The following is a 72,089-nucleotide window of genomic DNA, read 5'->3' as shown; positions in this document are numbered from 1 at the left end:
GAGGAACTTCTTAAAAGTCTGAGGAAGATTAATTTTCAATTTGGAATTCCTAATAACTGAAACATGATCAGGGTTTTACAACTTCCTGAGGTAAATTTTTCTGGATGACCAAGCTATCTTCATGGAAACAAATGGAACAATTTAATAGAAGTCTCAGAATGATAGAATACTGACAAATGTTTGGTGAGAGGAAGTCAACACATGCAAAGACTGCAACTCATTTGAAAAGCCTTAACCAGAGGATTTATAACACTGGAAAGCAGAAAAATAAATGATGGACTTTAAAAATGATCCAAATAAAATCGAGCTTAGTTTCAAAAATCAGTATTTATTTGAAAAGGCCAATTTATTATGTATCTCATTTATTTTTAATGCTGTTCAGCACATGAGTACCCTAAAATACTGAAGTTTCTTTAATGATGGTAGCAACTAGGCCTTCCAAAAAGTATTTTTTTTCTTCCCTTCTGTGGCAGTGATGCCTCTGTTCCAAGAATGAGGTGAAGATTTGATGAACATAAGTGAGAATTCGTCAGATGTCAGCAATTATCTTACAGACATTTGTAAATACAGTATTTGAACATTCTTCACCGATATCTGTAACAGTAAACATTCAAGAAATCACCTAAATGTCTCCTTTTAGGGGATGGATTAAATGGACCCTGTTACAAACATATGATTAAATGCTGCATGCTGTTCCACACCAAAAAAAATCAATCTATATAAAATTTCATGAAACAACTTCCAAGATATAGTAATAAAATGAAGAGCGAAGTTCAGAAAAGTGTGGAGAATATACCAACATTGATGTGAAAAAGATATATAATGTTAACATCCTTTATACATATGATTTTAGAAATAAGACCACTGACTAAAAATTTAAAAATAAGATGTTACATTTACACTTTAATATTATGCAAAAGAAAAGACAAAGGAGATTTTGTTGTCTCTAGGGTAACTGACTGGTATACTCCACTATACTTTAAGTGTCTTGAAGTTACAAAGGTCTGTTTTACACCCTTGTATAGAAGTAATTTAGTAACTTGTATAAACAATCAGGGGTGTTTTGGCCAGAAGTTCTTTATTTGGGGGTAAAGATTTCCCTGAGGTCTGCTTTTTTGTTGTTGGTTTGTTGTTTTTTTGGTAGCTAGGGTTTAGTCAGACAGGGTACCTCTTCACACAAAGAGGCTTGGAGGCTTAGATGGAGGAAAATTGTAACAGTGCAGACTTGTGGGCAGGGAAGGAGAAACTGGGCCTCTTATTACTTCAATCTTCGTGACAGGTAGGTCATAGACCTTTTGTGTGATTTTTGTGTGATTCTCTAGTGTAGGTTATTTTTTACAATAGTGATTTTAGGAAAATGTTGTTCAGACAACTTTAGAATGTCAATTGAAGGTTACTGCTGGGAGTCACAGGATGATAGGCATCTCTAAGACAGAAGAGAGGTCACTTTTAAGGGGAGTATGAAAAATGGGGAGGAAATATTTCCCAGAAGGCATTATCAGTATAGGAAAGAGTCCCAGACACCCTACTTCCTGTTATTGTACCTTGGACCCAGACCTACCCAACAACAGAAAGTGATTCAGGTAGAACTTTTAGCATCAGGTAGACTTGATGAGTAAGAATTCTCCAGGGAAAATTGGATAATTCCCAACTGTACTGGGGAAGGCAATCTACATTATTGAGTCAATTGATTCAAATGTTAATGTCTACCATTATCCTCCACCTAGAGATACTCAGAAAAAAAATGTTTAATCTAGGTATCCTATAGCCCACTCAAATTGACACATAAAATCAACCATAATGTAGATAAAGCAGAATAGCCCTAAAATTGAAATTAAAGTCTACAAAAGTAGGCCAGGACCAACACAATAAAACTAACAAGTAATTGCTTGCTAAAATAGGGGATTTAAATAAGATCAGAATCTTCCAACATAATCTGAAAATGTCAGAATACAATTGAAATCACTCAAAATACCAAGAACCAGTAAAATCATAGCTTGAATTAAAAAAAGGCAATATATCAGCAATAACTGTGAGATGAATCAGATATGAAAATTATCTGAGAGGAATGTTAGAGGGGTCATAAAATGCTTCAATAAGCATTTTAAAAACAATGGAAAATTATACTATATTACCAATGTCATAGAAATTATATATATTAAAATCTTTGGAAAAGTTAAATATTTGGATTCCTCTAAATATTTAAGGAGAAAATAATCAATCTGTACAAATTCTTCTGGAAAGTGTTTTTTTTTTTTTTTTTTTTTTTTTTTTTTTTTTTAAAGAAAACATATCCCAGATCTTTTTCAAAGGCCAAGACAATTTTGATATTGAACACTGGCAAGTTCATTATAAAAAGGGAAAATTACAGACCAAATTTTCTTTTGAACATAGATGTGTCATTTCTAAAGTGTATTAGGGCAACTTCCAGTTTCAGTCCTGACACACAATGAACTCAGACATCATCACTCACATCCTTAGAGCATGAAAAATTGAAGAAACTAAAAAAAAAAAAAAAAAAAATCCATGATATTTCTTGTGCCCGACACTAAAAACTGAGGTTGGATGGCAAAGCACCACCCCAAATCTTGTGAGATAGGCACACTGGAGAGGTAGGGTAACTAAGATGTGCTTATCTGGAATAGAAGCTGTTCTAGCCAAATGGACATGAACACTTAAATAATAATTTTGAGGAACTGCTGGAGACTGAATATGGACCTGCACAGGATCAATAAACTGCATGGGGCTACTCTTTTAGGGGTGACAAGACCCGAATGCCTAGTTCCCATCACCCTACACAGTATATCTAACTGTCTCAAACATACAGGCTACTAGATATGCCCAAAACATGAGAAAACTGTCTGAAGAGACAAAGTGAACATCAGAATCCAGTCTCAGAAGTAATACAGATGTTAATATTCTATGTAAGGGATTTAAAATAACTATAGTTAACATGTTAAGGATTTTCACTAAAAAGTAGACAGCATGCAAGAACAGATTAGTAATGTAAGTAGAACATGAAAACTAGAAAGAAAACATCAAAAGGAAACTAGACATCATAGCACTAAACAGAAAGAAAAAATGTCTTTGATGGGCACATCAGTCTTCAGCTAAGGAAAGAATCAGTGGACAGAGGTATACAGAAACCTCCCAAATTAAAATGCAAAGAGGAAAAAAAACTAATTAAATAAAAATAACAGAACATCCATGAACTTTGGGATAATTTAAAAGGGTGTAGCTTATGAGTAATCAGAATACCAGAAGAGGAAAGCATAAAGAATGGAAAAGAATATCTGAAGTAAGTTATGGCCAATAACTTTCAAAAAATAATTTAAATTTATCTCCACTAACCTAGAATTCCATGCCCAGTGAAATTATCCACTGAAAGTGAAGAAGAAATAGACTTTCTCACACAAAACTGAGGGAATCATGTCCAGCAGTCTGGCATTGCAAAAAATAATAAAATATATTCATCAGGTAGAAGAAAATTACATGGCAGGTATTAGTATACATAAAGAAATTAAGAGCATTGAGAAAGAAATTAATGAAGATAAAATATCTTATTTCTATTCTTAATTGATTTTTAAATTTAACTGTTAATTCAGAGCATTAATAGTATGGATGGGTAATTATGTGTTTAAGTGAAATAAATTACAGCTATGTCACAGGAGATGGGAAAGAGGAATTGGGAATACTCTATTATCAGGTGCCTGCATTACGTTACATATGAAATGGTAAAATGCTTTTTCAGAGTGGACTTGGATTATAAAAGCATACATTGTAATGCTGCAGTAATTGCTAAACATTTTTAAAGGAAATGTAAGTAGTGTAATCAAAATTAAAATCAAATTAAATCTTATTGGATGCTCAATAAAAATCAGAAGCAAAGAATAGGAGGGAAGAGAAGGAGGAGGAGACAGAAAAAGAAGGGAAGGAGGGGGAAAGAAAGAAGGAAGGACAAAGGAAAGAAAAAAGGAAGGCAAGGAGGCAGGCAGGCAGGAAGGAAGGATGGAACACAGGGCAAATATAACAAATAGAATATAGTTGTAAAGATGGCAGGTTTTAATCCAATCATATCAATAATCATTGTAAATGTTAGCTGTATAAATATGCCCGTTAAAAGTGGAGATTGTTAGAGTGAATAAAACAAGACCCAACTATAGAAATCCAATTTAAATAAAAAGACTCAGATAAAAATGAAATTATTTTATCAAGAAAATTAAACACAATAACTTTAATCAAAAGAATGCTAGAGAGTTATGTAAGACAAGGTAGACTTAAGAACAAAGAAAATTGCTAGTGATGAAGTGTGGCATTACATAATGATAAAGAGATCATTTCTGTAGAAGACATACATTTCTAAACCAGTATGCACATAACAACAAAACATTGTACACACAAGTTCTACAAAAATTTGTAGAACTTCAAGAAGAAGGAAACAAATCCATTTCAATAGTTCGAGACCTAAGAACACTTTAGTCATAGATAGATCAAACAGACAAAAACCCAGTAAGAATATGATTTTAAAAGCATTATAAATTGTGCCCCAGATGCCATGATGACATGGAGCTACGGGACCTGTTTGCCCAGCTGGATTTCAGTCTTGCTTTGGTTCTATCCCTTCTTTCTATGCCTCTAATTTTGTGAATGGAAATGTTTACTCTGTATTATTATATATTGTATACTTGTAAATTGCTTTTAATTTTAGAGTAGCACACAAGGCAAGATTGCCTTGAGCCTCAGAGAAGACTTTGCATTAGAACTTTGAGCAATCTCAGAACTGTTGAGACTATGGGGACACTTGGGAATGGACTAAATGTATTTTTCATTATCAGATAAGCTTGGGGGGGCATGAGTGAAATATTATCATTTAGATATGGTGTTCCCCCAAGTTTCATGAGAGATAGAGCAAGAAGGTTTGGAGGAGAAATGATTGGGTTATAGCCTTAACCTAACCACTGAATAAATCCCTGATGGGATTAACTAAGTGGTAACTGGGCCAGGTGGGGTATGGCTAGAGGAAGTTGTTCATTAAGGGTGTGGCTATGGTGTATACATTTGTATTGGAATAGTGTATTCTCTCTCTCTCTCTCTCTCTCTCTCTCTCTCTCTCTCCTCCCTGATCACCACGTGTGAGCTGCTTCCCTGTGCCAAAATCTTCTGCCATGATGTCCTGCCTCACCTCAAGCCCTAAGGAATGGTTTAGCCTTCTATGGACAAAGACCTCTGAAACCGTGAGCCCTCTAATAAACTTTTCCTCCTCTATGGTTGCTGTGGTTGGGTCTTTTAGTTATAGCAGTGAAAAAGCCGACTAAAACAGAAATGTACATACACACTATTCTTTTTTTAAATGTTTTTTAGATGTTGATGGATCTTTATTTTATTCATTTGTTTATATGTGGTGCTGAGAAGCAAACCCAGTGCCTCACGCATGCTAGGCAAGTGCTCCACCACTGAGCCACAACCTCAACCTTACATACCATTCTTTAGTCGGTAAAGTTGTTTCGTACCTGAGTACTGATGAATAATTCTGAAACCACTATGCAGATGTATCAGAATTAAATAAAAGAAGAACAGATAGTGGGAGTCAGCTTTCTTGGTGGAAAAGCAAGGGGGAAGGAAACTTCAGTTTGAATCTATAGTGTCCCCCAAAGGCCCATGTGTGAAAGGTTTGGTTTCTAATGTAGCACCCTTGGAAGACGGAGGAATTCTCAGGGGCTGGGCTTGGTGGGAGCGATTTAGGTCTTTGGGAATATGCCCCAAGTGGTACTGTGGGACACTGGCTGCTTTCTCCTTCTCTCTTTTGCATCCAGGCATAAGGTGAGTGGTTTTTCCCTGTCTTGCCCACCTTTCCTATGTGCCTCCTCACCAGAAGCCTAAAAGCATGGGTATGAATGATTATGGGGTAAAAAATCTGAAACTGTGGTAAAATAACCTTTTTCTTTTTAATAAGTTAATTTTTATCAGATATTTTGATAAGAAGTTGATGGGTACAAGGGACAAAATAAAATTGTATTTCATGTCATACTGGATTATGTTTGAAACTATCAGTATGACTTCATATTTAGCTTAATCTAGGTAAAGACAAATACCTACATACACAAATAGATTTTCCTGTTATGTCATCTGACAGATCTTCAAAGCAACAACACCCTATTACCAGTGGTCAAATGCAACACACAGTTTTGTATTTCTAATATCAAATCCAGTAAGAGCAATGAGGGTTTTTTGGGAGGAGGTTGACTTTAGAACTGAAGAGAAGATAGCCAAGAGAGGTCTGGAGCATCCTATAGTATCAGAAAGTAAAAAAAAATTCTAAAACAGAAACCAAACAATAAATGACAACCACTATAGCAAAAATGACGGAAATATATCATATCCAGATGGTCACCAATGAAAAGAAGCCACAGCAGTCAAATCTCCAACATTTATTTATAAAAGAAATGATGTACTGGATTTGACAAAAATAAATGATTTAATAGATAAACAAATGAGAGAGAATAGACAAAAATTGTCTCTTGCAGAAAATTTTTCAACTAAGTAATAGAAATACCCCAATTTTCTTGTGATTTCCTTCCCAAGGATACTGTAGGAAAGGGATCAAAAATTTAATTTTACAGTGGAAAAGCTTGAACAACAACATCTCCGTCAATAGGAGAATTTGATTATAATGTATCTCAGTGAAGATTTTTCATGCTTAATCTGCTTGGGTTTTTTGGGGGATTCAGGTATCTGATGTTCATTTTCTTCTCCAGGTTTGGCAAGTTTTCTGCTGCTTTCTCTGTTTATTTTTGGATACCATAAAGTGTACATTTGTTTACTTGATGCACTCCATGAGTTCTACAGATTCTCTTCATTCTTTTTCATTTTAAAAATATTCAGATCTCTGTGTATTTCAAGTGATCTGCCTTTGAGCTCATTAATTCTTTTTTTCTGCTTGAAAGTTTTCAGTTTTGTCACTGTTTTTTAGCTCCAGAGGTTTTTTTTTTTTTTTTTGGTTCTTCTTACAATTTATTTTTTGTTAAACATATAATTTTGTTTATATATTGTTTTCCTGATTAAACTTAGCTATCTGTCTTTGTTGTTTTGTAATTGATTGACTTCTTTAAGATGATTATTTAAAACAAATTTTTAGACAGTTTGTAGTTTTTTATTTCTTTAGATCAGTTTGGCACTTTAGTTTGTTCCTTTGGTGCTGCCTTGTTTCCCTATTTCTCATATTCTTTGTCTGTACAGTTGAAGAAGTAGGCACCTTGCTAATCATTATATACTGGCTTTGGGGAAAGCCTTTCACCAGTCAATCTATCCAGAAATTCGGTGGGTGGTGGCTGGCAGGGTATATCAGCAGGCTTCCTTCTAGAGTCTTCAGGTCAACAGATCTGGTACTAAGTTCTATGAGGGTGGGAATAGATCCTAGGTTTAAAGGTACATTCAGGATTGTAAGTCTGTAGGAATTGGCCTGACACTGGGTTCCACTAGGATTGGTCTGGGACCAAGGAGTTGGCCTGGGGCTGGGACACACCAAATCACTGGATCTATAGGTATAGACCTAGTTCTAGGTTTACTTTAGTTACAGGATCCACTAAGACAGAACTAGATCATGGGGCCACAAAACTCCCCCTGTTTTTTTTAATATCTTTATTTATTGATTGATTTTTTTTTGTGGTGCTGAGGATTGAACCCAGGGTCTCACACCTGGGAGGCAGCCTCTCTACCCTTGAGCTACAGCCCCAGCCCTGTTTTTTATTGTCAATGGACAAGGTGTATTTTGAAGAACTAGAAATAGACAAGACAATTTCAGTGAAGACCAAATTGGAAGTATTAACACTATCACATGTTAAGACTTGATACAAAGATATAATAATTAACAAGTAGAATACAAATAGCATAATGGAACTAAAAAAATAGTCCATAAAAATGTTTTTGTGTATACATTTTATCTCCTTATGGTGTTGGGCCTGGAGCCTCAGCTCATGAGTGCTGTATGATCCTTGGTCTTTATGAGTTGACCTGGAGCTTGGGGTAATGGGAAGAAACTTGGTGCTTGACTGAACTCAGAGAATGAGTCTTTGGTGCTGGCCTGGTTTGGGTCCATGCAGGATGGACTGGCACTGGGGCTCACTGGTGATGGCTTGCTGCTGGGGTCTGCAGCAAAGTTAGATCCTCACTTTACTCTCCTTACACCATTTGGATGGTGTCTGCCATGCACTAGGCTTGAAAGCTGTTTTTCCTGTCCTCTTCCCACCTTTTCTTGTTTCTCTGTTCCTGCCAAGTAGTATATTCTCTCACTTGAATTCCTTAGATCTTGTGAAGGTATTTTTGCATATAAATAATTGTTCAAACAGATATTTCTCTAGGGACATGAGTCCTGGAAGCTCTTATATTCTGTTACTAACACATTCTTGTAAGGGTATAAGGATAATGGCACTCTGCCTCTGAGGTCTTTTCCTTGAAACTGAAAATCTAAATTTAATCATGACAAAAAGATCAGGCAAACTTCAATTCTGTGACATTCTATAAAATACCTGATCAGTACTCAGTACTGCTAATGTCATATAAAAGAAGTAAACTCTGAGAAACTGCTAAAGTCTACCTAACTTAAAGAGACATAATAACTAAATGTTATGTACTATCCTGAAGAGGGTCTTGAGACAGAATAAGGACATTAGGTAAAAGCTAAGAAAGCCTAAATATATATATATATATATATATATATATATATATATATATATATATATATAAGTTTTAGCTAATAATAACATGTTGATGTAGTATAGTGGTTGTGACAAATAAACCATACTAATGAAAGATGTTAAAAACAGGAAAACTGAGTTTGGAGTATATTGGAATACTCTGTGCCATTTAAAAAACTTTTCTGCACATTTAAATTATTTTACAAAATGTAGTTATTTTAAAAATTGTGTCAATGTCAACATAAATAATTATGAATTTAACAATGAACAGAAAAAAGAAAGAAAGAATGTTGCATAGTTATGGGGATAGAGAGTGTGTTAGCTTTCTATCACTATAATGAAATGCCTGAAATAATCAACTTATAAAGAGAAAATGTTTATTTTGGTTCAGTTTGGCAGATTCTACTCTATGATTAATTAGCTTTATTGCACTGGTGCTATGGCAAGGTAGCACATCGTGGTGGGAACATGTGGTGGAGTGAAACTTCTCATCTTCTAGAAAGGGAATAAGAAAATGATGATGAAGAAGAAGAAGGAGGAGGAGAAGGTGGAGGACGAGGAGGAAGAGAAGAAAGAAGGAGGAAGAAGAGGAAGAGGAGGAGAAAGACAAGAAGGAGATGATCAAGTTCCACAATACCCTTAGATGGCATGCCCCAGTGAGATAAGTAACCAAAAATTTAACATACGGTCCTTTGTAAGACCTTTAAAGTCTAAAGTATAACAGCAAGACATGAGTTCTATTTGATTAATGTCTTTTGTAAGTTTGAAAAAATGAAAATGTTACATGCATGGAAAGCAGTGATTCTAAAATGTGATTTACACTACTGAATGTAGGAACAAAAAATAGTAGAATAAAGTGAAATGTAAATCACAGTCAATTGGAACTCATTCTAGGGATTTAAAAAAAATCTTTATTATAAAGTGATCAATTGGTATAACTCATCAGATTAATAACAAAAAGAAGAATTATATAATTTCCCTAATAAATATAAGGAAATATTTGATAAAATTATAAATCATTTAATAATGACATTTAGCATATAGAAATAGAGGAGAACTGTTTTTATGGATAAAATTTATCCACAAAAATTATAGTTAGCAACAATGCTTTAATGGTGAATTACTTTAAGACTTTTATTCAAAATTCAACATGGAATCAGATATTGTTATCTAATATAAGAAGGCAAGATAAATTAAGTAGGAATTATACAGTAAAGAAGAAATAGTTCAACATTAAAGCATTTTTATATCCATGTATCAGTGGTAATTGGAAAAAATAAAATAAAAGGTACTTTTGACAACGGCATAAAAATATGAAGTGCTTAGAAATAAATCTAAAAAAAAAAATTATAGGATCTGTCCCAACATCTTCACTAAATATTTCTGAGAGAAATTTAAAGACAATAGAGTATATGGGAAAGCATCCCATATTCCTGATTTTGAAGACTCACTATTGGCAAAGATATGAATTCTGTCCCAATTGGTCCATAGATTTAGTATAATCCTAATTAAAACTCCCCCTGTATTTTATTGTGAATTGGCAAGGTGGCTCCATGATATATTTTAAAGGACTAGAAATAGACAAGTCAATTTTAATTAGGATCAAACTGGGAGTATTAACCCTACCACATATTAAAATTTGATACAAAGATATAATAATTTTCTGACATTTTTATTGCCCCTGGAGTCCAAGAGATCCTCAAAATACTGATTATTACTCAGAACCAAACCCAATTCCAAGCCTCCTCAGCTTTCCTCTCCTGAAACAAGCATACCAACCAAACCACGCTAAGCCACAACCAACTGTATCAAAGCAAATAGTGTAAAAATAAAATAAAACTCCAACATAACAAGTTCCATAGTTCTGAGTTTCCTATTTCTATGTTATTTATGGTTTATCAATATCATTTGCTTTCCTGTATCTTGGAATGTCTCAACTCTCAAAGACCAATTTGAAAATTTTCTGGGAATGATTTTCTGTATCTCTAGAAACAATGTAGGGAGTTTATCCAGAGTAACCCACTGGAGACTACTTAGTTGAGATCAAGACTTTTGAATCATCTTTGTAGAGCCTTCTAGAGATTAAAAATCTATGTCAAACAGCCTTAGCAATTTACCAGTAAAGTTGTAAGACAGTTGTTTCCCCAGCAAAATTTTTGCAATGTTTTTAAAATACTAGACACATAACCCCAATCCCTTTTGGGGCTTCTTTTAAAAAATGAAGTAGAAATAAGAAAGGTGGAATCGATGGATTAGGTACAAGTTGAAACTGAACATTTAGGGCATCTCAACAAGCACCAAATCAATTATATTGCTTTTTCTACTCTTCACTTACAAACCATCTGGGGCTGTCATGTAGCCTCAGCCTCTCTTTAAGCACTGTCAAGAAGGAATTGTCCAGATTGTCAAGAACACATGCCTTACACTGCTCGTACAACATTTGTATGAGGAATGCAGCTCGTACAACAATGGGTGAAATTATATAGTGTTCAGGAAGTCTATAAGTATGAGCAGCCCCAGGATAACATAAATGTTTATAAAGCATCGTCAGCAGTTAGAGATTTCACACCTTTGTCCACCAAGCACCTAATTTATTTTTGATTTCTTTAAATTTTTCTTTAATATTACATTCCCAATGTCAGACTATTTTCAGACCCTAGAATATATTTTGGTCTTTTCAGATTTCAGAAATCTTACCTACATTTGCAGATGCTTCTCTTGCACCCTTGGCAGATCTTTGGAAACTCAGTCATTAAAAGTTGTTTTCTTTCATCATTACAGAAGGGACAAAGATGGGCATGAGGGGGAATTCACAATGATTTCAAATGGTAGATGGCATTTTGGATATCAGTAATTAGAGTAATTAAATTGCAGCTCACATTATTTCACATATCTGAGTACTCTTGAGAGTTTTGTTTGACTAATAACTGTCAATGAGCTTACTAAACACAAAAATATAGCTCCTGATCTCATAAAGCAACCAGCTAGCCTGACTTGGTAGATGAATAAATATTCATGCATTCTAATTTTAAAGGAAAAAAAAACTTAGAAATGATACATTATTCTAGATTAAAAAATAAGAACATTAATTTTTAATCATATATCACTCAAATATGAACTCAAATTTTTGTGCTTACTCATGTTTATGAACTCCCAAGGATGTTCATTTAATCTTGATCATATTGATTCTCTATTATCCTTTTTATTCCAGTGTATTGTTCTTCTAAGGAAATATTTTTCAAAATTCTTAGAGGTTTATTCTTGCTGACACTGCATTATTTTGTGGGAGAGTACTGGGGATTAAACTCAGGGGTCCTCCAGCACAGAGCCACATCCCAGCCCTATTTTCTATTTTATTTAGAGACAGGGTCTCACTGAGTTTTTTAGCGCCTCACTTTTGCTGAAGCTGACTTTGAACTCTCAATCCTCCTATCTCAGCTTCTCCAGCTGCTGGGATTCAGGCCTGCACCATCGTGCCTGGCTGACATTGTGTTTTTGAGGCCCAATGTTTCCTGACTCATTCTGGACTTTCTGAGGCAGTGAACAGGGGTATTTCTATGTGTTAAGTTATATTTCCAAGGAATTGAGCATGGAATGGCCAATTACTGAAGATGCCATGATTTAAATGTCATGACAGTTTTATTTTGTTCATATCTTATAGACAAAATCTAGATATTTCATTTGAAAGGAGGACAACTGCAGAAGAAAAGCTTTGACTAAGCTACCAACTTGGCATCATTACCCTGGATATTCTAAGGAGCATTTACCAGTCATTAGCATACTTTACAGAGGTTAGGTTTGGGAAATTAGAACAGATGACTTCCAAGTACCATTACAATTCTGAGAAGTCTTATGATCTCAATATTGCTATGGAGTAGGTGAAGAATTTTAAGGGCACAGATAACTCAGCAGGTATGTAAAACTGTAGTGACCCCAAATAAGAAGAAGAGCCAGCAAAAAATTTGAGCCTTTTTTCACATAGAATAAGATGATGACTTACATACCTTTGTACTCACATTCATCCACAGAAAGTGCCACAAATAATCATTCTATAGTTTTCCTTAGGTGATTTCTTTAGACTCTGTGGGGAGAGTTGATATAGTATTAGAGTCCATCCCAGTTCTATGGAGAATTGTGTACTACATGATTATAATGCTTTAAATTCAGATTAATAAACATGTAGTCAAAGACTTGTAGAAGATAGCTGTTGTAAAAAGAAGCTCACTTATTTTTTTTTCATCTCATTTTAATGCTTATTTGAAATTTGGTTGAAATCTCTCTTTTACACTGTGTTTTTCAATCTGATTAAAATAATCAGTGATCATTTTTCTTTGAAGCTAAACAATATTACTGCCTGTGAACTATGAAACCATTAAAAGCAAGAGTACTGAATGAAAATTCCTCCATTAAAATTGTTTGGTTATAAGTAAGTGAGAGAACAATATATACTATATTAAAAGGTCAAAAATAAAACATTAGCAATATTAACTTTCACCTTAAACACTTGGCACCCTTCAAAAGTCCTGAAGGGTATTTTTTTTTTTTTTAACCCGAGTTTGGGTTCTTTGCACGCTAGAAAACATGCAGGGCTGCTGCTGCAGATTGGAAAAAGAGCTTGAGGTCAGAGGTCGACACAGTGAGGGAGTTTGCTCTTTAAGAGGTTATCTGTGGATCTGCAAAGCCAAAGTGTAATTGGGTTTTGTGATGTGATTTTAGTGTGTAATTGTATATGATCTTAGATAGTTTCAAAGACAAGCTTGGAAGATTTTTCCAGGCAGTTTGTGATAGCAATTTTAGGGATTGTGTGCAATCTTGGATAGACAATTCAGAATGATCAAAAATAGCCATCAGAAGTGATAATGGCAAGTTACTTTATGTGCCTTAATTCTAATTTCAGAACATTGATTCAAATATAATGTAATGGAATGTGTTCCTTCTCTTTAGGACATTACATTGCTTAGGAAAATGAGGATACTTAGTTTTCATGGCTTGTATCAGTCTGTCAATTTTATGTCATCATAATGATGGCTTTCAGTTTCTCTGAGTTTGAACTTCAGTTGCAGATTGCTGAATGCTTATATAGAAAGAAAAAGGAAGTTAAAACATTCCAATTGGTTGTTGAGTGTGGACCTTTTTTTTGCCTCAATTTGTTAAGTTTCTGATTCCTGAATATTCTAAACAATGAGAAATAAACATTTCCTTATTGTTTTAGTTGTTTAGGGTTGCCTTGATTAAGCTGTCACTGCTGTCAGTTATGTTCTTATAAGCCTGGTTGGATCTATTTCATGTTAGGAAAAAGCTCAGATAAATCCAGGAAAGCTTAATGTTTATCCAATGTGAAAATAATTACTCAAAAGTGTTATTCTTAATCCAGATAATTAGAGTGAGGAAGGAAAGATCAGTGTCATTGTGAATTATGCCCTGGCAATTGACTCTTGGTCCTTGTAAGTTTCAGGTGAAGATGTGAATGGATAAAGGTTAGATTAAACATAATCCAAAGTAGCTGCAACCTTAATCTGTTATGATACAAGGATGATCACTTAAAAAGAGCTGGATTGTGGGATTGTTTCTGGTTGGATAAGATGCCGCTCGACTGGGACTAGTCTTAAAACATGCTTAGCACCATGTCACTGCAGCTGCAAGCACTTGTGCACGGCTGCAGCCTGCCACCACCACAGGCGCTCCTGGACTCCAGCTTTGTGTTGGTGTGTCATACTTCCACGATATCTGGGCTTCACATTAACATGCTTTGCAATGGTCTGTATGGAAAAAATATTTCCTGTGACCTTGTGGCATCTCTTCTGGGTTGTAATAAGCATGGATTTGAAATCTGCTGAAACTCCGGCATAAAGTAAGCAGCCATTTGTTACCTTAAACAATTAGAAGGTACATTTGTAACTGAGCTTAATTTTGCTCTGATTCAACAGAGAAACTGTGTTTTAAATGTTATTAGCACACAATGTTTGCAGAACTAATTATCTGTCAAGTACTTTCAAAATCAAATTAGTTTTTTCTAAATATTTCTGTGGAGTTAAAAGTGAGAAGAGTATGAATGATGAGATCCCCAAATAGTAGAATTTCAAAATCCAGCCATATTTTAATTAAAAGGAAGAAATATTGGGAGTTCCATTTATTCTCACAATAAACTTAGTAAATTTAGAATGCTTAATTTCTGCATGGCAGAGCTGCTTTGCTTTGGTTACAGAAAATGGAACCAAAAATATTTTAGCAATTATGATGTGAAACCTTATTGTTTTAACAGAAAGCAGTGCGATTTCATGACAAGTGAATTTTAATTAAAATTTGAACATTTAGGGCTGGAGTTGTTGCTAAATGGTAAAACACTTCCCTGGCGTGCGTGAGGAACTGGGTTTGATTCTCGGTACCAGATACAAATAAATAAATAGCATAAAGGTCCATCAATAACTAAAAAAAATTTAAAAAAAGAAAAGAAATAAAGAATTTGAACATTTAATCAATTATTATGGTTGTTTATTCCTCCACAATAAAATTATATTACAACATATTACATATCGTTGCTGAATATTAAATAAAATAACTAATGGAATGTAAAGCTAATAAGTCCAATGCTCTTTAACACATGTTTAGTTTTCCTTGGAATATTCAAAGTTGTAAAATATTAGATTAAATATTTTTATAAATCATATTTTAATAAACATCACTGAAATAGATCAATATTTCAATATATTTTTAACCAAAAGCCAAATTTATTCTAATACTGTCCTTGGATAAATATATAACATCACATGCTATAAATATAACAGATGTGTTTCCAGTTATATTACATTAATTGCTTCCATATGTACTTGTGAAAAATTTGTTTTTCAAAGGCCATAAACATTTGTTGAGCATTCACCACCCATATTTAGGCACTTGCTCCATATTTTCACAAAAATTTAATGTCCCTAATTTATGCAACTGATGTGTTACCAAGGGACAATTGTTGCCAGACAGTGGTACAGGGGCTATGGATATGCAATGATCTAAACAAAGTCTCTGATCTTACAAAGTTTAAGTTCTTATGTTTAGAGAGAAAATATAAAATAAAAAGTAAATGTACAAGAGCTTAGCAAATGCAATGAAGAAAAATGTAAGGTTAGGAATTTAGGAACAGGGCCTGGTGGATTAGGATTTAAGATGAGGTTAGGGAGAGCCTCATAGAGAAGGCAAGATTTATGTCAATGGGATACATGGTGCTCTTGGTTTAGGGGGACTAGCTTCAGCATAATTACTTTTGTCAAACAGAATAATTTCCAGGTGTATTTTTTTTAGATATTCAAAACAAAATTTTCATTTCAAGACTTTTTAAATAAGTCTGGCTAAAGTACTAGCTTCCCTATATTTGAAAAGTATTCAAATTGAACAATCTTTTTTTTTTTTTAAAGAGAGAGAGAGAATTTTAATATTTTATTTTTTAGTTTTCGGCAGACACAACAATTTGTTTGTATGTGGTGCTAAGGATCGAACCCAGGCCGCACGCATGCCAGGTGAGCGTGCTACCACTTGAGCCACATCCCCAGCACATTGAACGATCTTTTAATAAAATGTGAGTCTAAAGATTTGTAGACACATTGACCTCTTAATTAAAAAATAAAAAAACCCACACCTGTGAATTAAACCTAGGGATGTTCTACCACTAAGCCTATCATTTTTCTATTTTTTTTTTTTTTTTTTTTATTTTGAGACAGGTTCTCACTAAGTTTCAGAGGCTAACCTCAAACTTGAGATCCTCCTATCTCAGCCTACTGAATAGCCAGGGTAACAATTGTGCACCATCATGCCTAGTTGCTCTCTTGAGTTTGAAGAATATCTTTATCTTTCAGGAAATGAAGGGAAACATATGGCTCTTGATATTCAAAATAATACACTTATATTCTTGTAAGGAAGAATAATAGCAAAGAGAAAAATTGCCTTTTGGCACTTGATTATGCATTTAAGACTAAGAACTGTGCTGTTATTGTGTGTTCTACTTGTACAAATGATGTGTATTTGCTTGGCCTTGCATTGTGAGTTAGTTGACAAAATAAGCCTGATATTCAGTGTGTATAACAGTCTTAGCTACTTGGTTTGTGACAAAAACTCACTTTTTCCTCCTTAATTTTCAAACACCATTTAATTCTAAATATTCCAAGTTATATTTAAAAATTTTTGAAAAGTTTTTGTCATTCATTTATATTTTAATATAAGTGAATTTACTAAAAGATCACTGGAGGAATAAATTTGCAGAGGAAGAAAAGGAAATGAACGTGAAGTTAACAGATCCTCAGACAAGAAGAGAAAGGTAAAAGATGCAAAGGAGAGAAAACTTATAGAATATGGATAAGGATAAGGATAGGCCCATCAATCTGGATTCACCAGCAACAGCTACTACAGCCTTTGAGGAAAGGTTGGATGGCAAGTAAGGATGTGACCAATCCCTTAAATAAAGACACGAGGAACAACTGTGGTCATTAATACTATTCATGACTTAATTTCTTCTGAAAGTTCTTGCAAAGAAAATAAGACAAAGGCATATATAAAACATAACTCTCAGGAAGAATGCAAATCCATCATTATTAGCAGATTATGTGATTGTTTTTCTAGAATACCCAAGAGGGTCTGCTGATAAACTATTAGAACTAAGAGAGTCATTAAGTGGCAGGATATAAAATAAATATGGAATATTAATTACTAATTAGAGTTTTTTCATGTTTTCTAAGAAATGATGTTTCTATTGAAAAATAAAAAAGAAAAAATTTCAATCATAGTTTTAAAAATTATTCTTGTTAAAACACCATTGTAAGAAACAGGTAAATAATAAGATGGAAAAATATTAGTAATTATGCATGACAGTGAAGCCAGTAGAATTTTAACATATAAAAAAACTCTTTAAAATAAAAGGGGGTAATCACTATAAGAAATTAGCAAAAATGTATAAACTGAAACACACCACAATCTGTGTAAATGACATGACTCCATTAAAATTAGAATTAAAATAGTTATAAGGTAACCATTAACCTTCTGCATTACTTGTCCGTTTAATATGTAATAAACTCCCCCAAACCTAGTGGCTTAACTAACAAACATTAATAACCTCATATTTTCTGTAGGTGAGGAATCCAGGCATGGCTTATTTTGTTCTCACTAGGCTGTGATGGAGATACCCAGCAAAGCTGGAGTCACCTCAAGGTTTGACTGGGCTGAGATCTGATTTTGATATCATTCAGCTGACTCTTGCTAGCTGTTGGCAAGAGATATCAGTTGCTTGCCATGTATGGCTTTTCACAGGGCTTATTACAATGGCAGCTTTCCTCAGAGTTTAGAATGGGAGAGAGACAGAGAGAGCAAGCAACTACTTGGGAAGCTACTGTCTTTTTTTAACCTAATTTTGGAAGTGACATCCCATTGTTGTTTCTGCAGTATTCTGTTCAAAAGAAGCAAATCAGGAATTGCTATTGTTTAAATGTTTTTGTCCCCACCAAAATGCAGATTGAAACTAGGTCTTTAAGGCAACAGTGTTGAGAGGTGGAGTCTAATGGGAGGTGTTTAGGTCATAAGGATTCTGCCTTTATGAATGGGTTAATGCTGCTATAAGAAGGGCTTATGGAAGTGTATTTGTTCTCTTCCTCTCTGCTGCCATGGAAACAAAGAACTTTGCTCCTCATCATGTGTAGAATATAATATTCAAGACACCATCTTGGGCTTCCTGGCCTCCAGAACTGTGAAAAATAAATTTCTATTCTTTATAGGCCACACAGTTTGTAGTATTTTTTTTTTTAATAGCAGCATAAAGCAGACAGAACAGGAATCCAGAAGAACTCAAGGGGAAGGAATCAGGCAGGGATATGAATAGCAGGCAACAGGAATCCCTGCAGGTCATCTTGGAGTTGGTGCATTTGTATTTTCCATTAAACAGTAAAAATTAAAGATTGACAAATAAAATAACTGTGAAAATTTCATATTGTAAAAGGTGCTGTGACATATAGGCTAAGAACACATATTGGTATATATTTCCTGGAGAACATTTCGTATAAAGAGCAATACAATATTCATACCTTTAGACTCATAACTACATTTCTAGAATTTATCATAAGGATAAGAATACACACACACACAAAAAAAAAACTAAGTAAAGCAGCATTCATCACAGCTTTACTTAATAATAAATAGTACTAAGTAACTTCCACAAAGAGAGGAAAATTAAATAACTTATGGTTAAATCTGGTTGTTGGAGTGTTTTACAGTCAACTTATAGTTTAATTTTGATGTTAGGATATTTTACTGTCAATTTATGATGGGAGTTTCCAAAGTAAAATCTACAGTGTAAAAAAGTGGTCCACAAATTTTAAAAACAACAACAAACAACAAGATACAAAACAGTGTATCATAACTTATCTCACAAACATATAAGCATACACAAACAAAAGAAAAGGGTGGAGGTGGTGGGGAGGGGAGAGAGAGTGAGAGAGAGCGAGAGAGACAGAGAGAGAGAGAGAGAAACATTGATACAGTGATATTAAATTGTTATTCCAAGTATGTACTTTCGGGTAAGAAGTTTGTTGGAATTATGAGAGAAACTTAAAACATTATTTTGATTTGTAGAAATGTCTATGTGTACCAAAAGGAACTTTCCAACATTTTCTTTTGCTCTTTCATGTTCTATTGCCAATGCAAAGTAGAGGGTTATGATTTAATGTAAAGACATGACTAGCTATGTTGGCAGCCATATGTACAGTCATTCTAATTGTGGTATGCCACATGACGGACAGGACAGAAACCATGGCATACCACAGAACTGAGAGCAGTTTCCATACCTCAAGGCCCAGTATTAGTCTTGGCTAAAGTACTACTTGATCATAACAAATACTATACTTTAAAAGTAATTTCATGTTGGCATACATTTAACATCATTTGATGCTTTTTAGCTAAAGTTACTGTGTTTTAGTTGTGCTCTTGATATGAATTTAGTATAGACCTGTTCTCAAGAAGTCAAATCTCTCCACCATCAGTCATTATCAACATTTTTGGATCACTATTATTAGTTTGAATTAAAGAAGTTTATTATTTGTCACAAAGAGATCACTCAAAAATGCTTTTTCCTCACTTTTATGTCTTTATATGTCCACTTAGAGCTTTTGCCTATTCATGGGCTCAGCCCATTACCTCATCGTGTGGATATCATGACTTTAACATGTGCCTCCCCTGCTAAACTATGTGTAACATGAAGACAAGGACAATCTCCACCTTGCTCATCCATCTCTTTGTAGTACCTTATCAAAGTCCTGGAGCAACTCAGGGACAAAATATTTCTTTTAATTGAATGAGTGGAAGAAGCTCCAGGCATTCAAGTATGTTTATGGCAACATCTCAAATCATTCACCTTGTTTCTCAATGATGTCTATCCTTCTCAAGATTGGGGAATTCAGAATTCATAATGATATTCTTTTAGTTTTGATTTCAATTCTTTTCTCAATCTCTCTACCTTCCTCGTCACACCTTTAAAGTACAAAGAACATAAGGTAGCTGTGTAAAGAACCAACTGAAGCCAATTCTGGTAGGAAACATTTGCTTGTTTTATTTAATCAGGTAACACAAAATAACTGGTGTATATGTTCTTTCTTATAATTTGGCTCAATTGACTGGTGTTTTGGTCATTGTGTTTCTACTTATACCAGTCTCCCATGGAGTTCAATTTCACTTCTCTGTGTGTGTGTTCTTGTGTGTGGTAGGTAGAATAGTAGTTCCTGAGGATTTGCACTCTGTAATCCCTGGAATTGTGAATATGTTACCTTACATAGCTAAAGAGACTGCAGATGTGATTTAGGATACAGATTTGAGATGGGGTGATCACCCTGAGATATCAGGTGGCTCCAATCTAATTACACGATTCCTTTAGAGGTAGAGAAATTTTCTTATCTGTATTTAAAGAGAGAGGTGACAATGAAAGACATTTTCAGAAAGAGATGACATGGTTGACTTCAAAGATGGAAGACCAGGTCCTGAGCTAAAGTCTACCAGTGGCCTCTGGAAGCTGGGAAGGGCAAGGAAACAGACTCTCCCCTGGAGCCTCTACAAAGAACCCAACAACACTTTCCTTTAGCCCAGGGAGACCCATGCTAAACTTCTGACCTACTGAGTTGTAAGGGAATAAATTGTGTTCTTTTAAGTGAATAAATTTATAGTAATTTGTTACAGTGTTAGAGAACAAATACATTGATAATTTTTGATAAGTTTATGTGAATCTATATTCTTAGTTCTAGAAAGTTATTTTAATAAAAATTATTAAAAATCACATCTTCATAACAGCATACTGTTTGGCTAAGAAAATTTAAATACTTGTGGATTATTAAAATTGGCCCTACTGGTTAAGAGAAAATATAATCAGGTAAAGCAGGTAGGATTTTAATAGGTAGGGCCATGTTCCTACTTCTTTGGGGGGAATTTTTGTGGGAATCATTATGTATAGTTAGACTTGGCGTGTATGTGGTATGGACATGTTTTCCTTGACTGAGGAGATGGAGAATGGTAGAAGGGCTGTGGGAGATGGAAACTATCTTGGTATTTGTGGTCAGGTTGGTGAAATATTTGGTGGCTTGTTGATTTTATATATGGCTCTTTCAGTCATAATCTTTTGGCAGTGTGACAGTATCCTTCATTGGGAGTTTTCTAATATTTGACTTAATATCAACATGGGAATAAAGAAATGAAAATAAGAAACTTGAAGATTAAATACATTATAAAAGATCATGGTTAAAATTGCATTAGAGGTTAATCTTTGGTTTCTTTGATTTCTACTTCCATTCCTAAGTGAATAAAGTAAGTAAAATCTTTAAAAGTTAACAAGCAACCAATTTTTAAATACACATTTTTTGTTCTTCCAAAGTATATCTATTTAAAAAGTTTATTAAAGTCTTCACTCTTTGAAATGATACAGGTATCTTCAAGTTTAAAAAAAATTTATTCTCCCATTTGGCATATGTATTAGTTTCCTACTAACTGCTATAACAAATTGGCACAAACTTAGTAGCTTAAAATGACACAAATTTCAGACACAATTCTGAAATGAATGTGAGGTGCTAAAATCAAGGTGTGTGCAAGGCTAGATCCTTCTGGAGGCTCCAGGCAATAGTCTGTTTCCTCACTTCTTTCAGCTTCCAGAAGGATAAGTTACTGTGGACAGGTTGGTGGACAGGTTACTTCTTGTCTCATGAGTATATCACTGCACTCTTGAACCTGTCATCACAGCTGCTTCTCTGATTCTCCCTAATCCCTATTTTAAGAACTTTTGTGATTGTATCAGTTTCATCCAAATAATGCATCTCCCCATCTCAAATTCTTTAGCCACCTGCAAAACTCCCCTTTGCCCTGTTGAGTAACAGGTAGGGGTTCCAGGATTGGGATACAGGCATATTTACACAATATAAACTAGAAGTCATAAATGCTCTGAAGTCTTTCAGTATTGCTATTCTTACCTTAAAAGTCCAAAACCAACCTTTACAAAGGAAGATTTTGTGTAAAATGTCCTCAACTATCATTTCAACCAGCATACTCCATGTAGTTCACAATTCATAGAATAGTAGAACTACAGAGTTTTCAGAAACTGGAGAAAATATATATTGTATAACTTCTTTGAATCAATGAGAAGACTGATTAAAGCTCTTAAATTATGTGCCCAGAGCCACTCACCAAACTTAGAAGTAAAACAAGGGCCAAGAAAAGACACAAAGAAACACTTACTGAATATAGTTCAGTTATGTGCTAGACACTGCATATCTTGTACATCTTCTGGGTCAGTCTTATTACTTCAATGTATAGAGATACAGAAAATGAAACCAAGAAAATGACTGCCTAGTTCAGGATCACACAGATATTCTGATGAATTCAGTTTCTGGGAAACTTGTAAATAACAGATATCTGTTTCTCACAGTTTGGAGGCTGGGAAGTCCAGGAGGAAGGTGTGGACAGATTTGGTGTCCAGCAATAGAGGCAAATGCTATATTCTTGCATGGTGGAAGGCATAGAGGGAACAGACTCAACGTCCACTCCTTGTCCAGTTGAATTCAGGTGTGCTGTGTGAAGTCCTCAGATGGGTCCTTCTGAGTTGAATGTTTCTCAGCTGCGTCTTGCTCAGCCATGCTTCTTTCACTTAGCCAGAGTGACTGGCAATGTTCTCAGTAAAGGAAGCTCTGTGAACCTGGGTCCCAAAATGAAAAGAATCTGGACACGTGTGTATCATTAAAACAAGACATGAACCCATGCTATTGTAAGTCACTGAGATTTGGGAGCCATTTGTATGGTGAAATTGATCCCTCTGCAGCAGTTACCAAGTGTCAAGGCTGGAATTTTAACTCAGGTTTGTCTGATTTTAAAGTCTATTTCCATGGTTTGAATTTTTGTGTCTCTTCTAAAATTCATGCAGGAAAATTAATTCCCAATATACCATTTTAAAGAGGTGAGGCTTTTACAAGGTGGTTAGGGCAGGAGGTCGCTCTCAGGGTTGGTTTAGTGCCTTGTAAAAGAGCTTGAATGAGTGAGTTGGTCCCTTCTATCCCTTCTCCATGTAATAACAGTGTTTGCCACCTGCCCTGTGAGGACACAGCCATAAAATCCCATCCTGGAATCAGAGAGTGAGCCTTCCCCCAACACCAAACCTGCTGATGCCTTGATCTTGGATCTCCTGGCCTCCAAACTGTGAGAAACAAATGACTATTATCTACAAGTTACCCACTTTGTGGTATTTTGTTATAGCAGCAGGAACAGACTGAGACACCTGTATTACATATGCTAGTCCACAAATGGAAAATATGAAATATCATATTTTGATTATAATTTGACTTAATTTTAAACAAGTTTGTGGAAGTGGGTAGATAATAACATTTACAAAAGAATGGATCATTACTGTCATAGTCTTTTCTTTTTAATCCACTTATTAGAATACGCTTTATGTCACAGAGAATGATCAATGATAATAAACTTTGTGAACAAATAGCAAGCAATACTATCACAAGGTGTGATGTGGTAGATGTTCATCTAATTGCCTTATGTTCTGACAAAAGCCCCAATCAAGTGTGTGTTATTATGTTCATCTTATTTTTTAGATAAGAAAACAGAGGCAGGGCTGGGGTTGTGGGTCAGTGATAGAGCACTTGCAGAGCCCTGAGTTTGATTCCCAGAACTGTTTTAAAAAAAGAAGAAGGATGAGGAGAATAAGGAGGATGATGATGAGGAGGAGGAGGAAGAGGAGGAGGATGAAGGAAAGAAAAAACTGAGGCAGAAACAATAAATTTAAGAGCTTAGCTTGTATTCGAAGCTGCTGTGATCCTCTACCTTCTTCAGTACATTTTTAATCAACTTGTTAATTTATTTCAAACATTTATAATCAAAATCAATACATTTAATAGTTGGAAATTTTAGTATATTGGAATATAAGTTGAAATTGAATTTCAAAATTTGTATTGTAACTTTTGCTTCATTTGGAGCTCTCAATATAGATAGTTTCTCTGAAACAAGATGCTAGTCAATTAAAAGAACAAATCAACCGGATTACTGGGATTCAAAAAATGTCTGGCTAACTGACCAAATTAATACAGAGACTATAATTACATATACACTATACCTATACTGTACATACTTTGCTGAAGCCACTGGAGTTATTAATAACACTTGCATTGTTACCACTTTTTAAAAGTTTATATCATTGCTTCAACTAAAGTAGAGATAGAGTCATTTTCTCCCCTTTTCCTCTCATTTGTGCCACCTTCATACCAGATTGAGTTGTCATCTCCTTGGTTTTTTAAAGAGCTGAAGATTTTTTTTTTTTTTTTTTTTTTTTTTTAGAAAAGGATTAGCTCTGAAATTCTAGTACTGTGTAAGTCAAAGTCCTGTCATGAAGACTGATTTATGTTTTGTTTTAGATTTGTGAAAGCAATTAGGGATTGGGCCGGTGCAAGCTGACAGCATAGAACCTTATAAGATACTATTTCGGAAGCAAATCAGCCTGACTGTGGAACACCACAAAGTGTAAATGATATTCTGGATCCCTTCACAATTCATTGATCTCTTAGGCACATCACATAGCTTTGGAAACTTGTGTTCTTTCTTGGGGCATTGACTGTGATTAGTAATGAATCCTTTCCCCCTGTTTTCTGGAAGTAAGGAAGAGCTGCTGCTTACCTATGTTACCGAAATAATAAAAATCACTCTTTATGATACAGTCTTGGTGTTTTAAAGGCTTAGGGAGTAACCTCTTAAACCATTCATTAGTTTTTTGACTGATGAAAATCTTTAGCACTCTATTTATTTATTTATTTATTTATTTATAGAAAAGTGGGACCCATGGTGCAGGGACCTCTGATGGGGCAGGACTGACAATGAGCAGGCTTCACACGTTTATTATATAGGTTTTTACAATAATGGGATTCATTGTGAGAAAGTTACTTTTAAACAGAGCCAAGGTCAATTGTTAGAACAGCCCAGTTACAGTCATCAGCTCATAGCACTCTAATTTTACATAGTATTTTGATGTATTTATCTTCCTTCCTTCTTCTGCAAGTGAAAGCTACATTGGTTAGGGTGTAATTTCATGTGTTCACAGTGTATGAACAGGAACATTTATCAGAAGGGTAGTCTACTGAAAAGTCATCGAAATATTGAGGAATTACTCTTTTGAATAATATTTCTGTATTTTCCTCTCCTCATTCACCTACTGTATTATTTAATTTCAAATATAAAAAGAAACAAGTATAGTAACATTCAAATTAGGTTTATGATAAAAATAGAAAGATGGAGACAAAATGTTAACATTGTGAGTTTTACAAACAATTTAATATATGCAATCTAAAATTTAGCCTTAATTTTGATTTTAAACTCATATTTTTATCAATAGTAAATCTAACTTATTTTTACTGTGATTTTTTAATGAAAAAGTTAACTTTAAGAGCAAAATTATTGATGTATTCTGGGCTTCTCTATGAAAGTAGAACGTTGTACTCTCTCTGTATTGCATTTCTTGTGCTTTATCCTAAATATATGAGCCAATGCCATTGTGTAATATGAAATTCAAATTTAGAAGAAAAACATTAAAACACACATTTTTAGGAAGACTAAAGGCATAGTGTTAAATGAAAGAGAGGAATGTTTGATTTATTAGAAATTATGGTAAGAATCAAGCATAAATTATTTAAACAATATATGGTAAAAGATTGATAATTTAATATTGGGCTACTTTTAAAAATTTTAAATATAAACTATGATTTTGTAAAAGAAAAAAGAGAGTTCTAACTGAAAAGAATTATTCCATCTATATTATTCCAAAAATTCAAATAATTTTTAAACCAAAACACTTGATGCTTATTCTAAATATAGTTTAAATCCAAACATCAAAAGAACATTTAGAGGCATCTGAGCATTATTTAGGATTGTGGGTTGAGTGGTTACTACTATACAGTCTCACACACACACATGAAAATACATATATACAAACATAAAGATACATAAATTTAATTTTGTATATATTTATGATATTTTATTCTTTCTATTTATTAAGTATTTAACATAATCAATATGTTATCCTTTATTATTTTATGGACAACAGTATATTTTTATACTGTCAAAAGAAGTTTTGACTTCAAAAGAAGTTGACCAAATTTATCATGATATATGATATTCAAATAATGAGCCAAAGAAAATGTTCATTTACATATATGTAGGACTTCTCTACTCAGTAATAGTAAATGACATTTTAATAGTCAGTAATGTTTCTAAGTAGTACATAAAATCTATTCAGAATACTCCTGATTCTAGAAGCTTTCCCTCCACTAGCTTAACTTGATAAAATTTCCTTTTAATTGTTTATTGGAACCTGCAGAATGAGTTCCAAAGGTTTAATAGATAATCATATAATTACTAGTAGTTATATGTATAAAATATAAGTTCTAATCTAATTATCTATGAAGAAAATAAATTCTTTTGGTTGCAACCATTTAAAACAGACAGACATGTTACTTGATATTCATTTTGACTTACCTATAAAATGTTCTAATCTTATCACCAAAACCCCCCCACAAATACTACAATTGGTCACAGATCTTATGAGAAAAAAAATACAATGTAACTCCCCCTAATATTACATAGACAAAATTGTTAACTTTAACATTGCATTGTTGAAATATTGCATTAAGTCTTTTGTTATTTGCAAGTTGTTTTCAAAAAGATTATATTTTTTAAATTAAAGGAGTCCAACAAAAATCTTTTGCAAATACAGACTATTCAGTTCATCCACTATATGTTTAGAAAACAGTATTATTTTCATGTATGAATATACACATATGCACACATACCCAAATACATATATATTTTATTTAGTGAGATCTAAGTACATGAATAAATAAGACAAAATGAATCAATATATACTCAGGACATGTGTCATGTTATTTTTTCAACCGATTCCATTATCAGACATTTGATAATCCATGATAATATTCAGAGAGATGTAAGAAGACATGGAATCTATAAAACTAGGATAGAGTACAATCAAAAAATAACTTCCTGGGAATAATAAACATTTTTAAATTTACACAGTCAAAAGAAATGTTGGTAGAGAAATGGGTTGGAGGAACTGGCACAGAAAGAAGAATAAGACAATGAAGGGTTAGAATATTGTAGAAACAGGTATAGTAAATTAGAAGTTTAATTCAGAAGCTCCTATATTTGTCTAATAGAGTTGTGGTAAAATAGAATGAGAAAACAGCTGAGAGAAAATAACCCTGAAATACAAAAAAAAAAAAAAAAAAAAAAAAAAGCAAGTGCCAGGAGAGATGAATGTAGATATCAGATATATATTTTAAAAAAAAACAGTTGAGGTCAATAAATGACAAGGAACATATATCAAGGCCACTTTCATAGAATTTTAGTCCTCAGAAGCTTCCACAGAGGAAAGAAACATGCAGAAATGTCTGAAAATAAGTGTATCATTAGATTTTACAATAGCAGTTCTGAAGCTGAAAGATGATTTCAATCTTAGATGCTTCATCCAACCAAATTGTAAACAGAGACAAGAAGATACAAATAAGAAAGACATTCTTTTTTCATTTTTTTTTAGTTGTAGATGGACACAATACCTTCATTTTGTTTATTTATTTTTATGTGGTGCTGAGGATCGAACCCAGTGCCTCACACGTGTGAGACAAGCGCTCTACCACTGAGCTACAACCCCAGCCCCCAAGAGAGACATTCTTAAACAAGAAGAATTCATAATGATTTTCCTAATGTGCTTCTGTTAAAAAATTAATGGAAGACATACTTCAGTAAATGAAAATAAGTAAAGTATAAGAAAGAAATGGGACATGACAAAAAGGACGTCTAGTAAAGAGGGTGTGGGAAATTATTTCTGAGTCAGCAGCTGTGCATGAGCCTACAGAATCAGGATAGAGTTTCAGGAGGGACAGACCTAAAAGGACACCGAGAGTCAGAAAGTCAGATGTGTTTACCTGCAATAAGAGTTTCCCTGTTCAGTGTGAGAGATTGGCATAGGTTGCTGCTATTTGAAAATTAAGTCAAAGCAAACAAAAATCTAGACTATAGTAAACTCAAAGAAAAGCACAAAGATATCCAAGAAAAGAAAATATATGTTACATAGATTCTAAATCTCATCTACAAATGCATAAGAATGTATATATGTAGAATATTCATTCAACCACAAAAGTGAATATATTGGGAGGATTGAAAATTAATAGTGTGTGTAGAAGTGAGAATATGGTAGTGGAAGAAAGTTAAAGCGTAATTTAATTGTCCACATTACAAACCCCATAGGTAAAATAATTTTGCAGGGGAGCTGGTACCAGGGATTGAACTCAAGGGTACTCAACCACTGAACCACCTTCCCAGCCTATTTTGTATTTTATTTAGAAACAGGGTCTCACTGAGTTGCTTAACGCCTCACTTTTGCTGAAACTGGCTTTGAACTCTTGATCCTCTTGCCTCAGCCTCCCAAGCGCTGGGATTACAGGCGTGTGCCACCATGCCCAGCTAAAATAAATTTTTAAAAAATGGTATGAAGAGTTGCCTTTGTGGAGTTGGCAACTGAGTGGTATAAAAATGGGTCTCCCAATTTTTTTTGCAAGCAAAATTATTTAATTTTTTTTGACTTCTTAAATTATTTTCGCATATTTCTGATAAAAGTTTAAAAATTCAAAGCAGTATTCAGATTGCCTCATCCACTTACTCATAGTTTAATAGTTAATTCTATAAGAAGGCAGAACAAATTATCTTTGATCAGTATAGTGCATGATATATGAACCAATCCACAGAAGCAGAAAGTATATGTATGTGTCTGTGCATACAACACAGGTGTGTGTGCACATGTCCCAAACCCAAGTTGAATGCTTTGGATGGACTTATTAGATATGAGTCATATTTGAAAAACATCAATACAGAATTAGATATTAGCAATATAGGTAAAAATATAGGTGGGGAAAATGAAAATTTTCACTTGCATTCTTTATTTAGGTTGCTTTGTAAATGTGTTCAAGTTTAGGATCTCCTCCAAGGGTCAAAATGGTAAAATGTGCACTATGGGTGTGGTTGATACTAGAAAAGTAGCACAAAACACCAAACAAGAGACCTACTCAGGAAATGGAGGCATAGACCAACATAAGGGTTGTGCATTAAAAGAATAATTTTGCCATTTGTAATTTTTATTTTTTAAACATTATTTTCTTTTGTCACAGTCTTTTTGTGATTGACCAAAAACTGGGCTTGATAGAGTTGGATAAGACAGTGCCTGCAGTAATCATGAAGAGCTGGGAGAGTTATTGAGACAGAAGTAACATGATAACAGCCCTTCTCTTAGAAGTTTTAGAGAGCAGTTTTCCTCAATTTTCTCTCCCCTTTTCACTGTAGATTGGAAAAAATAAAAGAAAATGTCTATTTCCAACTGTGAGCTCCTTCATCTAGAGCCTGAGATTAGGTTATGGCTGCCTGTTCTACTCCTGGGGGTGGGGGTAGTTTCTTGCAAACAAATCCGTGTGGCAGTTCATCTTGCAGTTTTCTACTTCAGCTTTCCTTGATAACAAGAAGGCAGTATCCTTCTCCTAAATGCAGCTCAGCCTTATGTACAAAGGATGAAGACAGCTAAACACTTACCAACTTTATTCCCTGAAGAAGTCTCTCCCCCTTTTTTGAGGGAGATTTCCTACAAGGCACAACATTTGTTTTCCCATCTAAATCAAAATCTTCAAAGACAAGAATATGGTTTAATGTCATATTTTTTCTCTTTCCTATTTTCTTTTCTTTTTCTTTTTTTTACTTCTCACTTTTGGCAAACACAATGCTAGATATTTACTGATCAGTTAATCAGTTTTGGGAAGAGGGTACTAATAATTTTACCTTGAAATTGGCAACATGATCTGGTTATTTCAATTACTTTGAACTTTCTCTTCCTGAAGTTTTGCTTTTGCAAGATTCACTGAAAGCTTCTATTCTAAAGTCAAGGAGAATTTGGCATAGTTCAGAATTATTTCAGGAATAACAATGACTGCTGGATGCGGTGAAGCACTCCTGTAATCCCAGTGGCTTGGGAGGCTGAGGTAGGAGGATGGCAAGTTGAAAGCCAGCCTCTGCAAAAGCGAGGTACTGAGCAACTCAATGAGACCCTGTCTCTAAATAAAATACAAAATAGGACTGGGGATGTGGCTCAGTGGCTCAGTGGTCCAGTGCCCCTGACTTCAATCCTGGGTCCTTCCCACCCCCTGCAAAAAAAAAAAAAAAAAAAAAAAAAGAATCACATGACATTTGAGTAAAGAACCAAAAAATGAAGTCCAACATGTTGCTGTTCATGTAAATTCTGTGGTTTCTCCCAAAATTGCAATATTCTGTTCTTTGTAGCTGTGGGGAGGAGGTGCATCTTAAACAGAATATTTTCAAGTTCTCTTTTCTATTATTTATGATAGTACTATTAATTCATTTCACTTAAACATACTCTGCATTCACAAAATACATTGTTTCTATAATTACTATAGTCATTTTAAAATCAATTAGGAATAAGAAAAATAAAATATTTTATTTTATCTTCAATTATTTATTTTCCAGTGACTTCCTTTCTTTTATTACTTACTTACTTATTAATTTTATTATCACTTTCATACCTGAAGGATTGTTATTATTTTTTCAGGCCTGGCCTGCTGCCAGCTAATTTTCTTGAGTTTTGTTTGTGTGAGAAATGATTTATTTCTTATTCACTTTTGAAGGATGATTTCATTGGATATAAAATTCTAGGATGGTGGTTTTCTCTTTCAATACTTAAAGTTTTTACTACACTCTATTGTTTGTAAGGTTTCTTATGAGACGTCCTTCATAATATTTATCTTTATTCCTCTATAGGTAAGCTTATCTGGGTTTGCTTTTTCATCTTGTTCTAAGATGTGTTCATTGTTTTGGGTTTTCTGCATTTTGAATACCATATGCCTAAATGTAGGATTTTTTAAAAATGTTTTTCCTATTTGATGTTCTACAAAATTCTTAGATATATGGTTTGATATCTGCTATTACTTTTGGAACATTCTTGGCTTTTATTACCTTAAATGTCTTTCTGCTGTATTCTCTCTTTTTCTTCTGATATGTTAATTACATGTGTTATATCTTTGAAATTGTCCTATTAAGATATTTTGTTCTGTTTTTTCCCTCATGTCTTTTTTCTCTTCCATTTCCATTTGAGAAGTTTTGTCGACTCATCTTACTGTTAACTAATTTTTTTCTTATCTGTGTCTAGTATGCTGATGAGTTTGTCATAGTTGTTCTTCATTTCTGTCTTGTTCTTTTGATATCTAGTCTTTGGATTTGTTGAAATGAAATTCATTAACATATAATTAACCATTTTGAAATGTACAGTTCAGTGGCATTTAGTATAGTTATGATGTAGTGCAAATAATACCTCTCTCTATTTTCAAAACTTCTATCCCCTGGAAAAATATCCCATAGTCATTTAAGTTATCACTCCCCATTTCCCCTTGTACCTATTCCATCATAATAATCACAGATCTTCTTTCTATCTCTGGATTTGTCTATGCTGAATATATCCTCTAAAAAGGATGATGGAGGGGCGGAGTTTGTGGCTCACTGCTAGAGTGCTTGCTCAGCATGTGTGAGACACTGGGTTTGATTTTCAGCACCAAATAAATAAAGGTCCATCAAAAACTAATATAATATTTTTTAAAGAAGGATGATGGAATATGTAATTTTAGTATTTTGTTTCTTTCACCTGGTATATTTTTTTTGAGGTTCATCTAAATTGCAGCATATATCAGTACTTTGTTACTTTTATGGCTGAATGATATTTCATTGCATGTATTAACACAAATTGTTTCTTTGCTAGTCTGTTGATGAACATTTTGGTTTTTTTTTTACTTTAGTTTTATGAGAAATGTTGCTATAAACATTCATTTACAAATTCCTTTGTGAAATTATGCTTTTAATTATTTTGGGTATATTGCTAAGAGTAGAATTTGTGAATTATAAGATAATTCTATATTTGAACTTTTGAAGAGCTGCCAAACTTTCTACAGCAGCTGCTTGATTTTACATTCCTATCAACAATGTACAATGGTTCCAATTTCCATTTCTCCACATTCTTGCCAACACCTGTTGTTTCCCATTGTTTTGGTTAAAATTATCCTAATCTGATTTGCTTTCCATTATAACCAGTGGTATTGAACATCATTTCACATACCTGTTGGTCATTCCTTCTTCTTTGAAGGAATAACTATTCAGGTCCTGTGCTCATTTTGAAATTGTGTTGTTGCTCTTTCTATTGTTGAGTAGTAACTTTTCTTTATATATCATGGATATTAAATTTTATCAGATATGATTTGAAATATTTTCTTCCATTCTATAGCTTATCTTTTCACTTTCTTGATAAAGCCCTTTGTTGAGAAAAAAAAATTTCAACAAAAGAATCCATTGCTATATCCCAAAGCATGAAGATTTTTTCTTATAGTTTCCATATTCTGTGCATATTACCCATGAGTTCTTTCATGTAGACAACTTCTTCAGTTAGAATCTTTAACATATAAATCATAGCTATTTTAGATTCCCTACCTGATAACTTCAAATCAGTATCATACCTTGTGTGGCTCTGATGGTTTATTTCTTCAAATTATTTTTAAATTTATGTGGGGGTTATGGATTCTAGCTTTTTTTCCTGAAAACTAGGCTTATTGCATTGAGTAATTAGTACTGAGTTCATGGAATTTAACTGTGAAGATTTATGTTAATATGAGTATGAGTTAGGTTCTGTTAATGTTTAATGCGTTCATGTTTTTGTGCCAGAGGTTTACCTCTAGTGCACTTGTGCTTGACTCCTGTGTTACCTGTGAGCTTCCCTAAGAAGTCTCCTTTATCCAGAGTCTGAGTCCTATAGCTCTTGAAGTATGGTTCTCTGCTATTACACTGGAGACTTGTTGGTGTTCTGGTATGGTGGAGGGGAAGTGCCCTCTAAATTTTATGATTCTGTCCTAGTCTTTTAGTGGGCCTGTGTCCTGGGTGTGACATTCACAAGTGTCTTACTTCCTGTCCCCCCTCTAAGGTGAGACAGGAAGAGAGAGCTAGAATGAGGAAAATTATCTAGCCCCAGATGAGAGAAGACTCTGGGAAAATCTGTTCCCCTGAAGTGGAGTTCTCTTTTATGGAGAACACCATGGTTTTATTTCCCCCGTGGTTACTCTTCTCCTTCCACAGCAGAGCAAGGAGAGAAATTTCCCATTAAAACTTGGTGGGATTCCTAAAAGTAAAAATCCATGGAAGTGTAGAGACCTGCAGGACAGTCCTCTGGGTGGCCTTGAGACTGACCTAGTTCTCTCCTTCTTTTCTTGCTTGTACTTCTTAAGAATAACCATGGTATGTGCTGGAAATACAATATCTAGACTCAAGGAAGAACTTACCCAAATATCCCAGGGCTTGTTCCTGTCTCTCTGGGGGAATGTAGCATCTTGAATTAGAAAGGAACTGCACAAGTCAACCCTAGTTTGTTTCCCTCTCATCTGAAAGTAGGATGCTCTTCCAAGTTTTTCCAATGAGTTCCAGGATCCCTGCAGTAACTCAGGACAGGCTCCCTTTCAAAATCCCTGTGCTGTGGTATAAGTGAGCACAGGTAAGTTTCTGTCCAATCTGGGCAACTTTCCTTAGCTTTGGCTTTCTAAGACTCAGCTCATAATGGATCCTCAGTTCCTTTTGTCTCTTGCTGCTGAAATATATATGAAATAAATCCAATTTATACAATGCTGTCTATGCATGTATTCATCTCATGGACTCAGTTAAGTGAGTATCTACTGCATGGTGAACCAGTTTCTTAGATCCCACTAAAACTGTAGTCTTTAGAAACTTCTTTATCATGTCCTTCTACATTCAGCCTCCAGCAATTCATCAAAATCACCATTAACTATTTTCTCATGTCTACGACTCTGCTGGCTTCTGTTCTAGGTAAGCAGGTGTCAGAAGGAACTCTGGGTTTCCCTGTTTCTCCAGATTTGGGGGGGGATGGTTTTCCCTACTACTTTATTTCTTTGACAGGATCAAGAAAACACAATGGTTTTAATTTCTTTCAGGCATTTCACGTTTGTGCCTTAGATTAGATATTTATCAAATTCTTTATATGTTGGAACTATAACAGGAAGTCTCTAGTAGAAAAATTCTTGTCTTTACTGTCAGATTGCCAGAATAGGCTAACTCATCTGTTCTCTCTATGCTTTCACAGTGGTTCTCTATCACCTCTGGTTACAAATGCTTATACGCATCCTAAATTAATATTCTTCTGGAGGGTATTGTTCTAGTTACTCTGCCAGTGGCATTTGGCCTCAAGTTTCCTGTATGGTTTGTGGCTGTACTTCATCTCTAGACTTGTTATCTTTATTATTGGAAGGATCACCCATCCAATCCTCCTAGCTCTATATATTCCAGCACTGCATAATTTATAATCATGAATAATTTTTGTTTCTGATCATAAAATGCATATGTCCAAGTTGGTTTGTATTTTATAAACCTAAGGTTTAGTCTTTCTACGCCTTGCCGAGTGACTTTAATAGTTTATACCTATTACAGGCAGGGTGGATAGAAATATAATGCCAAAAGCTTAGTTGTAAAAAAGCTTTTTCTAGAAATGAACTTAAATTACTTAAATAAACTTAAATTACTTAAATCAAGCCCTTACTTTATATATGTGGCAGAAAATTGGTCTTAATAAATTTAAGTTGTGCTTGGCTCACTGAGGTTTTTATCCATATTTTCATTGCACTGAATTATCCTGAGAGCTTATACAAGTAGGTGTTCTTTTTCAAGTTGAAATGGACTGATTCCTTGAAAAATTCAATTTAACAACTTTCAGTCATTTTCTGAGAATTTTCATCACAAGTTCATTGTGGATTTTGTCATTTTTTTCACAACTACTGATAAACTAATGTTATTTTTCTTTTTTAGCCTGGTGATATGATTGACACCATTAATTGATTTTCAGATGTTGAACCAGCATTGCATACCTGGAATAAATTAAAGCTACTTGTGATTCTTTTTATATAGTGTTGTACTTAATTTGCTGATATTTTGCTGAAGATTTTTGCATCAATTTTCGTGAAAGATATTGTTCTGGAGACTTTTCTTGTAATATATGATTTAATATTATGGTAATATTGAGCTCATAGAAAAAGATAGGAAGTATTCCTTCTGCTTCTACTTTCTGAAACACATTGTAGAGAATTAGAAATTCCTTAAAAGTTTACTGTATATTTCATCAGTAAACTCATCTGGCCCTGGTGTTTTTTGTTTAGAAGTTTATTATTTAATGATTTAATTTCTCTAATAGACATAGATCTACTCAATATATCTATTTCATCCTGTGTGAATTTTGGTAAATTGAGTCTTACAAGCAATTGGTACATTTCATCTAGACACTCAAGTTTGTGAGTGTCAAGGTCAAGCTTGTCGGTTATTCTTTTATCATACAGGTGATTTTTGACTTGGGTTTGCATCCAAACTTATCATTATCTGCAAATCTCATTAAGTCAAAAATGCATTAACATTCCTAATGTACCAGACGTCATAACTTAGCACCACACAAACACTGCAGAGTGTCAGTTTTTTACTCTCATGATATCATGACTGCCTGGGGTCTGTGGTTCACTGCCACTGACCACCATAGTGAGAGAGTGTCCTAGTGCACATTAGACCCAAATTCAAAATTCAAGTGTATGGTGTCTACTAAATGCATATGACTTTCACACCATCATAGAGTCAGGAAATTACAAATCAGGGATCATCTGTACTCTTAATGTCCTTTGCAACTGTAGTGTTGTCATATCTTACATTTCTAATGAATAATGTATTCGCTCTCTTTTTTTTTTTACTCTGTCTAGAGGCTTATTGATTTTACTGATCTTTTCAAAGAACAACTTTCAGATTTAGTTGATTTTCTCTATTGATTTCTTGTTTTTAATTTTACGAATGTCTGCTCTAATTTTTATTTTTCTTCTATTTTCTTTGAATTCTACTTACTCTTCTTACTCTTCTTTTTTTGAGTTTCCTACAATGGAGGCTGAGATTACTGATTTCCTGTCTTCCTTCTTTTCTAATGTATGCACTCAATGCTATAAATTTCTCCCAAAGTACAGCTTCATTGTATCTCACATATTTTCAAAAATTGCATTTTCATTTTAACTCAGTTGAAGATGTATTTTATTTTTCTAGAGATTTCTTCACTGATCCATTTGTTATTTAGAAATGTTTTGTTTACAAGTTATTTGGTATTTTCTAGCTTTCCGTTATTGATTCCTAGTTTAATTCATTGTGGTGTGAGAGCAGACATTATGTCATTTGTATTCTTTTAAATTGGTTAAGAAGTGTTTTATGAACTATCTGGTCATATCTGATAACATGATTGACTGGGATCTGTGGTTCACAGCCACTGTGACCTACGTAGTGAATTCCATGTGAGTTTGAGAAGACTACGTGTTATTCTGTTTTAGATTACTCTATAGATGACAATTTTGTCCAGTTGATAAATGGTACTGTTGAGTTCAGCTATGTCCTTACCATTTTTTTGGTCTTCTGCATCTGTTCCATTATGGATGAGGGGACATTAAAAATTCTAACTGTATAGTGATTTCATTTATTTCTTTCTGCTTGCAGCTTTGTGTCTCATGCAATTTGATCCTCTGTTTTTAGGCATAGATACGTTGAAGATTGTTGTGTCTTCTTGAAAAATTAACCTCTTCATCATTAAATGATGGCTCTCTTTAACCCTGAGAGTTGTCAGTGCTCTGAAGTTTGCTCTACATGAAATTAGTATAGCTCTACCTGCTTTCTTTTAATTAGCCTTAGTATGGTATATCTTTCTCCATCTCTTTGTTTTTAATCTGTATGTATCTTTATATTAAACTGAGTTTCTCATAGAAAACATACAGTTGGGGCATATGTGTTTTAAGTTGGTGTATTTTAAGTGATCTTGATATAGTTGAGTTCAAATTTACAATATTATTTACTATTTTTATTTGTGGTCTTTATTACTTAGACTACTGATTTTATATCTTCCTTTTCTAATGTATACATTCAATTTAAGTAAACCATAGCCATACTTATGGTTTTCGCTCTAATTCATCTTCTACTCTTTTACTGCCTTTTATGGTTTTAATGAGCATTTTGGGTGACTTCACTTTTGTTTCTTAGCATCAGTGATTCTTATTCTTATTCTTATTCTTATTCTTCCTCTTCCTCTTCCTCCTCCTCCTCCTCCTCCTCCTCCTCCTCCTCCTCCTCCTCCTCCTCCTCCTCCTCTTCTTCTTCTTCTTCTTCTTCTTCTTCGCTGCTTTCAATGATTGATCTAGCTTTCCCTGCACATTTAAAACTAATCTAAGACTACTTTCAAAAAAACCTTATAACTGTGTGAAGTAATTTATACAGACAAAATGATCCTAATTTCTCCTTTATATCCCAGTTGTCATGTGTTTTATCAGCATATATACATTAGTTATTATACACATAAACATTCACAACCGAAAACATTGTTGCTATTATTACTTTGAACTAACCTTATCTGTTCGGTAAATTAAGTAAAAGAATGGTAATTTTTCAAAAAAAAAATTCAGTCACTTATTCTTTTTCTAATAATCTTCTTTACATAGTTCTGAGTCTTTGACCAATATAATTTGAAAATCTTCTTTTAACAATTTTTGCAAGACAGGTCTTTAGTTTGCCTGGAAAAGTAATTTCATAGTGCACAGAATTCTACATTGTTTTTTTTTTCTCTTGACACTTTACATATTTCACTGTCACTCTCTTCTTCCTTGTGTTTATTGTTCCTTAGGACCATGCAGATATCATTCTTATTTTTGCTTTTAGTTTTTCTTTAAATTTGATTTTCTGCACACTTATATGCTGCCTATGTATATATTTTTGTTTGTTTTATTTTGCTTTTATTCTGCATTATATTCTCTGGTCTTCAGCCTCACTGAATTGGTAGTTTAATGTCTGATCATATTTGCCTCCAGAAAGTCATTTATAGTTTTTCTACCATACCTTTGTTTTTAAAGCTTAATTGATATTTATGGAGTATCATGTGATGTTTCAATACACGTACATAGTGTAATGATCGAATCAGTGTAATTAGCATACCTCTGGTTCTTGTGAAGATTTCGGTCTGCTTTCTGTGGAATTTCTGCTCCAGTAGGTTGTGATATTATGTATCTGCCTGTCTGTTTTCCCAGTTTTGAGGCGTGGTGGTTTGCATTGTAACCTCACTTCCCTGATAGATCTAAGTTGTGATGTTGATTTTTCAGCCTTTACTTCTGTTAGGAACAACTGACAACTTTCAAATTCCTTACATATCAGAACTGGACCTAAGACTTTTAAAAACAGTTTTTCTCCTATAGATTGTGATTTTCTTTGGCTCAAATTAAATCAAGAATAGTCAATATAACACTTCCCAGACTCAGATTATATACAATAACTAGCTTCTCATTGATTAAAAATGTGTAAATCAATTGCATTTTCATATTGCTTTTTAATTGAAGAAAATGATGTATAGTTATAGTGTTTGGGGATGGTAATATATTTGATATCAAGTCCATAGTCTTCCTACAAGAGTGTTTTTTAGATATATTTTGAAAGCCGTAACTATCTTTAATAAAAATTGATTGTATCAATAATTTATGTTTAGTTAGTGATACTTTTAAGTAATTAAAAAGCACCTAAAATTTGTTAGAATTAATAGGAGAGACAGAATGCCAATAGTCATCTAGATGGGGGCTCTGGTAGGGTAGTAGTATCAATTGCTGCTATAATGAAATAATCTAAATTTATAAAATATAAAATTAAAGGACAGAATTTCCATTTATACTATAGTAGACTATGCACCAAAAAATAAATGCACCAAATGCACCAAAAAACAAATTTAGAAATTTTGAATAAAATATAACAATCTTATTAATTTATATTTGCAATTATAAGAAAACAAAACTCCTGGAATTCCAATTAAAAAATAATTTAGAGACAGAGAGTTTAGTGTGTACAACTCTTCCATTCAGTGGAAGAGTTCTTGTTCAAAGATTTCCAGAGATGAACTCTGACTCTTTGAACTTGAATTAATATAAAATTACAAATTATATCTGGAATCTCACTGTAAGTGAGAGTCAGCAGAAACTATAAACAAACCATTTGTATATGTAATTTAGATATTGAAAATGTCAATTAGAAATAGTAAATCTCTCTAAATGTTTAAGAAAGATAAGAAAATCATTCTGTTTAATTAAGGAAAATTTATATTATCAAAAATTTCCAAGTAGTATTAAGAAAATAAAAGCATAATTTAGAAATTAAAAGTTTAGAAATATAAGTTAATAAACTTAATACTTACGATAAACAATAGATTAGACACTATTAAAATAAGAATAATTAATTAGAAAAGCAATCAAAAGAAATTATCAATTAAAACAGAAACACAATGAAGTGAAATTTGAAAGAAAATTTAAGAAATATGGAAGAGAGGTTGATAATATATTTAACTGGAAATACAGAGAGAAAATAGAGGACATTTTATATGCAGAAAACTAAGTGATTTTATCTAAGCACTTCTCAGAATTAATGAAAAAAAAGTGACCTTAAATGTAGGTGAAATAGTACTGGCAGTGCTTTCCTATAAAATGAGAACTTGGGACTAAATATTTATCTTAGCTGCATATGGTACTGTTCCAAATACTATATTTCTCATGCAATGGCTATTGAAGTTATGATAGAAAGTGTTTGCTTAGCAACCATTATGAAATGACCATTATCTCTCTCTCCCTCTTTTTTTTTTTTTTTTAATCATTTCTATGGCCAGTGTAGCCACAAGCAATACTTAGCACTTTATGGAGAACAAATGAAATAATGTATATGAATGTAATTTAAAATTGTAAAGTATATGTTATTTGTCGAAGTAGTAGTAATAGTATATTAGCAATTGTAAGGGCAATAGTGATATCCTTTCTTTGAAATAATTCTAAATTGTACATTAATTTAAGTTGAGCTGGTCTTCTGTGATATATAACAATCCGCGTGTCCACTTATGCATGTTCAGTGGGACTACCTAATGTCAGAGTAGTATCAGAACATTTTGAGATTTTTAATTTATTCATTGTATATTTATTCAGCAAAGACTTCATACACTAGACTAGGAAGTGGGAAGACTGACAAAAATATTTAAGTATGGTCTTTGTCCTTGAAAATTTGCAGTCTGGTAAGGGAGATTGAGCTAATATGTTATAGTTCTGAAAGTTCTTATGCAACTCAGATTTTTCTTTTGCTACTTCTGACTTTTCACCTACCACTCTGTCTTCTGTCCTTTTCCTGGTGTTCATCTCTTAACATGAAGGTCAGGTATTATTTTTTGACCTGAAGTCTTCCCTTAGTACTCTATCCCCCATATGGGGTTAAGTATCTTCTACTCATTTATCAGAATATCCACTGTATATGTCTATTATTGCTCATTGTTTTATAATCATATGTACATAACCATCAACATACTCAGTTATTTGAGGACTGGAATGCTACCTTATTCATTTTTTGTTCCATGGTTTGTTGTAGGACCCGGAATACAGTAGTAACTCAGTAAATAATATTTACTGAAAAAAAGAAAAAAGAAAAAAATGTGGCTTGAGAGGGAATATAAATTACCTACTGAGAAATGATATCAGAATAAGAGCAGAATTCATAGTCTAACAATAGAAACCAAAAACTATAGCATAATATACTAAATATTTTGAGTTACCATATATCTTAAACTAGCTAAATCTTTATATTTTAAGTATGAATGATAAAATTAAGGGTATCTCCTAAAGGATTAAAATAGCATGTGATTTCTAAATAAATTGGTTAGAAAATGGAATTAAAAATCAATCCCAAAGAATGCAAAAATATCACAGACAACCAGGATACTTAGAATACATATAAGACTATGGTAGAAATAATGCCATAAACACAAATATACTAAATTCATTAAGAATCAGAGATGACATGAAAGAAATCAAATAGCAGAAGAATGCTTATGGTATGGGGATATATATATTCATAAACATGTAAAGAAGGCTCTTTGTTATAGGGATTGTACAGTTTCAATAAAATCAAGAAATTTCAGAATGATGTCTTTAATTAAGAAGTAAACTGGGTGGTTGATACAGGATACTCAGTAGTTAATTCTTCATGTCTTTCAAAGAACTGAAAAACATACAAATATTTTGGAGAAAACTCAGATTAGATTTTAATTTGCTTTTAAATTAAGACATTATGGCACTCAATAATAATGCTTGTGATAATTTTGACTCTCAGAAAACCGTGTTGGCATTGCCTTATTTCTCTTGTATGCATTTTAGTTTTTAAACCACCTGCTGCTTTCATGCTTGATGTACTATCTTCAAATCATTAAAAGATTGCAGGAGTAAAGAAGCCTAGTTTTTATAAGTGGCATCTTAGAAGTTGAGCCTTAGATCTGAAGGATGAGGAATGACTTCAGCTGTGGGAAAACTGGAATGTAGGAAAACATTTAAGCCAGTATCTTGTTACAAGATTTTTTTTTTAAAATATCCCTACTGCTCATTCAAGGGATGCTTTTTTAGGGAATGCAAAGAGTAGAATGAATTCCCCTATTTTCCCAGTTTCCAACCTGGCAATCTGCACCATCTGTATTAAATGACTCTATTTGCCCAATGGAGCAATAGAGTTTGTTCTATTAGCCTTTGTGAGATAAATGACTTGCTACAATTCTTCAGTTTAACTAACATGAAATTCCCACCATCCTGCCAGTGCTTAGTCTAGGTTTGAGTGTTGACAGAATGTCCACCAACATCATTGCAAAGGTAGACACATAACACCCAATCAATGATTCTCCTTTCCTCTCCGTTTTTTCTTTCTTTCTTCTGAAATCTGTCTACTATTGAAACAATATAGAATGATTTTCTTGAGTAGGTCTATAAATGCAAATAAAAGCTGCCACAAAGCAATCATAGAGCAGAATTTAAATTTATCTATAAGATTAAAATATTTATGCCTATCAATTATAATTTTAGTATTAGAAGTAAGAATATAAAATTGCAAGTCAGCACAGAATATTTCATAGTTCTCTTGAAATTACAAGATAAAGGGAATTTACAAGATAAGGGAATCTTACTATTGTTTCAAAATTATAAGTTGTGTGTAAATTTGAATGTAAAAATTTTGTGTTTTAACTTTGAAATAAGATGCTTTCATTGTAAGAATCTGATCCACACATGAGTATCTGCCAGAGTTGGTTGGGGACATTCCGTGGCCTCTCAGGTTGTCTTTACATTTTATTTTTTTCTTTAGGGATTTTTTGTTAGATTTTTAGGCACAGACTGCGGCAACTTACACTGTTTCAAAAGAGTCAATTTTATTCATTGCTTATATCCTATCCTAAAAATTTTCAACATTTTTAGTATTCAGAATAGGGTTAATGAAAATCCATCAGGATATTTTGAAGTTCATATACATAATAATGCTGTAATGATTTACCTTACAAATGATGCATATTGTTAAGACTGATTTTTTTAAAAAAATAAAATATAAAAAATAAGACAGAGGACATTATAAGACTATTTTCCTGAAGAAGTACTAGTACATGGATTGCCAAATTGAATCCAATCTCCTTTTAAGGGTGGCAATCAATAGTCAAAGAAAAGCTGAGGGGGATTTGAGGATTTTTATATTCAAGTTTCTAACACTTTCTTTAACAAAATAGGGATCTTAGTAAATCAGTTGCAGAACAAAGAAATCCAGGAAAACTGACATGCAGTATGAATTATTTTGAAGATTATTGAAAAATAATTTTTTTCCTTTTTGCTTTCTCTTCACTTTCTTGAAAATTTCAGAGTAACCAAATTTTTCTTCCCATTTTTTCCATTTTTAGAGATTAAAAGGATATGAATTTAAAATATGCAGTTTTCAGGTATATTTAGTAATTGTAAAGTTATTGTAAAGTTATTGTAATTTTTTTCCAAAAATAAACACTTCTTTGGTGAAATCAAATCAACAAGAGAATTCTGGAATACATCTATAACATGTTTTTATACTAAATCAAGACTACTTGTTCAGTGGATTAGATAGAGGGAAATGAAGGGGAAAAAAGGGGCATGGGGGAAAGACAGTGGAATGAATCTAACATAACTTTGCTATATATATATATATATATATATCACAATGAATCTCAATATCATGTACATCCACAAGACTGAAATCCTAATTAGAATAAGTTATACTCCATGTTTGTATAAATATGTCAAAATTGACTCTTCTGTGATGTATAACTAAAAAGAACTAATAAAAATAAATAAAAATTTAAAAAGACTACTAATCTAAAAATATTTTGCATATTTCATATTTTTTAAATATTTCAACTTAATCATTTGGTCAATAAATCATCTCTTTGGGATTATATTTCAAACAATAATTTCAAATGATTATTAAAGCACTTGGCAATCAGAAAAAATGCTAATGAAATAGAAAATGCAGGATTTTCTTGTTTATATTCAATTTTGGCTTAAACTTTGCCTCATGGTTTTCTGAGTTCTCAGAGTGTGACTAGTAGAGAATTGAGGGTCTTCTAGGAGACAAAACATCGGATTTTGAGGCAAATACTCTTGGATTAAAATCATTGCTTTCATGATTAATAGTGTATGACCTTGGGAAAAGAACTCCCTTATCCTCAGCATTCCCATGTATGAAACAATAGTGATAGTAGTAATAGTATCATTCTCTCAAAGAACTGAATTATATAACTCATGAAAACACAACAGATAACCCTATGGTATCAATTTGATAGATAACCTTGCATAGATATTTCTAGAGATATTGTTGCTTACACAGGTGTTAATTATCAAGATTTGAATTGCTCACATGACTCCTGGGTGTCTGCCCCTGCAGCACAAAGTGAGAATTATTGATTTTCATGACTTACTGGTTTAGATCAGGTCAATGTTTTCCCAGAATCTGGGAAGATTTTCTTGAGTGGTCTAGAATTTAGCTTTCTATCTATCTTAAGTATATTTAAGTGAATTACCTTGCTCTAGTAATCATCCATTACTGACTGATAGACTGATTTACTTATGAGAATTCTAAGCAAAATAAGCTCTGTTATTTTATCAGCAAGGTATTTTCTGGATATGTTCTATTAATGCTGCTGTTAATCTCAAGATATCACTATTAGTAATGCTTGATTGATAGTAAAAATGAGGACCAGCCTTTATGCTGCTTAGATTTAGATCCTTTGATCTCACAATCCATAAATATAAGCATAATTAGAATATTTAGTAGTATTGTGTTTGATAGAAAATGCAACTGAACTATGGACTCATTAAAATGTTTAAGTTTGCCCAAAATGTCACTAGTAGAATTGGGATTTAAATGTAGACTTTTATCCCAAATACTGTGCTTTTTTTTTTTCCATTATACTATCATTCTTCTTTAAAATTTTTTTATTTTTTTAGTTGTAGATGGACACAATGCATTTATTTATTTATTTTTATGTGGTGCTAAGGATTGAACCAAGTGCCTCACATGTGCCAGGCAGGTGCTCTGCCACTGAGTTACAACCCTACCCCTTATATTGTCATTCTTTAGTTACCAAAAGGTTCTAACCAGTGTTTGTTGAATACCAACTATGTTATTCGTATTGTATTATGCAAAGGAAATTCAAGGTGAACAAGTCAAACCTTATCAAATCTTAGAGTCTTGTGGCTTCAGAACATAGTTATGTTACTTATGTTAATTGCCTGGGAAACAGGAGCTCTTATATCAGCCCCTAAATCCTGAAACTGAAAGACAGTTTTGCTAGAACTCTCAATGCTTTCAGTGCTTAATAGGCCCAAAGGTCCTTGCAAATAAAACCTATGTAATCTGAAAACAAAATATAAAAACAAAACCACAAGGACCTAGCCAGTGAAGAATAACAGGACACTTAGAGAAGGAAGTTGAGACTTGTAAGAGGGAATTGACACTGGGTGAATTTCTCTTTTATTGTGGGTTTGGGCTAGAGGGTAGTCTGAAACTGTCACTGGCTCGAATGGCTGAAACTGCTAAAGTAGCTTCACAGTCTTTGTGACTTCAAGAATAGGATAGGGCTGGGAGGGGGACACAACCATCACAGGAGAGTGAGAATCTAATGTTGGAAAAGAGAGGAGATGCCCCGCGTTCTGTGTATAAATACTCCTGAGTCTGTGGCTGGCTCCTGAACCACACACGCTCAGAGCAGGTTCCAGGAGGCCAATTGAATTTTGAAAGAAAATGATTTGGAGCTGCTATCTGAGATGGAGTTTGTGAATTGCTTTATTATAGACTGGAGAACTATAATGAAGTCCATATATTCCATAACATAATGTTATGATTTGGATGTGAGGTGTTCCCCAAAAGCTCACGTGTGGGACAATGCAAGAAGTTCCAGAAGAGACACAATTGGATTTTGAGAGTCTTAACCCAATCAGGGAATTAATCTCTGATGAGATTAACTGAGTGGTAACTAGAGGCAGGTGGGGTGTGGCTAGAGGAAGTGGTTAATTGGGGTGTGGCTTTGGGTTATATATTTTGTATCTGGAGCTGGAGTCTCTCTGCTTCTTGTTCACCATGATGTGAGCTGCTTCCCTCTGCCTCACACTCCGCCATGATGTTCTGCCTGCCTCACCTTGAGCCCTCAAGGAATGGTGCCGGCCTTCAATGTACTAAGACCAATGAAACCATAAGCCCTCAAATAAACTTTATCTCCCCTACATTTGTACTGGTCAGGTCCTTTAGTCACAGCAGCAAAAAAGCTGACAGAAACATATTCCATTCACAATGTATGGAATCTAACTCTAAATTGCTCATTGCTCAACCTAATGGATGAGCACCATCTTTTATCTGTGGTATGTATTTGTAAATTCTTCATGCAGAAGTGTTTTTTTTAAACAATTTACTTGTTAGTCCATTTGCTCGTTCCACTTTTCCACAAGTTCAACTTCAGTTTCTTGACAGATTCTACTTTAAATTTGTACTTGATGTTACACTTTAGAATCATTAGCACCTCGTACAGGGTTTAGCATAAAGGAAACAATCAGAAAAAGGTTTTTTTTTTTTTTTTAACTTAAATACTGAGTAATAAATTTAAGGTTCTTTGCAGCTTCTTATATAATACCACATAACTATTTTCTGTGAGCAACTTATAAGGTAAGGTGGTTTAGTGATTTCTTTTTACTTCCGCTAATGGTTTATAAACACAAGTAATGGCATCACTTACCCAGATTTTGGCCAGTCTATTTGTGGGTGTTTTCTTCCTCTCTGGGTTCAACATAGCCTCAGTGTCCTTGAATATGAAATCCTAACATAACTTAAATTCCTCTTACTTTCTCTATATACTGTTATGTTAGCTGATAAGGTGCACACATGTTGTACAATTAATTTCGTGCCAATAAATGTACATTTCCTTCTAGGTATAGTCTTAATCTTGCATCAGAAAGGTAAAACCTGAATTAATAAGTTTGCTGAGGAACCACTTCAGGTATTTTTTTCCATAAAAATAATCTTGTCTTAGTAAATATAGAGCTAAATATATGATTATTCTTTAAACTGAAAGGTTCAGTTTACTGTTTATGTGTCATCATGAAATTGTTTTCAGTCATGAAATTTAATTTTCTAATTTCATTCTAGTTTTCTTTGAAAAGGAGATAAATGATGTAAGTAAATTTTATGCAGATGGGGACATGTTTTTGTCTGAAAGAAAATAAATCCCAATATTTATGAACTTGTATGAAATAAGCAAAAATAAAATGAAGATAAAATGTAATACCTAAGATAAAAGATATCTCCAATTGCTAGCTCTCATCATATTATTAATTCATTATAAACCCTTCAAATCTGTAATATGAATTTTCTGAATTATCTCAGTATTTCAGGAACCATTTCAGTCAACTCACAATGAGACCAGTAGTGATTCATTTTTATGTAGATAGCTGTACATATCTCTTTTCTTACTGACACAACACTGACCTTAGGGGAAAAGTGGACATTTAATGCAAATAACACATATTTCCAAGGGTTCTAGAATCTTCACTAAAATATCATTTCTATAAAAAAAACAACTTATCCTTAAAATAATCCAATCAGATGTATTTGAATTTACCTGACATCTAATCATCTCTTCTGATGTGTGACGTCATGAAGTCAAAGCTTTTGTACTTCATTTTGTCAAAGAAATGAAGTTAAATCTAGAATTGATGAAATATATGAAATATACCATTCCTTAATTTCCTGGGCATTTAGTCCTAGGAATCTTTGTACAAAAAAGAAAAAAAAAACACTTAAAAAAGGACTTTTATGTATTCTCCAGTATGAGAGAAAACTCCATACTTGATCTTTGATCATAATTGCAATATTTTGGACTTACAATATTTAGTTTTCAAAAGATTATTTAAACACTATCTCAGTTGATCCTCACAACAAGTCAACCAGATAGATAACACAGATATGAAATTACCCTCAGAGAAATAATGTTTGTAAAATTATATGAAATTCAGCAGAATAGAAGCCTAAACAATTTATTTTGCTAAATTCACTTTATTCTTTCCTCAAAATATTTTGTAGTAGGTTAAGGAGCTAATGAAAAAAAAATTTTTAAAAAGCATTTGCGCACTGAGACTAATAATAAAATTAAAATTGATTTTGTAATATTCTTAATTAACTAATTCAATGACTAATACTCCCATTGAAATTAGATAGGTGTGATCTTTGTCATCAGACTTTCTAAAGAGCAAATTCATTAGTAATTAAACCATAGCATGAAATTAATTTTAAATACCCCACGTCCTGTCTAGAAAAGCCACCTCACCAATTGTAATTTAAATAAAATCCTTTTGTTGGTCATAATTCCTTGCAGCAGTAGAGAAACCTTGACTTCTTATCCAATTTGGTAATGGACGATTTACTTTGGTTAGTAATTAGGTGATTGCTTGGGACATCCTTCCCAAACAATAGGTGTTTATGTGGCCCACATAGTATTGTTTTGGTCTGGTTTGTGAATTAGCTTCTTTAGAATCAATCTGATGTAGTAGTTAAACAATGGTTCATATAGAGGACTTTTAACAGGGAACAAAATGAATATGAGTTTATATTTCCCCATATCTCAGCAAGATAAAAGGACTCAAAGTGGTCCCTGTGCAAGCACTCTGTCCAGATTTCTGATTCTGCCTCCTGCTGCTCTGAGTTGTAGCTATTCCCAAATGAGTTGTGGTCTTCCTTAGCCTCAGCCTTCACACGTGCTGTATACCCTGTCTAAAACAGACTTTTTTTTTTCTCTTTTACTCCTGGTGATCTTCTACTCAGCCTTTAAAACTCACATCATATCTCCTTCATCCATTGAGTCATTCCTGCCTTTCTGGAGTTGTTACACGCGTCCTCTCTGTCTTCACCTAAGTCTGTCATAAGCTGGCATTTATCACATCCTTGAGATTGTAGCTTTGCCCTTTAGTCTGTTACACTGGATTCTGAACCTTTAGATATCGGGGACATGCACTGGCATCACGGGGCAGGGCTAAATCCTAGTGCAGCACTCACTAGCCAAATGGGCACAGACAAGTAAAGAAATCACTCATCTGTAAACTGAGGCTAATAGTAGTAGGTATTTAGTTAATCAGGTATTTAATGGATTAAATGAGTAAAACTCTTAGAAAAGCTTCTGGCATGTATTATGAATTCATATTAGATGAATTCAATGCTAGATACAAAAATTATTCATCTTTCTGCCTCCAAATGAACATAGTACCTGAAACATACTGGCTTTCTAATAACAAGTGATTTTTTTTTTTCTTTTTATACCAGGGGTTGAACCCAGTAGCACTTAGCCACTGAGCCACATACCCAACTTTTTTTTTTTTAATTTTTCATTTGTTCTTTTTAGTTATATGTGATAGTAGAATGTATTTTGACATACATATATGGAGTATAACTCCTATTTTTCTGGTTGTACATGATGTGGAGTTACACTGGTCCTGTATTCATATAAGAATATAGGAAAGTTATGACTGATTCATTCTACTGTCTTTTCTGTTCCCAACCCTCCTCCCTTCCCTTCATTTCTCTTTGTCTAATCCAGGGACTTCTATTCTTCCCTGTTTTATATTTTATTTAGAGACAGAGTCTCACTAAGTTACCTCCTAGGCCTCGCTAAATTCCTGAGGCTGGCTTTGAACTAGTGGTCCTCCTGCCTCAGCCTCCCAAGCCACTGGGATTACAGGAGTGTGCTGCACATTAAGCTAATAATGGGTGATTTTAAAGTTCACTTATATGAAAAATCCGAAGGTAACTCTAAACAAGAGTCATCTTGTTGTTATACTCAAAAGGAAAGATAAATCTTTACTAAAGCTTATAGTTATTAATGCATGAAAAACAATGTGATTTTTGTAAAAAATGAGGGACATATAGAGTGAGATATCAATTCTGCCTAAACTCACAAATTCTTTGATTTGAGCAATAAACAAATAAAGTGGAATAACAAACAGGATTTAGCTTCTAAGATTTAAACATTTACATTTAAACTATAAAAAACAAAGGTAATTACTGAGATGTTGTGTTATGAATCAACATTTGGTCATAGGAACAGATATTTTCTTTTAAATCAAATTATAAACTTAACATAATTCATTGCAAATATTGTGATAGTAGGTCTTCTCCATATGAAATTTATATGGAAAGATTAACAGATAAATTATATGCAAAATATCTTAAAAATAGAGGAATGGGTGACTTGCTCTGTTATATCTCATCATACAATTAAAATAGTGGAACCAAAACACATCACATCTCTAAGGTTGATAAGTTGGAATTTCTGAGCATCAAAGAAAATATAGGTAGATAAATTTTTCTAGATAATTAGGTTAGCTACACAGTTAGAAAAATAGGGATGCCTTATGACATTTGCTAAAATAAAATATAGGTACTCAAAGAAATATAAGGTAAAGGAAGAAATAAAAGTACTAGAAGAAAAATGAAGATGACTCTAACTGATCATAAGGAGGGTTGTTGTAGGCATAAACTGAAAGAAAATAAATAATTCACAAAATTGATAGAGCAAAAACATGAACATTGTGATATACCTAGTGGGCAGAGCTCTAATTCTGAAAAAGGAACATCTGGTTTGAAAAAGCTTTTCTACCATGAGAAGTGATACTCCATGGATGTATGATATGTTGAAATGCATTCTACTGTCATGTATAACTAATTAGAGTAATTTTTTTTTAAAAAAAGCTTTCTGCTGCTATGTATAAGCTTCAGGCAGGGCATTTAACTTCTATATGCCTCAATTTTCAAATCCATTAAATACTTAGCAATAGCATTGTTACTAGAAGTATACAATGAACACCACATGATGGCTTTTGTGGGGAGAAAAAAGGTCATTAAATACTTGGTACAGTGATAAAGCAAATAGAAAAGGAGAAATATTTAAAATGTATGATATACAAGGATTTTACACCATTAATATATAAATGATTTCTTACACCTTTACAATAAAAAGATGAATCATGAGCATGGATTTCAAACAATAAACAACTGATGACAAACTATAGTCAGAGATTAAGGTTGTTCCTAATTATTAGAATCAAGTGTGCGTCTTCATTTTTAATTGTTCAAATTGTCTACGATGAAAATCAACAACAACAACAACCAGGGAATTATTTATTTTATTTATAAAACAAGAAATGTAAGTGAATATGTTGGCAAATTCTTCAATTCCAAGGTCAACTTTTCCTTTACTATCTAAATTAAAGGACTTAATCCCCTGTCTTGCATGCCTTCAGGAAATTGAGATTCCTTTAGAGTATTTTTAAAGATTCCTAGGATGTTCTTACATGTCCTGGTCTTTTCTTATTACCTTCAGTCCCGAGACACTGGCTTTCTTGTAATATCTTTTCTCATCTTGTAACTGCTCCTTCTTGTCCTGCTTCAATCAACCCAAGAAGGTTAAGAGAGAAAGAGATAGAAGGAGAAAAGGGAAAGGCTGGGAGGTCGGCATTGAAGCAATCAGTTTCCTAGATTTAGATGAAGGTATCAGCATACTATTCTCATTACAGTGTAAAAACAGACTTTTACCAGAAGTGCACACTATAAGACAATATACAAATTTCATGCCTTAAGTTGTTCTATAGTAAGGTGTTTGTCATCAGTGTAGTTCACTGATATGAATCTGAGGCAGATTTTATGGACATATTTTAAAGGGAGACATAATGAGATTAGTTTACAATAATCCAGACTACTATTTCAAATAGATTGCTATCCCTTATTTGTCTGTGTGTCTACCTTTTTTTTTTTTTTATTCATTGCTCTCTTCCTATGACCTTTAACTGGGAGACATATATAAAGATTGCATGCTAATGTTTCAACTGATTCTTTCATTGTTATTGGTAACTTTTATACATAAGGTTCTTATTGTCCCTGTAGAAGGGAGAGGTAAAATCAATTTCCTCTTTAACATATTGATAAACAACTCCAGATATAAGAGGTAGGGAGGAGAAACTAGATTTACCTTTGTATGACCTACATAGGAATGCTGGAAAAAATTAATTCCAGAATATTATGTCAACATTCCTTGAAGTCGTGGATATGATTTACATAGTAGGTCTTCTCCATCCACCTAGCTACTTTCATCTCGATACTGTAAATTGCTTTCATTTTCCCCCTCCGATCTGTGTGCTTGAGGGATTGTTGTGATAAATTATGGAGGTACAGAACTGAAAATGGTGTGTAGATTGTCTAAGAAATTGAGTGCAGTCAGCCTTAAAAGTGGTGGATGATGTGCTAAAGCAGCTACTCACCCTGGCCATGTCCCATATGTCGTCAATGAACAGCTGCTTTTAACTTTGCCTTTTGCCCAGAGCATGAGAGCTGCTGGATTTATTGAATTAATAACCACTCCATTATGTGTGTTTTGTTTTCCTGTGACCGTGAAATCTGGCTATAATGTTAGGAAAGTGTAAGACAGGTCTCCTTAACAAACAAGGCGGTATCTATTTTTTGGGTCATTATTTAATACTTAATCTTTTGGGTAGAAAATAATAGGGAAATCCTTTCAAATCTGGAATAGAATGTTTCTAACAATATTGAGTTAAAAAGAAATTTTATGGGTTACGTAGATAGATAGAAGCTGGCTTTCACTATGATTTGTGGGCTAAAGCATAGCTACTGACTGCAATGTGTGTATGATTGAATGTTTGTTTTTTTTTGTTTTTGTTTTTTAGCCTTTTTTTTTTAAAGCAGAATGTTATGTATATTTCTTTTATAGACAAACATCTAAATATTTTCTGCAGGAAATGAGGGCAAAATAGAAGACCATCTTCCTTATGCACCCTGGGTCATTTCCTGGAGAGTTTTGAATTGGACACAAAAGGCAGGATTTTAACAGAGGTGGAATGCAGCACATGTGGAAAAGGTTGGACCCACGACCTTTAATTCTTTTGACCAAGAAGGTGCTAGATAAGTCTTCTATCAAGAAGTTGCAGTCGGGGCCATTATGATTAATGGTGCTTTTTTTCATTTTTTTTTCTTCTTCTTTTTTTCCTTCTTCTTTTTGTAAAAAATCAGGCCAGCTCACTACTGTTCATGTTGATTCCCTAACTTCTATCCCTTTCAATCTGATTTTTTAGAAAAAATACAGAACCTAAGTGAATACTTTTAGCTCAGCTGTTTCACCTCCTGTTTATTTCCCTGTTGCTATTGCAAGTGGCAGAAATGGTTGTTTTGAAGAGTTAGAAAATAATAGTTTTGAAATTTTATTTTGATCTGCTTATTTACTGAAAATAAAAGTAATAAATATAATGAAGTTTGCTATATAAAAGGCCTAAAAGATTACCTGTTGAAAATCCTTTACTTAGGAGGAAACTAAGGTCTGGAAAGATTTAATTTGTCTAAGATTATAGACACTATTCTAATAAATTTCTAATGATTTCTAATTCAAGGTTTCACCTATCACAAGAAGAAAAGACCTGTATTTTTAAAGAAACCAATGTTTCTCTGTTAATTTGTTTACAATTCAGAAAGTTCCCACCTAAATAATGAAATAAGAACCTTTCTAGCATTCTCTTCTAAAATCATATTTTTAAGCTGGGACTTAAAACAATATTAAAAAATGAAGGATCATAACAATGCTTGACAAAATATTATAAGATGCTGAAATGTCTTCTGAATCATTTGCTCAGAATTAGGTATTGTTTAGCAGAGTGTATTTTATGTTTGTATCCGGTAGTCCAGCATAATTATTTTAGTGCCTGCTGTAAGCTGGGCATTATGCTATGTGCCACCAGTCTTCAAAAAACCTTCTAAGGTATTATAGTCCCCACTTTACAAACTAGAAAAATGAGAATAAGTATTTTAACAATTTGCTTAAAGTTATAAAAATAAATAATTGTCCTGGGATTCAAATTCAGTTCTATTCCAGTTGGAAGTTCAGTCTCCTTCTATTATATTAGACTACTTGCTTATATGTTAAAAAGTGCATTAAATGAATTAGTACCCATTCTCCACATAAACAATGGAGCAGAAAATTTACTACAGTCGACTTTGAAATATATTCAAAGAAAAACTGAGGGAATGGTTCTTCTCCCAGACCCAACCCTTCCACAAACACAAGCTTGGAGACACATGCTGTCACTCAAGTTATTATGTGCAATAGTGCTGCATGACTACAAATTGCCTTTCTTATTGGTTAAAATTCAAGAATAGCCACTGATTTTATTTCATAATTTTATTTGTAACTTCGGGGAGCAATTTAAGGCAATGAAAATGTTTTCAAATCACAGAATTCTAAAAATACTAATTTTAAAAGGTAAAAATGAGATTATGGAAGCCAAATGTTTATTGTGGTGTCTTGCAAAAGATATGAGAAAATATAGATTTGGGAATCTGTTTGGTAATATTTAGATTGTTAGGTGGATTAGAGTGGTAATTGGATCATTGTTTCTGTTTCTAAATTTAACATGAAAATGAAGTAAATTATTTACCATAGGAAAGCGATATCTTTGGAGGAGTTTAGAAGTTATTTGTAGAGAGACTGCTTATATGTTTGCATGGACCCCCACAGTTCTTCCCTCTCGCTCTCAAGTGGTCTTGGTTTGGGTGAAGTTATGTGGCCACCATATTGTGAGATCACCACAATATCACATGATATATTATGCAGTTATTTCTCCAAATAACTGGAAAATTCTGACTATAAATTGCCTTGTTTTGGGGGCCAGTTCTGTAGTTGCATGTGAATACTGAGATTTGACATCTAAGTACAGATTCTGAGGCTCCATTTCTTGTAGATGCTGCTGGGATCTTCTGTAAAGCATGTGATGGTGGCGAGACAATCTTGAATTGATATAATAACCAAATAAAAGACACCAGCTCCCTGCATCTTAGTTCAGAGAGTTGGCTCTAACAATTACTGTGTAGAAGAGGTAATGTTTTAAGGAGGAGAACAAAGATTAAAATACTGAAAACCTATAACTTGTTTATTAGAGAAATGTTAAGTAAAAGTTTACTTTCTATTCAAACTCTATGACATTTGACCTTAACTAAGCTAACAAAGAAAACCCACATGGGTATTAGAAATACTGACAATAAATCTTAATAAGCTTTCCATATTTCACTTATTTACTTAAATTTATATATAAATAGATAGAATGTGCTTACTTAGGTGATGATAGTTATGCTTCACTATATGGAGGATTTTATTTATATTTAGGTATTCCATTAAATGAAATTAGACACTTGAAGCCCTTGAGTTGTCTGTGTACATGGACACAGCTGGATCAAGTCCCGATTTACAAGAACCACAATAGCACAAAGGACAGAAGATAAAAAAATCGACTTCTAAAAGAGCCACACTCTAGAGAAGTCAAATTTTACTTATTAAATTTTATTTTTCAGGTTTTAATTGTGCTCTAAGTAAACAGGTTGATGTTATAATATAGACACAATTGCAGTGTTCTTCATTCTTAAATCAATAGACTGGCTGCATTCTGCAGTGGCTGGGTTTCCTGGGTGGTCTGTAAGAATTGCCCCAGGAGGTAGGCACTGTCATAGTCTAATCCGGATGTTACAAAGGTATGTAAAATGGCATGTCTTGCAAGTTTAGTTTATGTGTTGTCTGGTCTTTCAGTGGAGATAGACATTCTTTTAAGCTTTTTTGGAACCTCTGCGGAATGAATGGACTTGAAAAGCTATTAACTTTGATTTTTTTTTTCATAAAGGAGATGAAATGAGACCCAGAGTTTATTTAGAAATCTACATGAAGAAATTAACAAGCTGTTTGAATTAAAATGCAGGTCTGATGTTTGCATGTTGAATCTACATATGACTTTAGTTCTATTATAGTTTTTTTAAATTGTCCTGGCATCACTCAACAATGTCTAATGAAATCAGTCTTTAATGCTTATTTTTTATATTCGGGGAACAATGAAAGTGAATTTGGGGCACACTGTGGTTTCATGAACCATCAATTTGGCAATATCAGAAACAGTGAAGTAATAGTAATGTTTCCATGGAGCCAGGAAGAAATGCTGTGAGGAGCTGCCTCTAAGACAGTTTGGGAGGCGGAGTGGAATGCCTCCCAGGTGGGGAACAGACAGCCCTTGGTGAGGCATCCACTGATGTGGCAGTCCAGCACCTGCCCTGCCTGCAGCTCAGGAGAAGCCACTGTCAGTCCAGTAAATCAAAGTGGCATCTCCCTTAAGAGGTGACTGAAAGGGAAGCAGTCCAAACTGCACATTCCAGTCCTTACTGGGCCACCTGGAATTTCAAGCTAAAGCAACTGGCTTTTACTTAAAATGCATCGGGAGCCTGGTTCCCCAGTGTGACCTTTCACTCATTTTAGAGAATTAAATAGAGCTTACCAAAGGGTAACCTTCTCTCTTTTTCATGCACCTGCACACATCCCAAACCAAGAGTGTGGAAACTAAATGATCCTTGAAAGCAGGGAAACAACATTGACCTTTTGTGAGTTAAGTCTTCCTGGAAAACATCTGGGAGGAAAGGTCTTGATGATATTGAAATCAATGTCAAAAGAACTGATAATTTGAGAAAACATTTAAAGATTTGGAGTTCATTTCCAGCGAAGGCCCAAACTCCCAGGAAAGGAAAAAAACGTGCCCAAATTAAATGAAAAAATAAAATGTATTCTTGCCTTTATACAGATGGAGTGGAGAAAAAAAAAAAAAAAAAACACAAAACCCTCTGCCAAGTAATTATTTGAGGGTTACTAAAATGAATATTCTAATAATTTCATTATAACCAGTTATCTTCAGTGAGAAATTCTGAGGAGATGTGCTGCTTAGAATTATTCAAGTAAGAAATCCAATGTAAATGGTTTTAATCCTTTCTAGTCAAATTAATATGGTGTGGCTGTCTTGCGGATACAGGCTCAGTTATCTTTCTTGTTGACACGTATAAGAAAATTCCAACTGGGCACACATGATTTATTCTTTATATCTGGAGCCGTGCTGTAATCATTCACCCCTTTTCAAGTCTAGTTTGGCAACTTTATCTTGCTTGCAGTTTGCATTTTTGAAAGTGAAAATATATTCTGCAGCTTTTGATGTGTTGATTGGTAGGAAGGTAAAGACAGCTGCACACAGTCCCCCGAGACAGGGCTCAGTGGCTAAATGAAGACCTCTAGTGCTTTCTTGTTAGCCAAGATAGATCTACATCCCGATGAACCACAACTAGTCAATAGCAGCGGCTCTCAGCGCATGTGATCAGAAGCTACAAATCAGTTTTCCCTGGGACTTAGTTATCGGCATATTGTGCCGTAGGCCATGGCCTGCTGCTGCTGGCTTGACTGTAATTTTTCCCCCAGTGAAGTTTTTAAAGTCGCAGGCTGAGACTGGAACCGTGCTCTCTTGGCAACAAGGCTGTCACTAGCCTGCCAGATATCAATTGCCCATCAAATAAATTGCTACTTTAATGTACTCAGCCTCTTACTATTAAGGAAGTTGGATGCTAGCAGAATTTCCCATTGTTAGGTTTTCCTCTCCAAAATTTATTTCCAAATGCCTCCTTGCTTATAACCAATACTTGTATATTATACTGATGGATGGCCGTGGGTTGGCCTGTTGCATTTTTAAGTCTCCATCATGTTTGTCTGAAGTATCGCACTAGCCCCTGTCTAGTTCTCAATGTAACTAGCTTCATCCTATCTAATCCACCTTACTTCCAGAAGCATCTTTCTAAAATATAGATCCAGTCTTCTTTTAAAATATCTCTTTATATATCTCCTTGGGTCCCTTGAAAATCTCCTGGTGTTAGGGCCTAGGATACCCTAAGAAAATATCACTTTTATTAGGGAGAATTGCTTTCTTTGATCACAAGACTGAACCATGAAAGCAGTCAAGTGCCTCTTCTTCTTTGTAGAATTGTTTAAATTTAGACACCAAGCCATGCTTGAAATACTTGTGTTATTGACAGCATCCCCTCTAAGAAAAGCCTGCTGCTATTGCATATCCTGGGACCTGATGGGGCCACTCGCATCCTCCTCTGCTCTGATGGGATGAGATTCTCAGGGCAATATTTTCCACCTTCTCCACCAGTGTGAGCTGTTTGCTGCTCTCTCCACCCCAACACACTAGTATATAGTCATAAACATCAAACCCTGGAGAGCAGTGTTTATGAATGATGCGCGGCACCTTCACCTCCAACTGCCTACCTCTTGCTGTCCCAGAATACTCCAGTAATGGCAAATTCAAGCTACTCACAGCTCTCTGAATATCTGCCTTTTCAAGTTGGGGTGCATAGTACTTGCTGTGATTATCTTAGTATGGATTTTTCTTATTTGTCTGCCTACTAAACTCTAACTCATTCTCTAATTCTCAACTCAAACATAACCTCTTCCCTGACATTTACAAAGGCCAAAGGGGGAAAAATATGTATTCTCTCTTTTTTTATGCTCTTTTTAATATGTTTATTTTTTAGTTGTAGTTGGACACAGTGCCTTTATTTATTTATTTTTATGTGGTGCTGAGGATCGAACCCAGGGACACACACGTGCTAGGCGAGCACTCTACCACTGAGCCACAACCCCAGCACTGCATTCTTTTTTTAAATGAGAGAGTTTGTGTCTGTTTAGGAAAGAAGGTGGGAGAATGGGAGAGATTGATAGCGTGGGATAATTGATGGAACCAAGTCCAGAAGGAGATGATAAAGGGCAAGATCAAAGGCACAGAAGGAAAGCCTCATCTTCCTGCCCATACCCAGCCCCCATGGATCATAGCCATTTGTTCCCTTCTTTTTCTCCCCACTCCAATTGAATGGTGGCCTAAGTCACCATCTTCCCTTGCTGGGATCACTATAATGTAGTCTTTTAAGTGATCTTCTTATTTCCACCCTTGTACATTTAGAATAATTTTACCCCAGCAGTGAGAATGAGTCTTAAAATGCTGATCTGATCCTGTTACTCCTTGGTCAAGGCCTGCCATCTTTCTCTTAAATTCCAGTGGGTCATAGCCCACAATGATCACCCTGCTCTGTGTCCTCCACTGAACAAATTACCTTCTGATGCAATATTTAGATTGGTGATTTATATTGTTTATTTACACCCCAACTATTATGAGAGATCCATGAAGGAAGTTTTCTTGAGTTTACTTTTCTGTTGTATTCCTAGTAAATAAGACACCGAGTGTATCCTCAATAAATATCTGTTGGATGAATTAGTAAATTTTCCCATGAATGCTTGTATACAAAAATGGTGTAGAGATTGGCAAGCACAGACTATATGACATCCGTGCCTTTGGCAAAAAGTTTGGATATTTATGATAAAAGTTCCTTTCAATAAAATTTCTTGACTACTCACTAAACTTGGATAACTATCTCAGATGACATTATAGTTTCTGTGAGGAAGATATTAAGGTCATTATTATCACATATCCCAGTGATTATTTCTTAGATTTTTGTTTTTCATTTTACCAATGATTATTAAGTTTGCCATTTCCCAAAATATACTAGTAGAATGATTTTATAGTAATGACTTCTAATAAAATGACATGATTTTATAGTAATGACTCTTAATAAAATGACACATAGGATTACATTTTTATTTTAAACTCTGAGTTTATTTCTTAAATCTGTTTATAACCAGGACCTGATTTGTATCTCTTTTAACACATATGAGCCAAGAAAACATTTTCATGCCAAAAGACATTTATACCTCTGTGTCCTGAAAGAGCGCAGTGGTGGCTGTTTGGACTTGAACATCATATTAGAGGAGTCAAGTCACACATTTCTCAATGCCATTACGCAAACAGAGGAAGAGCAAAAGCCAGAGCCTACAAAAGTAATTCTTGGATGGCTTGAGGAGTATGTAAAATGTGCTCTATAATTTTCAGCCTCCTGCAGTGCAAGTGATTAGCTAAAGAAACACTTTGAACCTGTTAGTTGTACATCTTTTAAACCATTTTAAATTATGGAAAAGATAGTCCTCAAGAAATTAATTAAAGTTTTGGACAATAATGCAATCAGGGATATCTATGTTTGCAGTCTTTTCTCTCTGCTTGCATACATCTTTCTCTGTCAAGTACATCAAACAGCTAATTAGCCCCATTTTAAGAGCTTCTCTGCTCACATCACTTAAAAGGATCTCCAGCCTGCCTTCTTAGAGAGTTCACACTTGCTATGCACTGGCTTTCTGAATGCTTCTCAGGCTCTGAAAGAATCTATTCGTTACCTCTTGGAGGAACTTTAAAAGTCGATGGACTTCCTTACCACAAATTGATTTTCTTTATTTTCTCACTCATGATCAGCATTTTATAAATAATCTTGTAAAGGTTGCTAAACCTATTTCACCTAGTATTTGCTTATTTTAGTTTAATACCCTTGGTTTTCTGAAGACATCTGAAAAACATTAGAATGACTGCTTTTTATTAAGGCATGTGGTACCAGGAGAAAAAAAATTACGAGACTAAAGTGTTTCTTTTATTTAGCATAAAGTGTTACTACCATGTCCAAAGTTCAGTGTTTCAAAAACCCATTTTAGAAATAAGTACAGGTCACATGATCTATAGATATCACATGTTAGCACATGTTAAAAGTTATAACCATAACTAGAGACAGAATTTCTGACTCACAGCTTCCATGAATCTGAACTATCACATGTCATCTCAAGTTGACTATAAAAATAACTCAAGACTCCAGAGTGCTTCAATTAACAGCTGAAATATTATGATATTTTAACACAGGTGATACAAAGAATCAGAGCCACAAATAGATACATGGCTGTGAATTATATCTCTTTCCTTAAAGGTTTACTGTTGAAGGCAGATGTTGAGAACGCTTTATCTCCTCATAAGCTAAAGGAGAAGGGCAGGGTGTGGTGGATGGTACTGGGAAATGTTACATTTACATAATTTCTTGATCATTTCAATATCTATATGAATATGACTGGAGGACGTAGGTGTCAGGTACACCAAGGACAACCAACAGTGATGGGGATGGAAACCCCATAGTATCTTGAGCAGAACAAGGCACTCAGAGGAGGCAAGTGCACATTTAAGAAGTAATGACAACGATATTAGATATGCATTGTGAAATTGGTGTGCTTTAGGCATCATTGTACATGTTTTCATCATTGTGCAGGTTTTGAAAATATTAACTCATTAAATCTTCAAAACAGCCTTTTGAGATTGGTATTATTATTAAATATTGTCACCCACTTTACAGTGTAAAGACTGATGGGCAGAGAGTCTCAGTAACTTTCTCACAGTCACATCTTAGTAAGGGCTGGGTTTGGGATTTGACCCCAGGCAGCTGGGCTCCAGAAACCTGTAATCTTAAAATCCTGGTGAAAGAGTGAAAGGAAGAAATAATGGAAATAGATGAAGGAGATGGGGATGGGATGGAAGTGAGATAAGAAGTTCAAGCAGAAAGGAAGACTCAATAGAGACTAGAAAAAAGCTATTTGTTTTAGTGACACCTAATATTGTAACTTTAATGGAGGGTCAAATGTTTAAGGAGTAAAGGAAAGAATGGTGGGAAAAAAGATTTCCCTGAGGAGTGTGATATTTGACCCATGCTTCTGAAGTAAATCATGCTGGATTTAAGATTTTTTATTTTGCCTTAATATTTCATTAAAACCGAACCCCTAACTTGTATTAATACTTACTAAAGTATATTTTCATACCAAGCAGAAAATTATTTCAACAAAAATAAATATTATGGTTTCAAAGAAGAGGGAATGAAAGCCAGGTTGATACATGAACTATACAAATAAAGTGAAGAAAAATAAAAACACATGAACACTTAAATTTTGTGCTCATATGTTATTGACAGCATGATCATAAGTATCTGTACTTTGAAACTATGCAATTGAAGCATTGTGGCTGTCTGCATGCATGTATACCTCAGAACAATAGATAAGTGGTTTCAATGCTCAAAACAACACAAAACAAGCATATTTGTAGGGTGGCAATTGCTGGACCGAGATTATTTTTCATTCTGTTCTCCTTGGGAACACATTGTGAAATAAGTTCCCATTCTATCTGGCTTCAGTGGCCTGAACTGGTAATGGCTGGGAATTAGGGTGTCTGAGTAACCCATGCCATGGGAGAGACTCTGAACAGTTTAGACTAGAAGCCACATTCATTGTCATCTAATTCAACCAATTCATTTTGAACTTGAGGAAATTAGTGCCTTAAAAGTTAGGATTATTCATTCATTCTACCATATCCTGTGTCAGGATCTGGTCTGTGATTGTTTAAGGTCACATAGGTAATGAATGGTGGTTAGGAGCAGTAAGATTGTGGTTTTGAAGATGTATCTGGCCTTGGTCATCTGTACAATTTCTAGATGTTGGATTCTTGCTCTTTGTTTTCAGGATAGGTCCAGCCTAGCAACATTTGTCATGAGAAGTACTGTTCACTGTTGCAAGTTTGCCACTCTTGGATTTTGATATTCATGTCCTATCCCACAGTTCACTACTAATGTTAGCTTAAATGTGGCATGAGTAAAATTGGAGATACGCTTATAAGAACAGCAATTACAAATCATCACTGGTAGTACATGATTTTGTTGGCCTCGAGATCTTTGCTAACTCTGTGCATTTAAGGTATGTGTTTAGGTTTTAAAAATTTTCTATACTTGAAAAAGAAGTTACCATTTGATTCAAATGTATGATATGTCAAGATCATATGAAGCATTGTGGCTGCTTCATAGTGGCTGAGCAACTAATAAAAGAAAAAGAAAAAGAAGTTACCTAAGCATATTAAGCAACCTTTATTACAACATTCAAAGTACATAATAATGTAATTCAAAACTTGTCCTCAATTTATTGTATTCATATTTTAATGGTGAAATGGGAAGTTTTGGATTTGAAATGCAGTATTTGGTACCAGTGCATTCCTACTTCCCTCTTGATTGCTAAAATATCATATCCATCTTCCTTTAATTTTTATGCTATTGTTGGATTATATACCTCTCATCTTTGCCTCCTTGGTCACTTATAGATACTTCTATACTTCTCTCCAATGCTAATTTCTTCATGCATAGTTTGGACCTCAGACCTTGCATTTCTGGGACTGCACCATCTATTATTGGTGCAATAACAGTTACTATCAATCTATCAATGAAGGATTTTAGATAACTACATTATATATGGCTGGTGAATGCCTGTCAGCTAATATGTTAAATCAACTAAGTATTGTTCATGTGTTCCTGACACATAATATCTCTTTACTTATATCTTTTGGTTGGTGCTGTTTGACTCACCTGTTTGGTGTTCATTATCTTCTTGTTAGATAAAGTGCATTGATTGTGTTGCTAAGGATCTTTTTGTATCAGATGCTATACACTTATATCTGTCTTTGAATCATTGGTAAGTTTGGTTTATTTATTTCTATTATTTGGTGTTGTCTAAATACTTATAACAATGCTGAATGGCATGTGTGGGCCAGGTACTGCCATACCCCATACCTCACTTCTGGACATGGAAATGTGTGTCTATTTGCCAGCATATTTTTAGTGAGTTATTCAGTCATTTTTCCTTTAATCCAGCTGTATTTTTTCTTCCTTTACAAAAGAACATTGTAGGATTTGGATCCAAGTTTCCATTAATGGGAGGGACTTGACACAGCTAAGTTCAGCTTCTGAGAAGGGACAGAAGAGAGTTGGCTTTATTGCTGATCCATCCTGATCTCTTGGTTTAGTAACTGGGTTTCTGCCTTGTTTCTGTAACCAGTGCCTGCCTTAAATCCACTTGTTTCACTTGGGTTCCTATCTTATTTTTCCATGCTTTAGAGTCTATCTTGAACCTTGATCTTGGACGACCATATAGTTCCTTTAGGACAGTTCTGTGTCCTTGCATCTACTCTTTGGATCTGAGACAATGTTCTTGAATCCGTGCCCAGCAATACGGACCATATATATTTACATAGCTCTCTAATTTAAGCCCTTGTTTTTAGTCAGTTCGCATAGTATCATCATTTTTTGTTTACTCACCTGGTTTCCTAGGTATGATTTTGGCCTCCAAAGATCAGGCATAGTCTGTTTTATATTTTCCACAATACAGTGGCTGCTTAGCAAATGTTTACTGAGTAGGTCAACTACAAATTATTCTGCCAATTTTCTACGTATAGAGTGTCTGTTGCTTTTTTTTTAATTATTATTTCCCTGATACTATAGTTCCTGTTATCACTCTGGAAACTACCTGATCACTGCCATCTATCATTATTACCACAAGCCCAATATCTCAATTACCATAACCCCCATTATATGAATTACCATAACCCCAGCATCGGATTTCCACGCCTTGCAATTTCTGTGTTGTTCTCCAGTGCATGATTCCCAACAGTGGACACATTTACCTCTCAACTTCCTAGTTCTAGCTTCTCTTGACTGGCTTCTTCATTGCATTGCCTACTAAACTCAAAAGTCCTGTTCTGGCATATTGAAATTACTTTTAGTTAATATTTTGAGTGCTACTTAAATAATGTATTATTCTAAATAAAAGATGTTCATCTAACCATTAAAAAACAGGGTCATATAAATTCTAAAGAAATAGTTGAAAGTAATTTTGGTATCATTTCTACTAGATCTGAATGGTTATGAAGCCACATATTTCCCCAGGTAGCACCATAAATAGTAGGAAATTCAGGAATTTTCACGTTTATCGTAGGCTTTATTGTAACCATTATATTTCAGGCTCTAAGGGTCTGACAAAAAGAACTTATTCTAAATGGTGCAAAAGAAGACCATGTGAGCTGGGCGTGGTGGCACACACCTGTAATCCAGCAGCTCTGGAGGCTGAGACAGGAGGATTTCAAGTTCCAAGTTAACTTCAGCAATTTATTGAGGCCCGAAGCAACTTAGAGACCCTGTCTCTAATAAAAAATAAAAAAGTATGGGGGATGTGGCTCAGTGGTAAGCACCCCGGGGTTCAATCCTTGCCATGGAAAGAAAGAAAGAGAGAGAGAAAGAAAGAAGGAAGATGACAGAATGAATAGATTAATCTGCTTATGTTTCACAAACCTTTTTGCCTATGTGCTAAATTCAAACTTGTGAGAGAATTCTGACATCTCTACACATAAGAAAAGCTTATGAACATTTCAAGAAACTTTTGTGGAATTCGTACATTCAGTATAATTGCCTCAAAATTACCCTCAGTGAGTTCCTCACTGGAATTTCTAATAATCACGATGTATATATAACATTTTAACCTAAAATTTTAACACATCAGGTATAGGAGTATGATCCACTAGGGACACTGAGAAAATGTCATGTTTGCTGGGTTCAGTCTGCCAACACTGACATCACCAAAGCATCACAAAGCTAGCAGGACTATCATTACTATCAAAAATAAATTGTAAATCAGATGGATATATTAACTACAGTTTTCAAGAAAAAGTACAATAAAGAAGAATGATCAAGAGAGAGATGCTTATAATTCCAAGGACACACTTCATCAGACACTGCAAATATTACAGCAGAATGAATTGACATCATGGTAGGTTTGCCTCAAACCTGTTATCTTTAAGTTAATAGTTATCTACCATGATAGAATGTTGAAGCCCTGATGTAACATTTAAGCTGTTCACTTGATTTGTAATTGGAATTCTTTCTTCTGAATCTGGAGTGGTATTTATTATCTTATTTCTAGAACTGATGAGACTTCCAAAGTAGCTAAGTAATTCTGAAAGATGCACATATCCAGGATAATAATAATAATGTGATAGGATGTCAACCAGACCTTCTTTGGTACTACTAAATCCTTAAAGTAAAAATTTACTTAATCATTTCACTTCTAGTCTGACTGAAACACATTTATATTCAAATTATTATGAGTTGTAGACTGCTTTGGTAATTTATATAAGGAGGGACACAGTGACAAGAATATGTAAGAAGAAACGCTCATCTGCCAGTTCAATTCATGCCATATCAGAAATATGGAAGATTGACAATGCACAAGTGTTTTATTGACAACACAGAAGAGTACCTTCTAAATTAGTCAAATACTTAAAGCATATGCACTTGTAATTAGATGTCAGTAATAATCAAGGGATTGAAACTTTTCTTTTTTTTTTTACCCATAGTTTCTAGGATAAAAGATACATCCAAATCTAGCTGTTTAATCAATATATCATCTTCTGTGTTCATATCCAGAGAAAACATTTTATGAAAAATAATGAACTGCACTTGCTATAATGCTGCAACTTCCCTTTGAACATAATAGCCTTTTCCTTAATATTGCCTTAATTCTCAAGTATTTTGAAATTACCCTCACAAACTCTCAATGATCTCATTTAGCCTGACCTTGTGGTCATGCTGGGCACATAGGTGAGACAGTATGGGTAGGATAAGAGATAGAAGTGTGCATTGTTCAAGAATATTTCCCACTTGTGAAAAAAATACTTGCTTATAAGTACATAGAAAAACCTGAACCTCTCTACAGAGCCTCAAAATACATTATTCAATTCCAACTGATCCGTTTGAATGATGAGATCAAGGACACAAAAGTTAGAGAAGTCTGAGTCCTATTCGTAATCATTTTGAGGCTTAGATTTGCTAATTATAATGAAATCTTGAAATGATGTTAGTTGATTCCTATTCACAGATTTTAGTATCCACATTTATATTTAATGGTAAACATAAAACTGAAAAGTTTAATCAAACTGCCACCAATTTTTATAATGGAGTAAATGGCCCTAAATATTCAAAAATTCATTTACTTAATCATGTAAACAATAAATTTCCAAATTATTCATACAAACTAAATAAATGTTATTTCCTTGAAAAACTATATTCAGAGCATCACCTGATTATTTTTAAGTTTTATTCATTTAAAAGGCAAAAGATATTTTTATCCTGAATCATAATTAATACTTTTTATATCATAGTGTATCATACACACAAATGCACATATGCATATAGCAAAACAGAAACATTCCCCAAACAAAAAATTTCATTTTTATGTGTCTTATGTTCTGATCTTTTCTACTTTCTCCCATTTTAACCCCTTTTTAGTTTTTTAAATGACTATATTTCCTACTAAATCGAAGTCCACTAATGGCTTATGATCTTCAATTTGAAAAATATTCTACTGAAATGTATTCTACAGCATGTTACAAAGAAATTCTATGTTAAACTAGCATTCATACAGATTCCCCTTGTCAGAGACTTCTCAAGGTTTAATATCTTAGTCATGAAACTCCAGGGAGAGGCTCAATGTAGAATATTGCATTTTCTAACCATATGGGATTGTGGAGCCAAACTTCCTTTGCTCATATGTCCACTCCTTCCTTCCTGTTCAGGAGTAGTTTTTTGGGGAAACAAATTACATGTATTTTAATTAATTTACATGAATATATGAATATGGTATAATGAATCCCACTAATATGAATAATGATAATGCACCAATAAAATTTAAATATATACATAATATTAAATATTGAATTCATTATTATATAGGTCACTTTTGAGTATAACAATGTCATTTTTTACATTTTTCTCCTAAATCATGTATTTCCATGTGGGAACTTACAATTGGCAAAAAAAGTTGTTCTATCACCAAAAGCTTCAACACTTTTATCCCATTATTTTCTTTTTCATTTACCCTACTGCTATTTTTAATTTTCCTTGCAAGATGATTATAACTTGTACATTATATGTATGTTCAAATTATGAAATCACATTTTCTTCATTCATACTTACATTAAAATAAAACTGTCTAGTCTATTTAGATGTCTGCTGAATTTCCTGAGTTCTTTTGATGGAATTTACACACAAGAGAGACATTTAAATTGTTTTAAATCAATGGAGTAATTACCACGTATGCATATAAGAACAGAAAATAGACAAATAAATGATCAGAACTAACCCTTATTGAGTGCCTTCTATATACTCAAGTCTTATTCTTTATAAACATTCCATCAGTTAACTTTTGCTGCATAACTACTGTAAAGATTGGTGATTTAAAATAACAATGAAATATTATTTCCCACAATTCTATAGGTTGGTTGGGCTCAGCTGGACAGTCCTATAGGTCTTGCTTGAAGTGTTGGGGCAGTAATCATATGGTAGCTGAAGTGTGAATGAAATGTGTAAAATGACCCTCCTACACATCTGAGTCTGATGCTGACTGAGTCTTAGCTAGATCTCTTTCACCATGTACTTTCCTAAGTCAAGACCTCTGAGGCCAAGACTCAAGAAATGTTAATGTGGCCATGTTCCATTAGTCAAAGCAAGTCAGAAGTCCAGCCAGATTGAGAGAGGTAGAATCCATCAAGATGTGGAATGCTTTGAGGAAAAGGAGCTGGAAAACATTTTGGCTCTACTTTTCAATAAATCACAAGTGATTTTTTAATAAAATTGTTAAAAGAACACTAAAAGATAGTTAGAAGATAAAGAATAACTTAAAATAGGCACCTCAAGGGAACTTGGACTAATAAGCATTTATCTATTATTGATGAGAAAGAAATAGTAGTTTATAAAACGTAAAACATGAAGTAAATAATATTCTATGCTGGAATTTATTCATATGTAATTCTCTATACTTAAAAATATTGAAGGAGAGTTATGATTCATCTCTCTTGTATAGGAATAAGTACATTATAGAATTAAAAGTTTAAGTTAAAGAATTGTAAAATCTAAGATAGAATTCTGCCTTCCCCAAAATACCAGTATGCAACCCCAAATTAATATAACACTGTTTCTTCAGAAATAATCAGGTAATAATTAAACAAAATGATTTGGGAATAATATATGTACTTTTAAAATAACAATAATCTCCCCTGCCTTCTGCATTACCACTTTGTTAATAGCTATTTTAAAACAGGAGAACAAAATTAGTAGGAAATACAGTCATTTAAAAAATTCAAAGGGGTTAAAATAGGAGAAAGAAAAGATCAGAACATAAGACACATAAAAATAATAGCTTTTGTTTTGGGAATGTTTCTGTTTTGCTAGATTTCACGTTACTTTTTCTTTTACCTTTTCTACTTACTGGACTAAGAAAAAAAAAACAATGTATATAAAGATGGGTACACCATACATCCTACTTTTTGTTTCTTTTGATATAAATGTAGTCACAAATAAAAGGGATAGAGAACAATGTTTAACTTATTTTCAAAATGAAGAAAACATCATTTTTAAATCAATGACTCATACATGATTATTTATATTTTTCCACATTTTTTATTGGGGCATTAAAGTTGTACCTATTGATGGGGTTTGTTGTTACATATTAGTATATGGGACCCCTTGGTCCCTTTCCCTCACTGATTTCCTTTGGATTTTTAGGAGATCCATCTCTAACTTTGTTATCCTTTTTTCTCTCTAGCTTTCACATGTGAGAGGAAACATATGACCCATAACTTTCTGAGTTTTGCTTATTTTGCTTAACATGATGGTCTCCAGTTCCATTCATTTTCCTGCAGATGTCAAAATTTCATGTTTCTTTATGGTTGTATAAAACTCCGTTGTATATCTATACCACATTTTTTAAAATCTGGCCATCCATTGACGGACACCTAGCCTAGCCATAGTTTGGCTATTGTGAATTGTGCTGCTATAAACATGAGTATACATGTATCACTGTAGTAAGATGACTAATTCTTCAGGATAAACACTAAGGAGTGGTGTATCTGGGTTATATGGTGGTTCCATGCTTAGTCTTTTAAAGCATCTCCATACTGATTTCCTTAGTGGTTTTACTAATTTACAGTTCCAAAATAGCGTAAAAATGTTCCTTTTCTCCATATCCTCTCCAGCATTTATTATTATTTGTATCCTTGGCAACTGCCATTCAGACTAGTGTGAAATCAAATCTCAGTGTAGTTTTGATTTGCATTTCCCTGATTGTTAATGGTGTCAAACATTTTTTCATGTATTTGTGGGCTATTTGTATTTCTTCTTTTGAGAAGTGTCTGTTTAATTCATTTTCCCATTTATTAATTGGGTCATTATTTTCTTCGTTGTAAAGTTTTTCTATCTCTTTATATATTCTAGATATTAATCCTCTGTCAGGAAAGTAGATAGCAAAGATTTTTCTACCATTCTGTGGATTCTCTCTTCATATTCCTGATTGTTTTTTTTTGATGTGCAGAAGCTTTTTAATTTGATATTGTCCCCTTTATTAATTCTTGGCATTACTTCCTGAGCTTTAGGATTTCTATTGAGAAAGTCATTGCCTGTGCCTATATGCTGGAGTGTTGACCCTACATTTTCTTCTTGGAGTTGCATAGTTTCTGGTTTAATTTTGAGGTCTTTAATCCATTTTGAGTTGTTTTGTGTATAGGGTTTTTGAGAGAGAAGAGTCTAATTTCATTCTTCTACATATGGATAACCAGTTTTCCCAGCACTATCGTTGAAGTGGTTGTCTTCTCTCCAATGTGTGTTTTTGACACCTTTGTCAAGGATCAGATGACTTTATCTATGCTGGTTTCTGTCTTTGTCTTCTATTCTGTACCATTGGTCTATGTGTCTGTTTTTTAATGCCAACACCATGCAGTTTTTGTTACTATAGCTCTGAAGTATAATTTGAAGTCATGTGTTATTATTCCTCCAGCACTGCTTTTTTTGGCTTAAAGTTGCTTTGGCTATTCTGGGTCTTTTATTCTTCCAAATTAATTTTAAGTCTTTTTTTTTTTTGGTTCTATAAAGAATGTCATTAGTATTTGGATGGGGATCGCACTGAATATATATATTGCTTTTGGTAGTATGGCCATTTTAACAAGTATTATTCTTTTTATCCATGAACATGATAGTTCTTTCAACCTTTTGAGATTGTCTTCAATTTCTTTCTTAAATGCTCTATAATTTTAATTGTAAAGATCTTTCACTTCCTTGATTAGATTTATTCCTAGGTATTTATTTTTTAGGGTATTGTGAATGTAATTTTTTTCTGATTTCTTTCTCAACAGATTCAGTTGAGTCCTTAATAATTTGCTGGATTTCTGAGATGTTTTTGGTGATTTCTCCTTTTTCATTTCCAATTTTATTAATTTGGTTTTTCTACCTTTTTTTTTAATTTTTGTATCCTGATTTTGTAAACTACTACTTTGCCAGTTTCGTTTATTAGCTCTATCAGTATTCAGGTGGAGTTTTTTGGATCTTCTAGGTATAGGGTCATATCATCTGTAAAAAGTGATAATTTGACTTCCATTCCTATTTTTATCCCTTTTATTTCCTTCTCTTGACCAACTGCTTTGGCCATAATTTCTAGCACTATATTGAATAGGAGGGACAAGAGTGACATATTTGTCTTGTCTCAGATTTTAAAGGAAATGATTTCAGTTTTTTGCCATTGACAATGAGGTTGGCTTTGGGTCTTTCATACATAGTCTTTATGATATTGAGGTAGGTTACTTCTACCTCTAGTTTCTTCAGTGAGTTTTTTTAATCATTAATGGGTGTTGAACTTTGTCAAAGTCTCTCCCTGTATCTCTTGAGATTACTAAGTGATTTTTGTCCTTAATTCTGTTAATGTGATGAATTACATTTATTGATTAAATAATACTTGCATCTTTGGGATAGAACCAACTAGGTCATGGTGTACAATCTTCTTAATATGGTGTTCAACAAGTTTTGCTGATATTTTATTAATTATTTTTGCATGTAAGTTCATTAGGGATATTAGTTTGTAGTGGTTTTTTTTTCCTTGATATGTCCTTATCTGGCTTTGGTGTGAATGTGATACTGGCTCCATAGAATAAATTTGGAAGTGTTTCATCCCCTTCTACTTCATGGAATTATTTGAGAAGTATTGGCATTAGTTTTTCTTTAAAAGATTTGGTAGAATTCAGCTGAGAATCCATCTGGTACTTGGCTTATCTTTGTTGGAAGGCTTTTTATTATTGCTTGCATCTCATTACAAGTTAGTAATCTGTTTAGGTTTTCTGACCTCTTATTCAGTTTTGGCAGATCATATTTGCCTAGAAATGTATCCATTTCTTCTAGGTTTTCTAATTTATTAGAATATAAGTTTTCAAAATAGTCCATAATAATTTGCTGGATTTTTGAGATGTTTGTGGTGATTTCTCCTTTTTCATTTCTAATTTTATTAATTTGGTTTTTCTACATTTTTTTTTCTTTGGGTTAGTTTGGTTAAGGGCTTATCAATTTTATTTATTATCTTATTTATCCTTTGTATTGCTTTCTCAAGTTCATTGATTTTAGCCCTGATCTTAAATATTTCCTTTCTTCTACTGGCTTGGGAATTGTTTTTTTTCTTCTTTTTCAAGCACTTAGAGATACAACATTCAGTCATTTATTTGGAATCTATCTGATTTTCTTATGTAGGCACTTACAGCTATAAACTTTCCTTTTAGAACTACTTTCATAAGGTCCAGATGTTCTGGTATGTTATATATCACTGTTCTCATTTGAGTCTAAGAATGTTTAATT

This window comes from Callospermophilus lateralis, chromosome 8, assembly GCF_048772815.1.
Source record: "Callospermophilus lateralis isolate mCalLat2 chromosome 8, mCalLat2.hap1, whole genome shotgun sequence".
NCBI classification, from domain to species: domain Eukaryota; kingdom Metazoa; phylum Chordata; class Mammalia; order Rodentia; family Sciuridae; genus Callospermophilus; species Callospermophilus lateralis.
This window is presented reverse-complemented; position numbering follows the sequence as displayed.